The sequence below is a fragment of the Mus musculus genome, chromosome 14 (genome assembly GCF_000001635.26).
Source record: "Mus musculus strain C57BL/6J chromosome 14, GRCm38.p6 C57BL/6J".
In the NCBI taxonomy this organism is placed as follows: Eukaryota; Metazoa; Chordata; class Mammalia; order Rodentia; family Muridae; genus Mus; species Mus musculus.
The window spans coordinates 57,093,916-57,164,961 of NC_000080.6; the positions used below are offsets into that span (position 1 = coordinate 57,093,916).

At 46.8% G+C, this 71,046-nt stretch overlaps 2 protein-coding genes and 1 long non-coding RNA gene across 8 annotated transcripts; 1 reads left to right on the plus strand and 2 right to left on the minus strand.

The window, feature by feature from the left end:
• Nucleotides 1–4,686: 4,686 nt before the first annotated feature.
• Gjb2 (gap junction protein, beta 2) lies at nt 4,687–10,787 on the minus strand. Its single transcript, NM_008125.3, has 2 exons — nt 10,554–10,787; nt 4,687–6,856 (listed from the first exon to the last, which is right to left on the minus strand). Exon 2 carries the CDS (start codon nt 6,832–6,834, stop codon nt 6,154–6,156), a length of 681 nt encoding a protein of 226 aa, NP_032151.1. The 5' UTR covers nt 6,835–6,856; nt 10,554–10,787; the 3' UTR covers nt 4,687–6,153.
• Gm32912 lies at nt 10,750–20,279 on the plus strand. Of its 2 annotated transcripts, none has more exons than XR_383459.4 (5): nt 10,750–12,750; nt 13,043–13,183; nt 13,372–13,468; nt 17,416–18,092; nt 18,310–20,279. It is a non-coding gene; the product is annotated as a predicted gene, 32912 (long non-coding RNA). The 2 variants fall into 2 exon arrangements; XR_874652.3 differs by lacking the exon at nt 18,310–20,279 and having other exon boundaries at nt 10,750–12,060; nt 12,609–12,750; nt 17,416–17,503.
• Nucleotides 20,280–29,385: 9,106 nt separating this feature from the next.
• Nucleotides 29,386–39,696, minus strand: Gjb6 (gap junction protein, beta 6). 5 transcript variants are annotated; one of them, NM_001010937.2, is made up of 3 exons: nt 39,271–39,696; nt 36,885–37,049; nt 29,386–30,901 (listed from the first exon to the last, which is right to left on the minus strand). In NM_001010937.2, exon 3 carries the CDS (start codon nt 30,885–30,887, stop codon nt 30,102–30,104), a length of 786 nt encoding a protein of 261 aa, NP_001010937.1. In that variant the 5' UTR covers nt 30,888–30,901; nt 36,885–37,049; nt 39,271–39,696; the 3' UTR covers nt 29,386–30,101. The 5 variants fall into 5 exon arrangements, with proteins under 5 accessions (NP_001010937.1, NP_001258592.1, XP_006518624.1 ...); NM_001271663.1 differs by having other exon boundaries at nt 36,794–37,049; XM_006518561.4 differs by lacking the exon at nt 39,271–39,696 and adding an exon at nt 38,483–38,911 and having other exon boundaries at nt 29,387–30,901.
• Between the last annotated feature and the right edge of the window lie 31,350 nt (nt 39,697–71,046).

Sequence of the window (71,046 nt, forward strand, 5' to 3'; positions counted from 1 at the left end):
TCTAAAGGAATTGCTAATAAACAGAAGACAGGGTTCCAGGTCTGGAAGGACAGGGGGATGGACAGGCTAGAAGCTCTACACAGGGGAAATGTGTTTGTTAGGGAAGGGGAGGGTAGTTTTTGTGGAAACTGGGTAACAGTGTGACTGTCCCTTAGCAAGGAGATGGTTATTATGCAAGGAACAAATATTTAAATATACAGATCTAGGAGGAATTCCAAGACATGTCGCTAAGTAGGAACTGTCATAGAAAAACTGACATTAGAAATGGAAGCAAAGGGCAGGAATATGGCTCACTGGTAAAGGCACTTGCATCCAAGACGAAAGATCTGAGTTCAATCCCTGGTACTTACATGGTGGAGAACTGAGTTCTCCAAGTTGTCCTTTGACCTCTACATACATCATAATACTTAACCTACCCTCCTTATACACAGGCTAAATAAATGAATGTGAGAAAATGTGAATAAAAACCATTGTGAATCTTTGTTATATATGCTTGTGTATGCATACAGGTGGTCCTTGACTAATGCAGGCTTATATCCTAAAATCTCATTGCAAGTTGAAGATATTCTAAAGTAAAAATTCAATTGATCACCAGGCAGTGGTGGCGGAAGCCTTTGATCCCAGCACTTGGGAGGCAGAAGCAGGCAAATCTCTAAGTTCAAGGCCAGCCTAGTCTACAGAGTGAGTTCCAGGTCAGTCAGGGCTACAGAGAAACCCTGTATTGAAAAACCAAAACAGAACAAAACAAAAAGAAAATTCTATTAACCCACTCCTTTTACTGAGCATTTTAGCTCAGTTCCACAGCACACTGAAGAGTGCTGTGGTTTCCCCTCACGATCTTGAGGCCGATTAGGAGCTCCAGTTGCTACTATTACCCAGGAAAAAGAGGATCAGACAAGCAGTGCCCTAAGGTCCACACTTGAATTCAGAGTATGCACTCTGACACCATCGTGAAGTAAGGCATTACCCAAACTGAACCATTGTTGTTGGGGCTGTGTATACGACTGTATGGGAAGAGACTGGAAGGGTTCATGGAGAGAGATGGATAACTGAGATTTCTGGGCAAGAGATGAAATGGGCTGAATCCCACTCCTGACTGCACACACCTCTCAGTGATTTAATTAGAAATAAAAACAAGTCTCTACATTAACATTTACATAAGTAACATCAGCCGTCTTTTCCATTCAAAGTGACTGAAGGAGATGGTGTTGTTAAAAGATTGAAATTAGACAGCAGCAACACGTCTAGAAGAGCATCCCTGGGGCAGGGTTCTGCCTCAACACCACACAGCACTACACAGCACCACACTTAGCACAAGGCTCCTCGTGGCTCCTCATGTCCCTTCAGCAAGTCACCAGTGCACCAGGAGGCGTTGGGGAGGGAACTCCTGACCACAATCACAGCCTGAGGGTTGGAGTTGTGTTTCAGTCATCCTGGGGGGCAGGGGGAGCTTAAACTCGTTGGCATTTACTAGGGCAGTACACAGCAGCCGCTCCACGTTGAACGAGTGGATGATCAGCCTGAGAATCAAGGCTGGGCTGAGCTTGGCTCTATCCTCAATTATCTGCAGAGCGCCCTGGTAGAGAACAGATCTGCCTTTGAGTTTCCAAGTGAGAGCGGAGCAAGGCTGGGCACAGAGCAGGGTGGCAAGGTGGCTGCTGTGGGCACAGCACAGAAGATACTCAGGGGCATAGATCTTCCTGGTGGCTGCTTGGTCTCATGTTGGTCAGGTCACCTCCATTTTTGGCCTCATCATCTTCTGACATGCACCTGCTTCATGCGTCTGCTTCCTGGAACCCATTCCTGGCTTTTTGTCTTAATTCTCTGAGGCAGGTGGCTCCATTGCTTGTCTCCTTTAGGTTTCATCTAAGAGGGACCGTCACACACAGCCTGTGTGGGCATCATGCTGGTGCCTGACAGTCCTCTCTCTCTCTCTCTCTCTCTCTCTCTCTCTCTCTCTCTCCCCCCCCCCTCTGCTGTGGCTTTGGCCTCTGCAGAAACAATCTATGGGATTTGTTGATATGCTGCCTCCTTCAACACAAAGGCTTAAGTTGTATTTATCAGCTCCAGTCCCAGGGAATAATCATGTCTGGTGCTTAGCTGGTGCTCAGTAGATAGCAGCTGATGAAAAAAAATCAGGAGGGATACGTAGGAACTGACCACAAAATCTTGTGGGGGTGCAGTTACACCACGGACTCCAGCAGTGTTGCAACAGATGTAGGTTGTGGGCCTGTGGAGTTAGTCTTCATTGTGGGAGGGGCAACTCCACAAGGCCTATCAACATAACCTCCGAGGGGTTGGACTACTCTTGCTGGCCTTCGATCTTGACAATTACCAGTGCCTTCTTCACAACCCCTCCCCCACCCCTGCACAGGTGATGACTTGATGGTTCTTAAGTTGCAATAAGAATGACAGGAAGCAAGCAGGAAGCAAGAGATGTGATATACACATTAGGTCGTATGGAGACCCTGACAGAGCAAACCTGTAACATTCATTCTTACTGTATTAGCCCCTTTCTTAGTCACTTATTAATATTCATTTAGTCATTTAGTTTTTGCTGTTTGCTTGATGCAGAGTCTCATGAAGTTCAGGCTGGCTTTGAACTAAGTATGCAGCTGAGGATAGCCTTGAACTTCAAATTCTCCTACCTTCATTTCTGAGCCATTGGGAATGCAGGCATCCACCTTGGAGCGCCATTTCTATTTATTTACTTTCTCTAAGGCTGGGGATGGAGCCTATGGCTGTGTGTGGTAGGCACAGGCTGGGGATGGAGCCTATGGCTGTGTGTGGTAGGTAGCATTTTGGCATTGACTCACTTACTCTCCAGCCCTTGATTCTTTTGAGTTACAGAGTGATACCATTGCCTGTCACTCATCTTTACTGTGCTTTTGTGTATGCACCCAGCCCCCCTTCCTCTGTTGACCTGGCTGGTCTCTGAGGTCACTGTGTTATGTTTATTTCAGTGTCAACCTGCACACTCTCAAGCTTCCGGTTAATTGAGCTTTGCAGGAGACATTCCTACTTACTCTGTCATTCACCATGTCACTCAGGGTCTACTGAGTGGGAGAGAGATGACATATTAATGCTAATATCATTCTACTGCCCTAGGTGGAGGAGAGGGTCTGTGTGAATCACCCCATTGCTTTTCCTAGGGGTGGGGAGTATTTAGGAAGCCCACTGTAAGGTGGAGAGCCTAGGCCAGGGTAAGCACGGAGCTCCCTTCCACCCGTGGCCACCCATTCAGCATTTGCAAGCTGCTCCCTGGTGCATCACCTAGTTAGAACAGTGGCACCTGAGACAGCTTAGGCCTGGGGAAACCAATAGAACACTCTGTTGTTCCACTTGGACTAGCAGTGGCCTGTCTCTCCACAGGGAGCACCACCCATGTTGGGGAGCATCACCTGTAACCTCCAGAGTTCACTCACACCAAGGCTTCTTCTCTTCACAAACTGCCATCTGCTAGTATCAGGATGATCATATTCCAGAGGCCAAGCTTATGGCCAGCCCTCTCCGTCAGTCCTATGAAGTGGTTGTTGGCAGTTTGTAATTATTTTGGCCCTGTTCTTTAATACCTTAAGAGTAATAATCTTCATAATGTGTAGGAGTGGAACTAGCCATTTAAAAAGCTGTGCATTCTTTTAACAGGGTACGTCCAGGACACCCTGGCAGGTGGGAGAGACTATTCACTTTTTCTACTGTCCAAGTGGACGTGGGCTAAGTTGTATCCCTTTCGAGCTAGGTTGTATGGTCCTCCATAAAAACATAGTATCACTGATGTTTAAAATGCCTTGACAGCCTCAGTGTGAAGCTTATAATTTAAAGGATGATAGTGTAGGTACCACCCAGGAGAGAGACGTATAGCCTGTCCCTTACCTGGGACACGCTTGCCTGGCAAGGTCTGTCCCGTGGGAATAGACATGGAGGAAACAAAGAACATGGGCCACATGCTTCTACACACACACACACACACACACACACACACACAGAGAGAGAGAGAGAGAGAGAGAGAGAGAGAGAGAGAGAGAGAGAGAGAGAGAGAGAGTCTTGCAAAGTTCTGCAGAGGACGGTTCTCAAAGTGTAGTCTTCACAGTGGAAGATGTTTTAATTTTTAAATATAAAGAGGTTTGTTGTTGTTGTTTTCTGTGATACTGGTGTTCCAATATGGGGGCCCACACACGGAGACAGGTGTTTTAGCGCTGATTACACACTGAGCCTAAGGACCATGTAAACTGTGAGTTCCTCTGCTTCTTCTAGAAACGGAACGGAACTGATCCCGTCACCAGGACTTAGCATCCTCCTGCTGCACTCTGACTCTCAGACCTTGCAGCCCTTAGGTTGGGGCTCACGGAACCTCTTAGAGTGCGTGGATTTGGGCAGCAGTGGTCTGTCTGTTCCCTCTCTCTTTATCAAGTTTTCTAGCCACAGGGTATTTTTTGTAACTGGAGCAGAATCCCAGAACATGTTGTAACATGTGAGCATACTTCTGGGATGCTTTAAGATATAAACTATGAAATATATGTATATACAAATTAGTATAGCTGGGCATGGTGGTGTGCACGTTTAATCTCAGTCCTTGGGAGGCAGAGACAGGCAGATTTATGAGAGTTCTAGGCCAGTCTGGTGACAGAGTGAGGCCCTGTTTCAAAGACAAAAACAAATCAAAGCCAGAAAAACTTACCATTGGTCACGTTAGAGTTTGGTATTCTATTAAAAACCTTATTTAATTTTAAAGTATACAAAATAATCATATTTTAATAAAGGGCATTTAGGGGTTTACAAAATTATATCAGTGACAAGCATGAAACCACAACTCTTATTTATTGTTACAAAATGGCTTTCCAATGACATTCTTGGCAGGAAGAAGTGTCCCCTGTTGGATTTGTTGACTGTCATCTTGTAGGATACACATAAGGCATAGTGGTAATGGTTCAACTTGCCCTAGAAAGGTTACATACTGACCTAAACTAGTTTCTTCTATTTCTTCCAAATATCCACATTTCTGTTTCCAGTTAAGAAGGCAATGCTGAAGAGGGAGGCAAACACACTTTCAAAAGTAGAAAAACTTAGTTTTAATCAACAGGATTGGGAGTCTAGAAGTTTCATTGGTTCTCTGAAAACCACCCCATTTGGTTTCTGCACCATTGAATTGTCCCATGGCAGTGAAATTCCCAAGCAAACCCATGAAGTCCCTATCTTCTGATGCTGACTGCAACATCCCACAGCTACAGAGTAGACAAACTGGTGGGGGGTGGGGGTGGGGTGGGGCTGAGTTAGGCTCATGGCAGGTGGCAGTTGTCGGCATATCCTATCTGTCTCTTACACAAAATTACAGTTGACTATTTTAATTGAGGCCTCTTCTTGTCAGAAGCCAGCACGAGACGCTTCCAGTTTGTCTCACTTATGACAGGCAGTAGGGTTATAGCCCTGAGCCCAGCACGCCAGTGATGAATACAATAGGTGGGCCCTCAGCCACACTGCAGGTTTCCCATAACCCAAAGGCCAACATCTTAAAGACCCTGTGAGATCTGGTTACACACCATGCTCACTTCACACACTGAACCTCTGGACTAGGAGGAATGTATAATACTTTCCAGATCATTTTAGGAAAAAAAAGAGCCTATCTTATTTTAAGGTTTTCATTAAAAAAAAAAAGTACACAGCACTTGAAGTATTAATAGCTTTTTGTCCATTGTTGCACACGTAAACTATCAAAGCAAATAACAGTATGGCATTTCTTTACCTTTAGCTAGGGGTAACTTGGGGGGGGGGACTTTCTCAGTGGCACCTTCCTCAGGACCGGGTTCCTCTCTCCTGTCCTCAGAGGAAGAGAAACAATGTGAGATCCCTTTGTTTAAACTGTGAATGTATCCTCCAAGCTTGGTCGCTACCAGCACGGGGTCTCAGTGGAACTAACTTTAGAACCCATTAATACAGGCATAGAATTGGGCCTTTGTTTGGGAGCTTTGGGGGAAGGGAGGCCCACGGAGGCTTCTGGAGTTTCATAGGAGGCCTCCAGGGACTTCAAATGGTGGCATTTTAGATGGGAATGTTTGTCTTGGGAACTGCTGGTGGCTGAGCTCTGCCGACTAAGCGACTAAGCATGGGTTGCCTCATCCTCTCCCTCCATCTTTGCTCTAGCAGCCAGGCAATGCATTAGACTGGTCTTTTGGACTTTCCTGAGCAATACCTAACGAACAAATAGCACAGCTCTGTGATATTTAGCAGAATGCAAATTCCAGACACAGAAATCATAAACACGGTGAAGACAGTCTTTTCTGTGGGCCTGGAAATGAAGCAGTCCACTGTATTGGGGCAGGGCCAAGCGTTGCATTTCACCAGACGTTGCATGAAGAAGCCATTGTACATGATGTAAAAGACGTACATGAAGACGGCTTCAAAGATGACCCGGAAGAAGATGCTGGTGGTGTAGGTCCACCACAGGGACCCTTCGATACGGACCTTCTGGGTTTTGATCTCTTCGATGTCCTTAAACTCGTTCTTTATCTCTCCCTTCATGAACTTCCGTTTCTTTTCATGTCTCCGGTAGGCCACATGCATAGCTACCAGGAGGGCTGGCGTGGACACCATGATCAGCTGCAGAGCCCAGAGCCGGATGTGAGAGATGGGGAAGTGGTGGTCGTAGCATACATTCTTGCAGCCAGGCTGGAGCGTGTTGCAGACAAAATCGGCTTGCTCATCTCCCCACACCTCCTTTGCAGCCACCACGAGGATCATGATGCGGAAGATGAAGAGGACCGTGAGCCAGATCTTTCCAATGCTGGTGGAGTGTTTGTTGACACCCCCGAGGATGCTCTGGAGTGTGCCCCAATCCATCTTGTCCTCTGGATGGTTGGCACTGGAGAAGACAAACATAATATCATTGGTTTGGCCGGAAAGTAGGTCCTATCTCTGGTTCCGGGTACATATTCTTAACTGTCTTCCCGGGCAAACACCAAAGCACACACAGCCTCCTCTAGGCTGCTGATAGGTGACAACACAATTTGCTTTGCCATAGGGTTAAGTGTGTGGCTCTCAAACCATCACCAACACATTTCTGTGTACAGTTCTCAAAAAAAAAAAGTTTTTGTTTTTGTTTTAACCTGAGTTAATTCACCTAGTCTTTAGCACAAAATAAAGATGTGGTTACGGGGTGCACCAAAGCACAGTACTTGTTACTATAAAGGCAGAACCGAGTTCTGGCTAAGCCTGCTCCCATATGTTCGCATTTCTGTACAGGTCACTCAGTGGGTTGTGTCAGTAGTAGCAAGCTTTGCAGTGTATCACAGTAACAGAAAAAAGCTTGGGCCAACCTCACCGTAGAGGCAGGGCTGCCCAGCTCGTATGGCAGAATTTGTGAAATCCCACAGGACCCCGTGTCGCTTCCCGGTAGTTTCTTGGCTGAGGTCACTTCTTTAAACTATTTTAATATTTATGGGCTTGGGAGGCAAGAGTGCTATGTCATTACTAATGGTTGGTATTTACATTTGAGATTCCTCTGCTTAACCTTTCTCTGCAAGCCCTGCTGCTTCCACCTTCTGTGTGAGAGGAACAGGGCAAACAAACAGAAAGAAAGGAAGAAAGAAAGAAAGAAAGAAAGAAAGAAAGAAAGAAAGAAAGAAAGGAAGGAAGGAAGGAAGGAAGGAAGGAAGGAAGAAAGAAAGAAAGAAAGAAAGAAAGAAAGAAAGAAAGAAAGAAAGAAAGAAAGAAAGGAAGAAAGAAAGAACCAAAAAGGGACAAAAACAGACAAACAAACAACACCAACACAAACAACAACAGCACTAAAACGAGTCTCTGCACCTAGGTCTTCGCACGCAGGCTGGTAGTCCCACCCTCAGGTAGGGCCTGTTTGGTTAACGATCCGTGTCTGTTTTGATATGTGTTGCAAGTGAGTGTTGCACTGTGGACTATGGTTTTAACCTTGAAGTGATTCTAAAATAAATATATGATGAAAAATGACGGAAAATTAGCTCAGCGGTTCACCAGTTGCTGGTCCAAGGAGCCACCTGATGGGGGTTTTGCCTTGGGTGGCATCACAGTGTATCCTGTCTGAGTGACACAGTGTCTATATATGGCCTGTGCCCTAGATGAGCCTCCATAAGCCAATGACCTTCTATTTCATCCCAGGGCAGGAACCTTCCATGGCTACACCTGGTCTGTCACAATCAACCCCTCTTTTGATTAATCCCATCTTCCCGGCTGTCCTGACTCACTTGCTTCCACCCCTTCCTTCCAAGCTGTAAAGAATCCTCTGACTCTTTCTTAAAAGCACCCTACCCTCCTGCTTAGCAAGTTACATCCTGTTTCGCAGTGGACTCACAGCAGGCGCAGAGAGAAGTCCCTCCTTGTCCCTAGTGGCGGTGGCAGAGCACCAGGGAACCCACTTGCTGGAACCCACTCAGCTCTGCCTTGGACAGAGGAGATAGGGCCAGGGGCATGGGAATTAAGGAATACTGACATACACCGGTAAAACATCAAGTCCTATCCAACTTGGAAAGCAGAAACAGACAGGCTCGGCAGGTTCAGCCCTGACCCATTTATACCTAGACTGTCAGAGGCCCTTTGGGAAGCTGGTTGTCCTCTGAACAGTCTCTCAGCTCCATGTGGTCTGCCCCCAACAGCAGAAGGATTGAAAAGCAACAGTGTTCCAAGTTTAACAAAACAATCTGATTGGAATTAGACCTTCTGTTCTTCCTTCCCCTTCTCCCGAGTGGAGATCAGGACATTGAAATAAACATCTACACACCTGACCCAAAATACAGAGCTGGAGGATCCCTTTGCCTGCCTATAGCATCCACAGACTAGCCCAATTATTATCAACACAGAAAAAAAAAAAAACCCTCAATTTCTGCGTAAACTGTGCACTTGTTTATAAAAGTACTTAAGTGTTTGTTGAATTTGAGTTTACCGTGTTACCCAGGATGGCTTCTAAATCCATGCAGTTGGAGTTAGCACAACATGGGGGTGGGGGTAGGGGGTTAATACATCTATAATAGCAGAACTCTGGAGGCTGAGGTAGGAGGAGTGTGCTAACTTGAGGAAAACTTTTCTGCAGAGCAAGACCCTGGCTCAAGAAAACAAACACCAAAAGAGACAAGAAAAGAAAAGAACAGAACCAAAACAAAAACAAACAAACAAACAAACAAAAAACCAAAAAATGGGAAGGCCGGATTGAACAAACAAGGTCAAGAAGAGAGAGAGAGAGAGAGAGAGAGAGAGAGAGAGAGAGAGAGAGAGAAAACTCCAAAAGAAAACCAAATAGCTGGGACATAGCTGTGGGTCCCGGCATATCTGATTGCAGCTGCTTGTCTTAAATGGCCTTTCTAAGTGGAAGGAGAGGTTAAAATTTGACCTCACAAAGGGGTTAGGAGTACTAAGCCAGCAGGTGAAATCGTCAATATTCAACTGTGGTGTAGGAGGTGATTTCCAGGCTGGCCTTAGGACTAGGTCACACGCAGGTCCCTACCTGGCATGGGACACCTGGAGATTGCCTTGAACCGGTGAATCATTCGCTCCTGAGTAGAAGGGAGCTTCTCCATGTTTATAGTATATACTGCATATGACCCTTATTTGCCTTAAAGGATACTTCGGGGAGCTGGTGGACTGCCTCTAGATGCTGACCCCACCGCACCCTCCACCCTTCTCATAATTCACTGGCTTTGCCCATAGTTCCCAAAGGACTCCGGGGTAAGTGTAGCCATGACTGAGCCAGGCTTCTCAGGACAATCCCGTGGACCTGAGCAATGGGTCCCATTTAGGCCTACGCTCCCTTCCCTTCCATTGAGGCAGCACCAAGGGGCTGATGCAATTGTCCTAAGGGACAAGTTTCTCAGCAGCACGCCATCTGTGAACCTGTGCCTTCCCTTCCAGCTGTAACGTCCCGCCTGGACGCAAATCCTTAAAAAGCATTTAAGGAAAGAAAAAAAAAAAAAGCAATCAAAATCTCCACCCGAGTGCAGGTTGGGGTTCCCCAGCTCGCGGGAGCGGCTACGGCCGCGCGTTTTGGGCGGTCGCCCACGTCACCCCAGTGCTTTAGGTGGTAAAGGTCAGTGTCTTCCCACGGAGGCTTCCTGCTTAACAAATGAAACTGAGTTTTCCTGCTCAGCTTTCGGTTAGCTAAAAACTTTTCAATGGCGGCAGACAACGCAGCCAGGAGGCCTCGGGAAAATTCTAGCGAAGGAATACTGGCGACACGTCGCAGTCGTGCGCGGAACAGCCTGGCCCCCGCGTCCCTCCCCACCCCGCGCTGTGCGGGACCTCCCGGCTCAGGCTGTGCGCGGCGGTGAGAGCAGCCGGCTCCAACCCCGAGCCGGGCCAGACGCCTGCAGCCGAAGAAACGCGTTCACAGCTCGGGTCCCTATGCACGGGTGGCGGTGGCCCGTAGGGACCGCGCAGCGCGTTCCGGCCTCGGTTTCCCAGGACCGTGGCGGCCCGCACCCCTCCTCGCACCTCACGCGTCCCTACTGGCTGAGTCTCGCGCCCCAGCCACCGTGGGGCGTTGCGGTCGGGGGCGGGTTACACCAGTGTGACTCGGTGGCGCGGATTGGCGGTCGCACCTGTGTCCGGAGGAGCGTGCAGCGTTGGGTGGCGGGAAGCGGCGAGGCGCTGTCCCCGGTAAGGAGCAGGTCTGAAGCGGGTCCCGGGGCCGCTCCTGGGTTGGTCCGAAATGGGTCGCCGGCTGATCCTGTGCTGGTCGCCGCGGGTCCCGGTGGAGGCTGCGCTCAGTGGACTGGAGCGCCGCCGACTGGCTGCGAGTTGGGAGAGCGGAGCGCGCCGCGCGCTGCGATCCTGGACACCTGTTGGCCGCGGCGCCTTTTAACCAAAGCCCTCACCCCGCCTCTCTCACCCTGGAGCGATTGAGAAAGTTGCGGAGGAGGCGGCTCCCAGTAGCCCGCCACCCCCAGCGCCACGGGCGGGGCTCTCCGGGCACCCAGAGCCGTCAGGGCCCGCCGAGTCGCGAGCTCTCCTGGAGCCTAGGTCACTCCCCACCCCACTCCGCCCCACCCCACCCCCAGCTCTCTTTGAGCTCAAGGCTCTTCCAGTGTCCTGTCCCGAGCGCAGCCTGAACAGAGCTGGTAGACCTGTGTCTTCACCCAGGACGCAGGTCGCAAAGCTCCAAGTCCCAGCTACTCGCTTTTGGGGGATTGGGTGATGTTGAAAGAGAGTTGATGTTGCTCTTACTACTCTCACTAGTGGAAAGTGTGCTGTTATATTCGAAGCTTCGCTGTAGTAATATTATATATACTTGTGTGTGTGTGTGTGTGTGTGTGTGTGTGTGTGTGTGCGTGTTAGATAAACGGACGGTACAGTTTTGTGTTGGCCTGCAGCTTCCAGTAGCGCACAGGAGACTCCTCTCCCGTAGTGCAGTGAGCTGAGGCATCTAGAATTCGGGTTCAAGGCAGACTAACAGAGGGCGCCGCCAGGGCTGGCCAAATTCTGGCTTCTATTTCTTTGAATTCCCGATTTAATTCGATCACTTTGAACAGGGTGCCAGTGGCTAGGACAGAAGAAGATGTAGAGGTGCGTCTCCAGGGCTGGCCTGGAAGTGGACTTGTCACAGTCTCTGGAGGGTTCTCTGCCTGTGCCCCCGCTCTCTGTGTCCTCTTTTCCACAACTGAAAGCATTGCAAGGAAGGGGCACCCAGATTCTGCCGGTGCAGGGGATGCGGAAGGGGGGGGGGAGCAGAAGAGGTTAGGCAAGCCCATCCCTCTTGGAGTCCAGGATGCTGGGAAGACCTGGGCAGCCTGCATCTACCTCTCTCCGCCAAGCTGTTCGTGGGTTTTGAGGGCTCGGTGTTCCACATTGCTTGGCTGTCTGGATAGTTTTGAGAGGAGTTACGGTGGACATTCACAAGAGCTAGCTACGCTTTGGGATACCTAGGCCAGCTAGCTTCACCTTACTACTTGCAACCCGAGTCCTACAGCTGCCAGGTTTGGAATGAAAACGGCACATCCCCACAAAGTTCCTTCAGATTAGCTTTACACGCAGTGAAGAGACTGATTCATTCTGACAAGGCCCGTCTGGTCGAAGGATTGGCTTTCAATGAAAGGACCATGGCTGAAGGTACATGCTTTCCCTGTAAAGCTGGCACATTGCCGCGGGCAGACCTGACTGCTCTTGCTTGGGCAGAGGAAGGTTGCACGCTCGCTTGCTACTACCCCCACCTCCTTTCTAACTGTAAGTCTTAGTCTAAGAGGGAGTGTCTCTAAGGAAGAGAGCCTCGGATCTGTGTCCAGCCCTTCAGAGAGAGAGAGATGTGCTGAATCAGCTTGTGTGGAATAACTGGCCAAGCAAGATGGGGTGGTACAACTCCCTTGGCCTGAGCACATCTAAAGATGAATCAAAGAGGAGATGAGGTAGTGGCAGCAGGCAGGGGTGGAAGGATGTTGGCACCTTTAGCTTCTCATGGGTCGTACAGTTTCCAGTCAATTGGAGCCCCTGTTCAGTGAGGATGACAGAAGCTTCTAGAATCATTGTAGGAAGCTGGCCAGTAAAAGATAGGTTGGAGATCAGAACTGCTTCACTTTCTCCATTGAACAATTTCTCCTGAGGGTTAGTGCCCACGTTATGATTACAGCTTCAGCGTCTAGCTCCCTAACTTGCTTCTACAGATTCGCCTAATGGCTGTGTGTTGGCTGATGGTCACAGGTGCTGGGAATATTAGGATGTATCGCTAGCTCATCTCCTCCTCTGTTCCAGCCATCCCTCCTTGTTTCTTGTTTTCTCACCAACTAGACCAGAGGCTCCTCTAGGGTAAGAAATGCTAAATTTATTTGTGTATGTGTATTCTCCAGAGGGGGAGAGGGGAGAGGGAAGGAGAAGGGAGGGGAAGAGAGGCAAGGAGAAGGGAGAAGGGAGGAGAAGGGAGGACAGGGGGACAGAGGAAGCTAGAAAAGAGCTAGGAAGGGCTTGATGGAGATTCTCTTCAAATGAGGCTATACGTGCATCTGATTAGCAGATCTTAAGAAAGAGTTTATGTACCCCTTGTTGCACGTTGCCTTTGTAAGGTGAGCACTGGAGCTAAACCATACTCTTTTCATCCCAGCTCCCCCACGTTTTCCTGTTTCAACGCTTGGGCCCACGAGGAGCTCAGTACCAGTGGGAACACAGCGGGAAGGGAACAGGACTCATGGACCTGCAGTGGATCCGCTCACCTTTGTCTCAGTCATGTGTGGAAACTAACCAGGTAGAGAATAGTTTTTGACTTGGCTTTAAGCAGAATCCCACGGCATCTTCTAGGTTGGCCGTGAATGGAGGGAACAGCAAGGCCAGACCGTGGTGAGGGGTGAGCAGGGGCCTCTGAAGCAGCTATTGATGATTAACCAGTGAGGATCGCTGACCACTGCACCTTGTCACATTCACGTGTCTGGACAGGTGAGGGCTGCTTTGCCCTGGTCAATACTGAGAACATAAACCCTCGTTCGTTACTGCTCAGCTGGACTTTCCTGGTGATACTGAAAGCCCTTAGGAGGTAAAACGGCTAATGTTTAGGCTACTTAGTATCTTAATTCTATAGTTGTTTATTATATAGTTTGCTATATAGTTGTATATATATGTGTGTGTGTCTGTGTGTGTCTGTGTGTGTCTGTGTGTGTCTGTGTGTGTCTGTGTGTGCACACACGCACAACCACACCCATAAAATTATACAACTTGCCATTTTGATGGATGACTGCTTGCCTGCTCCCTTCTGGGGCCATCTCTTGAATCCTGGGAAGGTTGCTCTGAACGCAACCTTCACATTTCTGACTCATAAATCAAATGTAGGTGATGGCAGAGAATGTTTCAGAACAAGAAAAGGCTTGCGAGTGTCTGGAGCCCCTGTCCTTCCACTTGACAAGTTTCCAGGCAAGATGGGCCCATCGATCGCCTCTGGAAGAGACGTCAGCCCCTGTCATCAGCCCCTTGGGTTCTATATGCTTTTCCTGAGTTTGCTACTGAACCATTAATCCTATGGGCGTGATTAATAAATCCTATTCAGCTCTTCCCAAAATAGCCGTTGGAAACCGGAGGGCCTCTGGCTCCCTGGATAGTTAATAATGCCTCACATTTGATAGTGGAATGCCATGGCAGAAATGGCTTCTCTGGGCCCTGCCAGTCTGCGTGGGTGATTATTATATGGGATATGCTTTCACCACAACTTCAGTTGTTCTTTTGTTTGTTTTGAGTCAGCTTCTTCGGCCCAGGCTGGCCTTGACCTTCCTGTGTGGCTTAGGATGGTGTGAATTAATGCCCTGTGACTTCAGTGCCAGCATAGCAGGCTGTACCTCTGACCGGGTGTCTTTATTCACTCCCCAGCCTGCTGTAAGTGACAAGGTTTCCTCCATTTTGTACTTTTTATTTTTATTTTCGAGACAGAGTTTCTCTTTGTAGCCTTGGCTGTCCTGTAACTCACTTTGTAGACCAGGCTGGCCTCGAACTCAGAAATCCGCTTGCCTCTGCCTCCCGAGTGCTGGGATTAAAGGCATGTGCCACCACGCCCGGCCTACTTTATATTTTTAAAAGTTTTAACACATAAGGTGTTCTGGTGAAACCAAAGAGGCCATGTCTCAGCTGCATACACACGGTGGAAGAGGCCAGTCCCAGTGCCATGTCTGGATGAACAGGGGCTCTTGCGGGCACATTGCTGTGCCTCTTCGGTGGTTATTTAAGCAGACCATGGAAGAATTACAGAGATTCTTTTAAACATGTTTGTGTCAAATGCACACATAGATTACTCTGAAATGAAGCAACCATAGCTGCCTCTGCTGACCAGCAGTAAACATTCTTTCCTACTAAATATTAAATTCTGTGTATTATAGTGGCTAGTCATCATGGAAATTCTCCATTATCCACAGAGGAGCCAATGGGATTTCTGTATTCTAATTTTTGCGACAATGGTATTGTGCCCTATGTTATTTTTAATTGTTTTTGGAGCAAGCTGGGGGATGGAACTCCAAGAAAGAAAGAAAGAAAGAAAGAAAGAAAGAAAGAAAGAAGGGAGGGAGGGAGGGAGGGAGGGAAGGAAGGAAGGAAGGAAGGAAGGAAGGAAGGAAGGAAGGAAGAAAGGAAGGAAGGAAGGAAGGAAGGAAGAAAGAAGCCTCATGTGCTATTTTAGAATATAGTCAGGATTGACAATGGATTGTTGGTTCTTTGTTATATTATATTTGATAGACAATAGTAATTCAGTGTTAAACATTTGTCTACCGTGGTCTGAATTTAAGGTTTGTTTCCTGGGGACCACTGACTATGGTTAGGCTTTTGCTCCCAAGGCCCTGGTTACAGTGTGTTCTGCAAACCACAAATCCCTTTCGAGGACTCTAATATTTGGTCTTAAGATTCAGAATAGAACTTATGTGGTAGTCATTCTCTTAAAACTCTCCTTAAACTGCTTGAGAGGAATTTCTGCTTTAGGGGGAAAATGTCCTTAAAGGAAAGATGGGCAAATAAATCTCAGAGCCACAAAACCCCAAAAGCTTGCAATACCCAGTATGCACAGTAGATGGCACTGTTTAGACTCGCTCAGAGGCCCTGTATTGGGAGAAAAATCTTACATTTTATTTTTCTAGTTTAGTGTTGCCCTCTTGATCTCCGGAGTGAGGCTGGGAAATAAACTTATTTCTTCTTACCCTCTCCCCGTCCCTCTTTCCTATCCCCTCTCTTCTTCCTTAAGCAGGCATGAAACAAAAAGAAGAGAATATCAGAATGTATTGCTCTTAATAAGGGTAGGTAATGCTTTGTGAGATATTTGCACATATGGACTACCAGTTCCGGTGTAAAGTGCCCTTCTTCTTGCCTCACCTTCTACCTTGTTTGAGACAGGCTGGCTGCTCAGCGGGCTTCCAGGATGTCTCCTGTCCCTGCTCTCTACTTTGCGGTAGGAGCACTGGGATTTCATAGGTTCTGGGGATCCCAAGGTGAGCCTTGCTTGCATAGAAAGTAACTTACACACTGGACCGTCTTCTCAGCCTCTTCCTGGACACCTTCAGTGTGAAAGTTTGCATTGGATAATTGAACTCTGAGAAGAGACAGCAAATGATGAAGATTTGGGTCATCTCCTGGATTTGAAATGAATGTATTGGGGAGAAGTTTAGTGTACTAGGCTATTGCTGATCGCAATTTGGGGATCCTGTGTGGATGTAGCTTACAGGTGTGGAAATGGCACTGAGCAGTTTGCAGAGTCTTGGCATTGCCATTGGAAGGGACCATTCATCTTTCCCAACAATTCCGTGATGAGCTCGCAGCCTACTGGGTGCTCAGATTTGGATTTGGATTTTTTTTTTTTTGAAACAGAGTCTGTCTATGTAGCTGTGGATGTTCAGGAACTCTCTGTGTAGACCAGGCTGGCTTCAAACTCACAGAGATTCTCTTGCTTCTGCCTCCCAAGTGCTGGAATTAAAGGTATGTACCACCATAACTGGCCTCTTGCTAGGCTTTTGAAAGATGTTTTTTTTTTTTTAAAGATTTATTTATTTATTATGTGTAAGTACACTGTAGCTGTCTTCAGACCCTCCAGAAGAGGGAGGGAGTCAGATCTCATTACGGATGGTTGTGAGCCACCATGTGGTTGCTGGGATTTGAACTTCGGACCTTTGGAAGAGCAGTCGGGTGCTCTTACCCACTGAGCCATCTCACCAGCCCCTTGAAAGATGTTTTGTGTGTGTGTGTGTGTGTGTGTGTGTGTGTGTGTGTGTGTTTGCTTATGATTTATCAAAGGAAAAGATGTTGCAGATGTAACATGGCTAAGTTTAGATTGTGTGATAGAAACACACACACACACACACACACACACACACACACACACACACGAAGGAATCTCTGGGTGTAAAGCCATGCAGGTTAGTATGCTAATCATTTCTGCAGAATTGAGGGTTCCTACTCTCGAAGATGCTTCATGCTTATCTCATTGCAGGAGTCCATGAAGGAAGTTCCTTCCCTCTTGCATGCTTTCTTGCTTTTTTCCTAAGACAAGTCTTTATTTTGACATCCCTGACTACCTGGAACTCACCGTGTAGACCAGGCTGACCTAGAACTTATTATAGTGCTTCCCTCTACAGCTTCAGCCTCCCAAATCCTGGGTTTATAAATGTGTGTTAGCAATCTAGCCTTTCAACAGACATAGAAACAAAGTTAAGAATCAGAGAGCTGGGCAGAGTCTGGCCATCAAAGCCTGAGGACATGATTAGGATCCACAGCACCTGTGAAATACTGCTGTGGCATCGGACTTTTATAATCCAGAGCCAGTGAGGGGAGAAGGCGGATCCTTGGAGCTCAATTGGCTAGCCAGTCTCACTGGATTGATCATCTCACTCTCCCTTTCCCTCTTCCTCTCCCTCTCTCCCTCTTCCCTAACCCCTCTCCCCTTGCCTCCTCCCTCCCCCTCTCCCTTGCCTCCTCTCCCCCTTTTCCTCTCCCTTTCCATTCCCTCTCTCCCCGCCCCAGCTTCCTGGCACCCAAGAAGTGAGCGTGTCCAGTGACCACCACCATGATGCTCTCTGCTTGCTGCGCATCCTGTGAAACTTCTCCCCCCTTCACTAACTGAGGATCCACAGCAGTTAATGGTTGGTGAGGTAGGGAGCGGCATTTTCTTTAGTGGAGTAGCTACTGGTAAGTCTCCCATGTTCATGTGACCTTATAAACGTATAGCCACATTCCTGTAAGTAATGCTTATGTGATTCATTCATTCACACATGCAAACAATAACAATAACCCCTCTTCAAAGCAAAAACACCCCAAACCTGACTTGAAAGTAGAAGAGTAGCTAAGAAGAGGAAGAGGATCAGAAGTGACAGGAACAGAAAGAAGGCAAGGGGCGTGTAAATATTATCAAAATACACGATATGCAAGTATGAGAAATCCTATGTGATATCTATGCTGATAAAAACTTCAAATGCAAAGTCAGCAGCCGTGAAGCCCCCCCAAGCTTCTCCTCCCTTTCAACTTCCTCAGGTGTTTACCACAGAGACAGGAACCTGATGCAGGGATGACATCTGTGGTTTTATATCACGCCTTCTCCCAGTTGACTATAATAAAAGTGGCCATTGATATAAGGCTGGAAAACAGAACTAAACAGTTTCTCAGTGTTTGAATTCTGGAACCATGTTAGAGTTGACCACAAGGTATGTCTCAAGCAATACTTATTCTTCCTAGCTCAGACACTGAGGCCAGAGGCGAACCATGGAGAGGGAGGGCGGGGATAGTGAGCTTGGGGTAGGAGCCGAGGGTGTAGTTCCCGTCAGGCTTCGTCCCCTGCTCGCATCCTTAGTCTGACTCAGCCTCAGCTCTGCTTCCATCTGAAATTTGACTGCTGAGGGTCTCATTCTAAACATCTGGCAGAAAGAAAAGACCTTGTGCTCACTGCAACCAAACCGTAAAACACCCTGGAGGTGTTTTATATCCGATATCCACCATTTGGTAAAAGATTGTAAAGTACGTAAAGAAGCAGGAAAATGAAACCCGTAATCAAGAAGAAGAACGGTGAAGTAGAAGCAGATCCATGGAAATGAACAGGGTGGGAAACAAGTTTAATGTCAACCCAAGTCAAAGGGAAGCCAGAGTGCTGTATCACAAAACACACCTCAAAATAAGGCGAGAAGAATTGAAAAGGCACTGCAAATGGGCAAAGGGCCATTTATTTCATCAAGAAGACATCCATATTGACTGTGGAATCACTGCGTACCAGAGTTGTAAAACATAAGAATAAACATTGAAAATACTAAAGGGTAAAATGACAACTTTGTATTTATAGACTAACAGAATTCATAGAAAATGTTCACAAAATTATTAAGGACATAGAAGATCTAAACCTTATCATTAATATTTGTGGCACATCACGAGTCCCATCCCCATAACCTTATCTATGCATAACTGTCTCCCACAGACACTATCTGTCACCTTCAAAGATCTTTAATCATAAAACAAGTCTCAATAAATTATAAAGAAGGGAAACTATGGGTGTTTATAGAACCAAATTTGATAATTATGTATCTAGAAGTTACCAGATATTTGGGAATTAAACAACAACATATGAATAAAAATTAATTATAAGAGAAATTTAATATACTTTCTTTTTATCTTATTTTGTTTTGAGTCAAAATTCCACAGTGTTGCCCAGACTGGTCTTGGTCTTGGAATCCTTTGCCTGAGTCTACAGACTAGCTGAGATTCAATTTTCAAATGGAAATATGTTTTTATCAAGTAAAAACATAAAGATAAAAATCTTAGGATGTGCTCTAAGCAAAGCAGACAGAGAGAGAATTACATGTGTGTGTCTAAGACGGAAGACAGCTTAAAGTTGATCACCCACATTTCTACCGTAAGAAGCTTCGCACAAAGAACAAATGAAACTCAGTGTTGGTATAAACAGGTAGTAAAGATAAAAGTGTTTAAATTGGTGTCACAGGATCCAAAGGCAAGAAATACCAATGGAATTTTGATAACGGATCAGGAGACAGTCATAAGTACTCGGACTGGGAAAGAAATTGTCCCTGGGTAGGTTCTGAGTCACCTAGCAGGTTGCTTCTCCCCAGGCCAGTACACTGAGATGTAATATTTGAGAACAAAACGTAAACAACACCTTGGAATGTCTTTGAAGAGACAACAAAGGCAGGCTGTCTGCACCCTTCACCACATCTCTACCTCCTGACAGTCTCTGGTCCTTCCCCTTGTCAACTTGGTGGCCATAGGCAGAACAGCTTGGCTATATGTACCTGCTCCTCAGGAGTTGAGGTTGTACACATCTTCCATGTAGGGTGGATACTGCCTGGTACAGCATCATGGTGGCCTCTTGAGGAAAAAGATCCCTTGGTATAAGGGAGGGAATCCCGGTTAGAAGGAGGAACTACTAAGCCAGAGCTCTCTCCCTGCCCCCTTTCTGGGAGGAGAGACTGACTGGAAGGAGACCTTTCATTCAAATAACCACACCATGTTGAGGTCTGTACTAATTTCCGGTGAAGGCACAGAGCAAATGGGGACACTTGGTTCTCTCCTGGGGATGAGTTTGCCTCCTGACCTTTTGTGGTACCCGAGGAGATAAGCGAGAACATTCTGAAAGAAAGAGAAAGAAGAGAGCCCTAAAAACAAAGCAGACTGCTGTCATAGAAGCCACGAGGGCCAGGGCAGCAAAGGACACAGACTGGAGTAAAATAACTGGATAAAGGAGACCCAGGGGAACTCAGCAGAGGTTGGAGGTGTGGCCTTTCTCTGGAAGAGAGCAGGTGCAGGATGCTGGAAAGGATGTCTTATTGACCTCTGGAGGTTGATCACCAGCTTAAGGATGGAGACATTCTTGGTAGCCATGGGGTGGGGGCCTGGTGGGGGTGGGGGCCTGCTAGGGGATTGGAGGGCCACTCCCAGCCTCTCTCCTTGAAGGGGAGAAGTTGTGAAAGACCAAACTACTGCTTTGAGCCCACTAGGCTGTAAAGACCTGAGCCATTTTCGTGTTAAACAATTGTATTTATTACCTTGTGGCTGAACAAGACACATTTCCAGAGTGGATATTCAGAGAACTTACTGGACATTGCAGGTGTCTTGCTCTATCTAGAACAAGCACGAGGGTGGCCTAAGGAGCTTGAGAATTTCTGGGCTGTGAGATTAGACATTCTGATCATAGACCTGGGGACCTCCGGCCTGTGTCTATGTACATGTGACTCTTGTGATCTGGATTCACTCTTGAAATCCTGCTCAATGTGAAGTTTTAGGAGGCGATGGAGTGGAACGGAATCCTCTGAAGAGAGGGGAGAGAGCTCATCCCATCCCTCATGTCCCTGAGGACACAGGCAAAAACCACTGTCTGGAGGAAGAGAGGGCTCCTCACTGGACACCGGTGGATATCCGTGGGTGTCTTATCTTGGACCACTTAGCTTCAAGAACTAGAGCTCCACTGTTCCTGAGCCTTGGAGTCCACGGTATTCTATCAGAGCCACATGAGCTTAGCCAGGACAGTTTTGAAAGAGGTGCCTTGGAGGACCCTTAAGACCTCTACCTTTCCCCAGAGAAAGTCACAAATCCTGTGCATCTGGTCCATGGGTGAGAAGTTTGATACCTTTTTAGCCACAATAATCTCTGACTCAAACACTAATGCTTGGAGATACGATGTCACTCTCTAGGCTACTCTCTTGACTGCTAAGAAACTTCCCTCTCCTGAGGCTATTCAGAGGCTCCGAAAGCAACATACATTCCCCACTGGATTTCCCTTTTCTTGCCCAGGTTAGCCTGGAACTTACTCTCTAGCCCAATCCTGATACCCCTGCCTCAGCCTCCTCAGTGCTAAGATTACAGGTATGAGCCACAAGTTAAATTTACCCTCCCCCTTCCTGAGCGTGGGACATTGAATGGACTCTGATGACCAGTCTCTAGTTGTATTGATTTTTAAAAAGATTTTTTCTTTTATTGAAAATAGATTTTTTTTCCTCAAATAATATGTCCTGATAATGGTTTCCCCTCCCTCTACTCCTCCCAGTTCCTCCACATCTCCCTCCTAGCTGGATCCACCCCCAACAGGCTTCTAAGGGATAAAATAATAAGATAAAACAAAAACTAACACATCAGAAAAGGACAAAACAAAACAGACTCACACTCTGGAATCCCATAAAACCCCTAAACTGGGACTCTAATTAATATATATATATATATCCCATAGGGTTCAAAAAGAAGGAAAGGAATGACAGAAAAATAAATGAATATATAAATAAAAGAAGCTATAAAAGTATTTTTACAAATGAATTCAGTGGCACCTGAAAGTAACACTGTAAACAGTTAAATAGCTCCTGCTAACTGAGAGTCAAAATGCCACATAAATTCTGAGTGCATAAATACACAAAAATATTTGGAAAAGTGAGAAAGGTGATTTTATTGCCTGTCTAATAAATCATACGTAGAAATGATCTAGGCTAACGAGTACCTTCATGTTTCAGAAGATGATGAATGATGGAGTCTCTGCTCCTGGTTAGTATCTTTAAAGAGATTCTTGGCTGTCAAGCCCCAGCTCTCCCACTGAGCCCTGCCCGCTGAAGGGTTGCAAGACATTCTTTTAGGGCACCAACCCCCAACCCCCACAAGTCCTCCTGAAAAGGCCTTGGCCAGCCCCGGGTTTGTCAATCAGCATTCACCTAGTAGTCCTAGGGGGTGGGAGAAACCATGGCAACCGCAGTACTGGCAGGCAGGAAGCTGTTTACTGGTCTTGGAGTCCCTACGGTAAGGGTTAGGAAGCTAATGAGCCTTAGTCCCTACCCAACAGCCAGCCAAAAAGTTGGGAAGGAAAGCATTGGTATTCCGGGTGCTGATCAATCCAACACACGTTTATGGGTTCTCACTATGTGACGCATGTCGGGGGACAATGGAGCAGCTCCGCCACCACCCACCACCCACCCCCGAGCCCCAAGAGAAGTACCCCTGAAGTAGCAGGGAGAACTCCAGAAAGCTTACATAGCCCAGGAGCAGGCTGGAAGGGAGAGTGTGGAGGAGTGGGCTTGCATAGAGCAGAGAGAAAATCTGCCACCGTGCACACTTTGAACTGGTCCAGAGGACGGGCTGAGAAGACAGGCAGGACGGACAGTCCAGGGTTAGAGAGAGTTTCTGCAATGCCCAGAGGCTTGGGCAAGCAAGTGGCTTTTAAGAGCAGCAGACCCTGGAGGCTGGGGGACCTTGACAGTGCAGATGTGAATAAGAAGTCACCAGAGAGGATTGTGTTGAGGGCAGAGATGCAGGAAATCCAGTCATCCCAAAAACCCACGGGTGCAGACAAAGCCACTAAACCCCTCCCCCCCCAACCCCCTAATTAACTAATTAGAAATTCAGAAATAACCAGGAAAATTGACGCCTAGTGAGACAGTCTACAGAGTCTAGATACTGCTACTGAACTTAACCCATTACTCCAAAAAAGGGCCCAGCCGAGCCAGGGAGGCCAGACTATCTTGATTAGACTGTAGTGAGCTCTCTCTCCACCAAGGGTGTGTCAGGGAAGCACATGTAGGAACTTGACTTTCATCCCAACTGGAACCAGGTCTCTCTGCCCCTATGTCATGGTGTCTGTCTGGACTAAGGGATTGCCTTCCTAACCCTGTGTTGTATTGTAGGGGCCTTCCACCAGTGGTCTCCCCACCGGGCTGCTGGGTCACAGTAGGAGCTGGAACTCTAGTTCTGTCTCCACAGCAATAAGGAGTCTCCATATACCTTGGTTGTCAGTGGAGGCAAGTGATGTGTTTATAAAAAGATAAAGAGAGAGGGGATATGTTTTGGTGGATGTGTGATGAGGTATGGGGGAAGGGGGTGCCTCTGCAGGCCCACGCTGAGGCATCTCTTCCTCCTGAGGGACAATGGTATAGAGTTTATTCAGGGCATGGGGAGGGGAGTTGAGAGGGTAGGAGAGAGAGAGAGAGAAAGAGAGAGGGAGAGGAGAGGAGAGGAGAGGAGAAGAGAGGAGAAGAGAGGAGAAGAGAGGAGAAGAGAGGAGAAGAGAGGAGAAGAGAGGAGAAGAAGAGAGGAGAAGAGAGGAGAAGAGAGGAGAGGAGGCAGGCCATGAGCACATGGGGCAGGGGAGAGAATGGAGGGGAGAAGGGGCAAGAGGACAGAGTGGGGACCGGAAGGCAAGAGCAAGGGGATGAGAGTGGAGGGGGCAAGAAGCCCCTTTTTATAGTGAGTCAGGCATACCTGGCTGTTGTCAGGTAACTCTGGGGCAGAGCTTAGACAAAATGCTAACAGCAAGTGCAAACTTTCCTTCCAAATGACTGTGTCCAGGAGCCACCTCCCTTTGCCTTTAGGGGAGATCTTGGAGAACATTGACCCAAACAACAAATTTTCGTGAAACCCACATATGCTCTAAATACATTTGGTACTCATTCTCATGTCACACCAAGAGCAAGAAGATTTCAGTGTTAATAAGAGTCATCATCCATCATCCTCATCAATAAGGCTATATTTAATCCCTAGCACTCCTGTAAAAAGCCAGGCATGGTGACCTGTGCCTGTAATCCCGGGGCTGGGGAGGCTGGGACAGATCTCTGCCTCGATGAGTAGCCAGACTAGAAGCAACAGTGAGCTCCAGGTTCCACGAGAGAGTCTGCCTCCAAGTTAAGATGGAGAGGGATTGAAGATAAATGGGACCAACTACTGGCCACCATGCACATATGCATATGCCCCTGCACACATATGTGCAAACACACGTGAACGCGCACGCACACACACACACCAAAAGAGTTCAAGCACCTGTAATAAGAGTGCTTCAGTGAGCAATTGCAAATGTGTGTGAAACAAATGAGGGAAGAGAAACCCTCAGTGGAAAAATGGGCAAATCCAGGGCTGGTGAGGTGGCTCGGGGCTAGCGTATGGGCCCCATATGTATGAGACGTCCATTCGATCCACAGCACCGTAAACATGATGAAAAGGAGAACCAAGTGGAGATGTCAGAAACCACAGAAAACTAGCACAGATAGAAAGCCCAGTGGGCAGCCCAGAAGCAGTACGAGATCAGGGGACTGGGAGAGTAGAGAGCAGTCTGTTTGAAAAGGGGGAGAATTCAGACTGGGGGGGAAAGTTCCAGGAACCCTCATCTGAGAGGTGCCCCCAGTGTTTCTGTGTCAAAAGCAGGACTGAAAAAGTTCACGGAAACAATATTTGCTGAAAACTTTGATAATTTTGCAAGAGACCTAGCCTCAGAGCCAAGAAGTGAAGGCTGAGCAGAATAAACCCAAAGAAACGGAGCCAAGACATTACAATTAAGCTTACTAAGCTACTTAGGTCGGTTCTGCTTGAAGTAAAGACCAGAAAAAAAGAACCTTGAGCAAACCAGGAGGGACACACTTTACTCGATGAGGCAGGGGTGAGGGGAGCAGGCAAGCCGAGGGGTTCCTGGTGGAGGTGATGGGGCACAGAATCAACACAGAATTCCTTTTTTCAGCAAAAAAATGCCTCCAAGTGCCAGACACACTTGTAATTAGAAATTGGAGACAAAAAGATGGTGTTTGAGTATAGCCTGGGTACACACTGAAATCCTATCTAAAAGAACAAAACAAAACAAAATCCTTTATGAATGAAGGCAGCACACACACATCAGAGGGAGTTCGTTGTTAGGAAAGTGGTTATGAAGGGTAAAGCAGCGTGGGAGCACATGCCCGTGATCTGAGCACTTCAGAAACCAACGTGGGAGGACTCAGTTTAAGGCTGGCCTGGGCCGGATAGCCAGATCTGGTTCATCTTGGTCTGCATAGTGTAGTGGGGTCAAAAACAGCAGCAAGTAATGACTGAGTGAAGTTCTCACATAGAAAGGAAAGACAGAGGAAATCGTCACCTAGTAAGCAAAAACAGGAGGAAGAACTAATGGCTCTTCTTGTGTCTTCTCAATTATGTTGGATAACTCAGCCAAACAATAATACAGAAGAAATAATGAAAGGGTTCGTCAGTGGGGAGGCAGAGCGGGTAGACTGGCAAGTGGCATTTCTGTATGTCACTCAAACTGGCAAAATGGTGACACCGTTTATGCGTATGATAAAATATGTAGAAAGGTTTTTTTTTAAGTGATTTAAAGATAAATACAGAAGGACTAGGTAAGTCAAAGTGAGAGTCTAAAGAACATAAGCAGGTCACAGGAAGGCAGACATAAAAAATATAAAGAAAAAAGGAAAAAGGAAAGTCAGGCTTCAGCCATAAAGTATCAACAAGGTTATTGGGCATAACTGGTTTAAGTGTTAATTAAAAGATGGACTGACAGAATGAACTTTAAATTGACTCAGTTACACACCGTCTAATAAGAAAAATTCCAATTTAGTGACACAAGTGGGTTGGAAGTATAAGGACAGGAAGGTTAGATTGTGCAAACATCAATTTAAAAAGAAGCCCCAGCTGTGTTAACGACAAGCAAAGATTTCTGGAGGAAGAGAGAGGCGTCAGAACAGGGCAAATGCACCCACAAGGAAGACTCATAAATGTGCTCACCAAATAAAACTGGGATGTAAAAACTGCCCTGCAGGGCCGGGCATGGTGGCGCACGCCTTTAATCCCAGCACTTGGGAAGCAGAGGCAGGCGGATTTCTGAGTTTGAGGCCAGCCTGGTCTACAGAGTGAGTTCCAGGACAGCCAGGGCTACACAGAGAAACCCTGTCTCAAAAAAAAAAAAAAAAAAAAACCCACCAAAAAGCAAAAAACAAAACAAAAAAACTGCCCTGCAGTGACTTTTAGGAGAGAGGGACGTTGTCATTTTATGGCTTGATTTCCTATTTCTCAAAGATCCAGTCTAAGATACAAGTAAAATGTATCTGAGGTTTTTCTCAGGGTTCTACAGAATAAGGGAGAAGCAGGTGGGGTTGTTTAGAAAAGTGGTTAGCCAGCAGTAGGTCCCATGCCACATGGGGTAGACATGTGGGTTCTGGTTTTGTTCTCTTTGAGGCAAAGTCTCACGCAGCCTAGGCTGGCTTTGAACTCATGTAGCTGAGGATGACCTTGAACAGATAGATCCTCTGGCCTCTGTCTCTGAGACATTTGGGCTGCTCGGGCTGCCGTTAGGCTCCAGACTTTGCAGACACGCATGGTGTGAATCTTTGATGTTCATTATCTTAGTGACTTTGGACAAGTTATTGAACTTTTTACCCTGCAGGGTGAATACCAGATGCAGATAGATGATGCTACCATGGAAGAATGGAAGGGAGGAAAGGGGGTTCTTCATGGCCACTTCACCTCTAAGGAGACAGGAAGAAGAGTTAGCAGAAGAGAGAGGCACAGTGGCAGGTGGGTGGGCACACCAGATCCCAGGAAAAGATTTAAAAGTTGTAGCAGCTAAGAGCTGAGAAGAAGTCCTTAGAGTTGATGTTCAGGTCTTTGCTGATAATGTCTTTGGTTCCATGGAGAGCACGGGCTCAAATTCAGTGCCAAGAAACAGGGCACGGCTCTGAGAACAGTGAGGAGATACAGTGGCCTGAGGGAAGGGACTCTAGTGAGGTTGAGGAATTTGAGAGGAAGGTGCTGAAGACCAAGGGGGGGGGGGCACTGTTTCCATCCCTGGATTCTGGGGGGTGGTGCTGTGCACATGAGTGTGCAAATGTACCTTTGACATTCTGCCACCGTGCCAGGTGTGTACTCAGAATCGCACATTCTAATATGGCTGCTGGGCCAGACAGTGGATCTGTTTTCAGTATTTAGTGGAAGCCCAGAACTGTTTTCTGTGGCAGCTGCACTGTCTCTCACCCTTCAGCAATGCAGTGGTTCCAGGTTCTCCACGGACTCTCCAGCACCTGTGTGTTTTATCTGCTATGTTGAAATAGGTATCCTCTGAGATGTCAGGTGATGTCTGGTTGTAGTTTTGGCACATCAATGAAGAAAAGTATGGGGTGTGTGTATATATATATATATATATATATATATATATATATATATATATACATATATATGTATATGTATAAAAATATAGTGTACATATATGTTTATATATGTACATGCACACACATATATGTAATGGAATATTATTTAATCTTAAAAGGAAGATAACCCTATCTTAGGCTACAACATGGGCAAACCTGAGGAACGCTACACTCAGTGAAACAGAAGGACACATGCCAAGTAATTACACTTCTGTCCTTTTATGAGGTGGCTAAGATTGTCTCATAGAAGTGAAGAATACAGGGTGGTGTCCAGAGCTGGGGAGGGGCTTAAGGACACTATTGATAGTTTAATTGGTATGAAGTTCCAGTGATCATAGACTTTTAAGCTCCACCAGAGACTTGTGGCACACTGTGTCTACAGTTGTCAAGGTGATAAAGTGCCCTCCGGCATTTGTGCAGATGGTGGATAGCACATTTCATGTTTTTGTTTCTTTGTTTGTTGTTTTGTTTGCACAGAAATAAAGGGACACCAGGGAACTCTTGGGAGAGATAGATCACATGTTACCTTGAATTGGTGGTAGGATCCCAGGTATTCATAGAGTTCAAAACTCATCAAAATAGACATATTAGCTACATGCAGATCCACACGTATTAATCATACCTCAAAGGGGAGGAGAGGGGGAGAAGGGAGGGAGGAAGGGAGAAGGGCCTGTCTGTCCTTAGGAGAAAGGTGGTCTCAAGAGCAAGGAAGTCATTCCAAGCAGACTGGGATTGTACCCAAGGATGCAATGTCTGTCCCTGAAAGCCCCTCCTCCTTTTGGTTTTTATTTGATACACATTCAAAAGAAAGGGACAGCGGAGGAGAATCAGGGGTTATAAAGGCTGACGATCTTATTCAGCACAATGATGGGATCATGGGTGTTTTGAAAGGTTAGTTTCTGCTTTCTAAATCGCCACTAGCTTGTTTATAGATGGAATGTCTGGGATTTGCTTTACCCGATGGGGACTCCAAGGACTGCTTCTTTGTGCTTAGAGAGAAGCTCTGACGCAGGTCTCTTAGGAATCGGAGTGTCAGGCACTCCTATGCTTAGCTCATCGTTGACTGGGTGTCCTCCAGTAGTCGTCATTTGGGACGGTGAAGCATTGAGCAGCATGCTAACAGTCCCTCTGGCAGAGAGATTGTGTTCCTATTTCATTATTCTCAAGAGTGACCAGCCTGCACTGACTCGCTCACGCCTACTGGGAAGCCTGTGTGTCCAATCTGGAAATCCCTGGGGAGAATGACATTTCCCCATCCCTGGGTGTGGGGTACAGGTGCTTTGCTCAGTCACTGTGAACCCGAGGGCTCAGGTGACAGGTCCTGCAAGGTCAGTTTTGTCTGAGGCTGCTACCTGCTGGGTGTTGTATGAGGGTTGCACAACAGTACTCAGTGGGTGAAGTTGACGGCAGAACCTGAGAGACGAAGAGCCTACAGGAAGACATTTAGGTCATGGAGCATGCCCGAAGAAGGGGTGAATGCTGGTCTTGTGAGAACCCCTAGGTTGTGATAAGCAATGTGACACATCCCCTGACTCACTGTCTCTCTCTGACTTGCATATGATCCCTCCCTCTCACACCCACTCCCACCATGAAGCTGTCCTCCATGACCTGATGACTTAGAAGGCCCTCAGTGTTCAGCAATGCTAGAAACCTCCAAGTCACACACTCTCTGTGAGTGATATTACAATATCACGAAATGAACCAAGATATTTGTATAAGACTTCCTCCACCTTTTCTTTTAAAAAGTATATATTTTTTCCACACAGGGTCTTAATATGTAGTCCAGGCTAGCCTAAAACCCATTCACTATGTAGGCAATGCTGACCTCTTCTTGCCTCTGCTGTGTCCTAAGGAGCACCCACCATCAAGGTTGAACTGACAGAAGACATTTCCCAGAGTTCCAAGCTGAGGGCACTGACCTCAGCCTCTGTTGGTGCCTATACCTGTAGGCACCAGTACCTATAGTAACTGCTACCTCTCCAGAAAAAAACTTACTAACACATCACATTTCTAGTGCTGAAGGTGTGGGGCCTGGAGGGAACAGAAACGCACGGTGTACACTGGAGCTGAAGCAACAGGGTCAAGCTTTATTGGCGAGATCATATTCATGTCTGCACTGTTCACCATAGGTGGAAAGGCTCATTTTAAAAAGGGTCCCACTTCCTTCGATTCCATTCATATTCAGCAATCGGCAATGTATATTGTCCAATGAACACATCCCACCTTAAGAGCACACACTAGCTCATTAAACTGTCCTCAGACAGAGTGAAAACAATATTTGTAATCTGCTAGACCCTTTACAAGTTCAAACTTTAGATACTTGGGGTGCACTTGTAAAGCTAACTTTGTATATTTTTTTCCAGGTAAGGAAGGCCAGTCATTAAAAAAATACTTTATATAAATTCAAAGTCAGAACTAAAATATTCATTCCTATAAAAATATCTTACTGATAAAACTATTAATTTTTAGATAAATTGTTCTTTATAAACAAGTTATATAAGGTTTCAGGAAATACTAAGTCATATAGTTCACATAGGACTTGTCCAGGTGACTCCAAGGCCCAGTTGTCACGAGGGCTTGGTTTTCAGAGATAGACCACAATTTTGACTTATATTGTGTATGAACAGCTCAGGTGTTCTACAATAATCGAACTCAAGTATCCACTTTCTATGAGTCACTTATAGACAAACTCTTGACCTAGAGGAGGAGTTGTCAGATCAATGTTGTCTACAAAGAGGGTACATGCTCAGAAGGGCTCACCTACACTTGACCTTGAAGTGCTTAACTTGGGAAACTTGTGATTGCATTCTGGCCACTATCTGAGATCAGCTCATTCATTTCATTCTGCTTGCTCTCTTTCAGGGCATGGTTGGGGTGGTTTCTCTGCGCCTGTGTTCTTTTGGATCTCCTAAAGCACAATTTAAGCAGCAGGTAACACAACTCGGCCACATTGAGCAGCATGCAAATCACGGATGCGGAAATCATAAAAACAGTGAACACCGTTTTCTCAGTTGGCCTCGAAATGAAGCAGTCCACGAGATTGGGGCAGGGGTCAATGCCACATTTCAGTACCCAGGGTAGGTGGTACCCATTGTAGAGGAAGTAGAACACATACATGAAGGCGGCTTCGAAGATGATGCGGAAGAAAATGCTGCTGGTGTACGTCCACCACAGGGAGCCCTCAATGCGCACCTTCTGCCGTTTGATGTCCTCCAGGTCTTTAAACTCGTTTCTCTTCTCCCCACGTATAAACTTTCGGGCAGTTTCATGTCTGTAGTAGGCCACGTGCATGGCCACCAACAGGGCTGGGGTAGACACAAAGATCAGCTGCAGGGCCCAGAGCCGGATGTGAGACACCGGGAAGAAATGGTCATAGCAGACGTTCTTGCACCCTGGCTGCAGAGTGTTGCAGACAAAGTCCTCCTGCTCATCACCCCACACTTCCTGGGCAGCCACCACTAGGATCATGACTCGGAAAATAAAGATGACCGTGATCCACACCTTCCCTATGCTGGTAGAGTGCTTGTTCACGCCACCGATGACGGTGTGCAGGGTCCCCCAGTCCATCGTGCAGGCTTATTCTTAAACATACAAAAAGAACCAAGCTAATTAGTAGAAGGTACCTCAGAATTATCTGACCAATACCATAGTGAAATTATAAGGTCATGTGAATCTGTCTCAATTGCCTAGTCTGCTATTTACTGAGTTTCTGAGAAGGAATGCCCATGATAAAGGTGTCTCTCTTTCTGACTACAAATAAGAAATAGTAGACAAACTTCATTTATTCCCTCTATGAGACAACATCAACCAGACAACTCCCTTATTAGGTGAAGGGTTTCAATAAGTTACTGCAAATAGATACTTGATTTCACAGTTTGCATAATAACCGCGCCTTTCACGTGCAACGTAACTCATGGAAATTCAACTGAACACAGAGGTTGTACATTAGGTTGCTGTTTGGCTTTAACTCGCCAACACAGGTAAGCAAGCACACACACTGAAGTTCCTTTTCCTCACTCTGCAAACACATACCTTAGATCAGGGTGGTTTTATTCAAGCACCCAGGTTTTAGTCATTGGGCAGCTTATCCAAGCCACAAAACACAGCAAAAAAACCACTCATTAGAATCACATATTCTGGTTAACTCAGCAGACTACGGTGAAACAATGCCATTAATTGACCTTTTGGAGTGTATATTTATATTTTTAGCTTGAATGGCCCATCTGCTACCATCACGTGCTCTTTGGAAAGTTAATATCTTCAACTACCTCTTCCAAAAGAGAATCACAAGATTTGACACAAACTCTCTCCTTGTTCTCTGGTGGAAGCAGGCCATGTGTCGGCTGTTGCTCAGAAAAATACGGGTGCTGTTGCACTAGGGACCACAGCAGCCCAGGGCTGCCCTCCCTTCTGAGAGACCGGTTTGACAAAGAAAAGACCTTCTTCCATCTGAAGCATCTAAGGTCCTCAGCAGTCCTAATCCTGGGACCCTCTAAGATAGTTCCTCATGTTGTGGTGACACCCCCCAGCCATAAACTTTATTTTTGTTGCTACTTCATGACTGTAACTTTGATTCTGTTATGAATCATAATGTAAACATCTCTTTCTTCCAGTGATCTTATGAACCCTGTGAAAGGTTCCTTCGACCCCCAAAGAGCTGGAGAACTGCCTCCCTATGGTGGTAACTCTTGCTGTTATTGATTCTCAGGGACTTTCACATCCTGCATCCTGATCACACTCACTTCCCAATCCTTCCATGTTTGCTCCCCATTCTTGTGCCCTCCCCCTAAAAGTAAAAATGAAAAGAAAAGTTAAAAGAGAAGAAAAAGATAACCAATAGCTATATACTCACTAGAGCATGATCAAACTCTCAGTGGCCTGCCCCCTCAAAAAGAACTCAGTCCTTCCCTCACTGCACCCCACCCAGAAGCCATCAGTTGTAGAGAGCTAAGTTCAGCATCCTAATCACACTTTTAAAGAGTTCTCTTCAGTGGCTTTCTGTCTACAAACAGCCACTTCTTATCCCACATGACCAAGAAGAAAGAATTGGTTGGCAAGCTCTAAAAAAAAGAAAAAAGGTGTGTATGAATGTGGGGTAATGAATGACACAGACCAGACACTGGACATCCTTGGAAACAAGGACCCTCAGGCAACTTTTCATCCACTTGGAGGGGATAAGAGAGTCACCAAAGTCCTCTTGTTGCTGGTCTCAGGAGAATTTTCTAAGTGGGTGAGGAGCACTGGCCCCTCCCCCCAAGTTAACCATGGTCATTGTCTAACGGTACCAGGTCCTGACCACGTACTGTGAGTACAAGAGAGGTGTCACCAGAACAGGCGGATTCTCCGAGCCACGAGGAACATTAGCTAAAGCCTCAACCCCAGTACAGGTGTTAAGCTGATGCAATGATTTTAATTTAGCCTGGACTGGTTAAACCTTAATGTTTTTAATAAAAAGAAGAACTGAATTTCATCATCAAGGATTTGTACAAGTGGAGGGAGGAGGGTTTTATAAAATTGTGTCTCTTGTTAAGGGCAGGTGACGGTGAAGGACCTAAAGCCACAGAGAGATGGGGACAACTCAGATAGAAGGTTAATGGAGAGGCCTAAATCTGTAAAACAAAAAGGAAATGGGAAGACAAGAGTAAAACACTGTGAAAAGGAGAGAAACACCATGCTCAAAGTACCAAACAGTAGTGGGTACAGTCTTGGATTATATTGCTATGGTTAGCTTTGGGCGCTGTTTTTATTTCTGAGACAGTCTCATGTAGCTCAGACTGGCCTGGAACTCCCGATTCTTCTTCCTGTACCTCCTGAATGTTGGGTTTACAGGCATGCTTCACAGCAGACAGTACCATTTTAATTGTCAACCAATAAAATGTATCTATTTATTTATTCCTAATGCTGGGGATAGAACCCCAGAACTTTGTGCTAGGTGGACAATCTACCAACCGAACTCTATCCAGGAGCCTGGCCTAGGATACTTTCTGTTTAACCTCCAGCAGAGTTCTAAAATGACAGCCTGTAACTATTTTGTAATAATTGGTAACAATTATCAGGGCAATGGCATAGACAACATCTTAGGTATAACCAGTGTTGGGAGACATCTCATAACATCAATAACATAGTTGATCCTTACAGTTCATTTAATAGAGCACCACAACTCCGTAGCTGAAGGAGTACCCGAGCTCTGTAGGAGGAGCTCTGTTGTCAGCACGACCTTAATGGCTTTCCTCTTACTGTGGAAAAATGACTGAGGCTACATGAGAACCGAGTGTCCAGGCTCCCATTTCCTGGTATTCCTGGGCACCTGTGGGAGTGTAAGCAGGTGGTGCAATCTTGAATGAGAGTCTCTTATTTCACAAGGGGAGCAGCTAAGAGGCCCAAGGCAAACTAGTTTGAGGGTCTGGACTGTGGGCACCTGGCAGTAATGTTGGCAGCTGTAGCAGAAAGATTCAAACTCTGTGCTGATCTGGAGCTGAGAAGCTGAGCTGAGTGTTTAGTATTAACAGCAATCTGGGGGTTTGAAAACTTGGACTAGGCTCTCCATAAAGCTATGATGTTCAGCCCAGAAGCCTGTAGTTAGAGGCAGGCCAAGTCCCAACAGGCAGATCCCTGGGAAGCCGTAGCCCCAAGGCTCCACAACTTAAGAGTATTAAATATTCTCTTTTATTTAGTACATACTCCATGCCTCAAACAGTTTCACTGCCTACCATAAGTATCTGTGTGATTAAAAAATTTTTATCTTAAATAATATAAATTATGAAAATTAAGTTTTAGTCCTTGCCGAAAGCCACTGTATTAAATTTCCTTCAGTGTTGCTTCCATGCTCTGGAGGCGCGTCAGTAAGAGATCTTGGGGAACAGAAGTGTGTAAGTCTTGAAGTTCACACATACTTTGCCACAGCTGTTCCCCCATGAGGCCTTGCTTGTTTTAAAATGTCCTCTCCTTAACCAATTAGCACATAACTCTCACAGTTTGTTCAACAGCTTGCCCGATGGATGAGTTTTATCAAATAAAACCTTTCCCTTTCCTCAAGGGCTGCAACGTCCATGGAGTTTGAATGGCCCTGTTGTTAGGGGGCTGCTTCCTCTGTAAGCTTTCTATCATATCCCTTGTCCCTGATCACCTGACATCTAGGAAGCAAATGGATCAAGGTCTCAAAGGACCAGACAGGGCTTGAACGAATGTTGAGGAGCTGAGGTCAAGAGATCATGTTGTCTCCCTAAGAATATTGGTCCCACAATCCTAGAAGCAGGACAAGCAGAGACAAATGCTGGGATTAGCATTAATCGTTGTCCCCCATGACCCTGGGCCTCCAAGACTTTCTTTCTATCAGCCTATCATACCTAAATAAAATATAATTGATTTTTAATACACCTACTTAATTTATTATTAAGAGCCAAGAATTTAGCTGTGTGTGGTGCTGTGTACCCATAATCCCAGCACGTGGATAGCTGGGCAGAAGGATTAGAAGTTCCAGGCCCTCTTGGGCTACAGGTAAACCTATCTCAAACAAATACTTCAAACCGAACAAAAACCACAAAGGAAAGAAACCTCAATGATGATTCTAAACCTTCAGAGAAGTGGTTTTCAACTTTCCCGTGACCCTTTACACATGCATTCCTCACGTGATGACCCTAGCCATAAAGTTATTTCTGTTGCTACTTCATAACTGTAATTTTGTTACTGTTACAAGTCATAATGTAAATACCAGATATTTACAGGGGGCTTAGGCAATCCCTGTGGAAAAGTAGGCTGACCCCAAAGGGGTCATGACCCACAGATTGAGAACAGCTGCTTTAAAGGAAGACGTGGCCTTCTAAATCACGAAGGAAAACAAGGTTAAGCTTAAATATTGGCATGTTTAGCCTACTGGTCACCCAAGACAATCGGGTAAAAAGCAGGGCACCCAATACAAGGCACCTTCCTGAAAAGCAATAAAGGAGGAGGGAAAAAGAGGGCTGTTATTATTTTCTGTAGCTCACTTCGGCCCTAATTGGCTGCACCAAAGGCATGAGGTGACCTTGAGCTAGTCCTCTCCATCAGTGAAATGGCTCTAGCAGTTTCTTTCTCTAGACCGTGTCATTCCTGAGGGTGTCTTCCAAAAAGCCTTGGGTATCTGTCCTACACAGCAGTTTTGCAGGGGCCCAAAGCAAGACAGTGGAGATCACCTTACAAGTGTTAGGAGTTTAAAGTGAAGAATAGTTTGGGGGAGGGGGTAGTTCCTGAGCCATACACTGCCCTATACATGACTTCAGCTCCAGGGAAAGCCTGGTTGGTTTCAGGAGACTCCTCCCTGCCTAGAGAGCCCCATGAGGAGTGGATGTGGTGGACAACTGAAGATTAGAGGACTCATCCCTCCAGTCCTGCCTTCTCAGTGGGCAGAGGCACCCTGGCCAGTGGGAAACAGACTGAAGAAGGGGCCTAGAAAGCTCCTGCATCCTGTCACCCTGTTGTCCTTGCAGGTACACAGAACCTCGAGGCATCTTCGGTCAGAGAGGAGAGGAAGTAGCCGCCACTCTGAGGAAAGGTCACTAGAGCAGAAGTCATTTCCCAAATTCCTGCAGCCCCCAGAACCCTTTGCTGCCTTCCGTGAACAAACACCCACTTCGCTTCCATGGGGTCAGAGCTGGTGGGAGGAGCTGTTTCAGTGAAAATCAAACCATTAACTGTTTCTTTGTACACCAGAGAGGTCCGTTTAATCTGACAGCTTCCTGGCTTGCCTATAAGGAACAAATACATAGATATGCTTAGCCCCATAGATGTCACTTTACAAGAATGTGGTTCCATTTAGGTTTAGGAAGACAAATCGCATCTATTTCTGTGATGTATTGAATTACAGTGCATAACTCTATACTCAGTCTTGATATTATAATTCCAATGTTAAATATTTACCACTAAAGATAAAGTGAGAGCACTTTTGGGCCACACTATTATGAAGTGGTTCTGTTCTTCCTTTGACATTTCAAATAAGCTGGGTCTACTTTTGTTCCAGCAGTGATGTGATTCCTTGATCATTTTTACAATCCTGTTTTGAGAGAGGTCTTGCTATGTATTTCTAACTGACCTTGTACTCCTAGAGAGACCTCAAACTCATGGTCATTCTCCTGTCTCAGACCTCAAGAAGCTATATAACATAATAACCGGCTTTTGAAACTTTTGGTATTTGAAGGCTGAAGACAATTTTATTAGAGTTGAAGAAAAAACCTCGGGGCAGGTGAGTTGTCATTGTCAGCAGCTGCCAGGAGGAAGAGGGGCGGGCAAGAGGATCGAAAGCCTTGCCTTCGGTGTTACACCTGCCTGTTCGGCAAGGATGGTCTGAAACGCGTTACTTTGGAATTTAATTACAGCTGGCTAAATCATGTCATTTTAACTCCACGGAAGAGAGAACCCAAACGAAGGCCCCCAGCACACAGAAAGAGCTTTCTTTTTTTCTAGATCAATCTACAGTACACTTTGAAAAAAAAAATCACCTGGTGATGATTTAATAGACCCAAGAGGAAAGCACACTCTGATGTAGAGCTGAAGGGATAAGAAAACCAGACTCAAGCAAAACACCCAAACCTGAGTCTTGTTCTCCAGGGCTTCCAGGGCGCCCAGCTCAAGAGTCACTGCAAAATCCCTCTGCAAGGACTTCTGTCTTTCCCTCCTACTCCTCTGGACATCAGCAGCGGTAGTGGTGGTGGCACTGCACTGCTGCTCTGTTTAGGGTCACAGTGGGAATGTCACCTGTTGAATGAAAAGAAAATCATTGCTGCCAATGTTGTCAAGTTCTGCGCAAATTCATTGGACGACCTTTGTGTCACGAGACGCATGAAAGGGTAAATTTGGATGTTGTCAGTTTCACATGCTTTGTACTCCTCTGCCCCATGAAAGACTCTCTCCAGGGTAGCTTTCTTTCCCTGTTAATCACAACAGCAGTGGTGGTGATGATAATCCACTATCTCGAACCTCAAACTCAACTTCCAAGTATGAAAAAAGTGGTAGAATTTGAAAAGCTGGGTACAGCCACCTTCCCAATACCAGAGTTTAAAAAAAAAAAAAAAAAAATCTGAAAACTAAAAAGTCATCCTTTAATCAAGAAATCTCTAGAAATCTCAGGTGACCCAAGAGACAACCTGATAGTCCAGTTTGAAATTTAATGACGCAAACCATCAGGATCTATGATTTCAAAACAGTGAGTAGTGATGGCATCAGGTTTAGGATTCATATACCTTGTCAACATCCACTGGCGCCAACGAGACCTTTGCTGTGCCTTTACATAGAAGAATGGGCAAGCCACAAAACTGTGTTTCTTCTTCCACTGAGCTCCAAACGACAATTAATTTCAACATCCCTTCCCTAGGCCCTTCTTAGCAGCTGCCTGTTCCAAGCAAGGCTCTCTCCTCTCCAAACACTTCCTTTAGGTTCAATTACAATTAAATAACTCTGAAAGAGGCAGGGGAGGCTCCTGGGGCCCAGTTCCACCCTCCCAGATCAAGCAACAGCTCCTGAAAATCCTGCCTAGGACAGTGTAAGATTATGGCCCCCGGGACCAAGAAACTTCAGTTACAAACAATCTTCCCATGATTGTATCCCACCTAACCAATGCACACAAACCTAGACTCTGGAATTTTCAGACTGAGGATGTACAAGTCTGAGCTTTCTTTCTATTGATAAAATCGTTGAAAGACCCTACCCAACTCTTCTCCGTATCTCACACGCCAAGAGAGAAAACAGAAATAGAGAACAAAGTCACCATGGGAATTTACCTTTCAATAACAGCCACCAGTGTGACCTGGGTTGGTGGATCAGTCTTGTGGGTCTCAAGTCCCCCTGTGAGGTGAACAGGAACCCTTCGCACCCCCAGTTATGTGACAGCAGGCTTTTTCCATCACCTCCCCCCTTTCTTGGCAGAGTTCAGACAGCACCCCCCCCCCCCCCAAAAGACTCTGCTGAATCCAAAGAGCTGACAAAGCTCTCCACAGGGGCCGTTCTGAGCAGCATCCTGCAGTTCTAAGGAAACTGCATCAGGACAGGACGTTTTTCTTCTAGAACACTGCTTGGATTCTGTTAGAACTGGGGCAAAGAAAACATAGCATCTACTTGAAAGAAAACAAGACTGCAGCGTTAAACTTAATCAGGCTCGAACGGACTAAAGTCTCCTGGTTGGTGTCCCTTACCGCGGCTGCAGGTCCACGGACTTTCCAGTGTCCATAGCTGTATGAAGGCCACATTCTCTGAGACCGGAGGCCTGGTCCCCAGGAATAGAAGGGAGCCCAAGTTTGCAAAACCCAGGCTGCTAACACCTGGAACTAGGCTCATTCAGGAAGTATTATCCGCGTCTGAACTTTTTAATTCGACATGTCACCAATTACTTTTAATTACTATTGTGCACTATACTGTCATCTTCGTTTCATAAGTTCCAGAGTCTTAATCATGCAGCCTGAATGGGCATTTCTCTCCAAGTCGCAGGGTTTGACTGACCATAAACATCATTCCTTGCTGTGCTTTTCTGCCCGCTCCCCAAATCGATGACAGCCCCAAACCAGCAAAGGAAATGAGAAAAGGGACTTAATCCGGACTCTAGTCACTTTAAACAGCCTGGTGTGTTTATAAAACCTGTCGTGCAAGTCAGAGGGGCATGGTGCATGCAGAAGTCAAACTAGTCCATCCCAGTTCCTACTGCAGGGCACGAGGGAGGGGGCGGCGCGGGTGACAACCACCCTGCCGCGGTTCCAGTTCCCGGTGGGCTCGCAAAGGCGGGATGCCGATGGGAGGCAGATAAGGATGCTGGCAAACCCCCGCCTCCCCCCCCCCCACCCCCCGCATGGTCAAGACTGTCTGTAACCGCCGGGCCGCCTGGAGATACTTGCCACCCCCTCGTCCCACAAATCTGGCGAGAAAGGGAACAGACCACTTCCTTTACCTGCCCGGGTTTCTCGGAGGAAATGCTCCCACTCGCGCTTACCTGCTCGGTGGGAGCCGGCTCCAGGCTCGCAGCGGCACTCAGAGCTCCTACCCTGAGCGTAGGTTGGATCAGGCGCCGGCGGTTCACAGCGGGAATGGAATCGGGGACAGTGCGGGTGGAGCCCCGGTTTCCACCTGTGGCTTCTTTTAACCGCGCCCCCACCCCGCCTCTGCCTGACGCCGCACGGGAGGGCTGCGGGAGAGGAGCGCGGGCACTCGACGCGCCTTCTGTGGTGCGCACCGCCCTCTCTCCGGGACAGAGGAGCGGGGCGGGTCCCCTTCTGTGGAGCAAGGGGCAGGGGACCTTCCCTGTTAGGGCCAGGTCTTAGTGGTACTATATTAGGGCACTCGTTGGGATCCTTCTTCTGAAGCCAGGGACCACTGCGAGTGTCCCCTAGGAGAGACTCCAGGTGTAGGCTGGTCTTCCCTTGGGTTGGGGACAGAAGGCTTGTCCCTTCTTGTGGATGTGGGTGGAGCGTGGACCGCGATGGGCAAGCTCAGCCAGATCCCATCAAGGACAGGGAAAAGTTGCCCGCTGGGGCCTTGCTGGGGCTGGACACTGGAGGGCCCTTAATGAAGTGAGGGCTATCCAGAGTACGGGGAACAGGCTTGTGGACCCAGCTAGTAGTGAGTCTCTCCTGTTGGTCATCCTGGTAGGAAGACAACTGGTTTGTTTTCATCCTTTCTAGACCCTTTGGGCACCCTCTCCTCTAGAGCAGCCTGGAGGTTCTTTATTCCTTAATGACCACTTAGGAGTCTCAAAGGTTTGTTTTTATTAGTCATCTGAATCCCTTCCTGCATTGTCCAGGGAAGGGGAGTGGACTTCCATCTTGAGAGATCCCACTGTGTCTGCTGTCACATCAAGGGCAGGGTAAGGTCAAGGCAAGCATAGAGGGTGGTACAGGGGGTCCTGGGCTGGAAATGTTGGAAGCCATGTAAGGACCTAGTTTTACAGGGCCTGCCCTGTGCTACTTCAGACAAGACTTGTAACATGTGTAACTTGGTTATTTTACAAAATTGGCTGGCAGGTATGTTCTTACCTGTTGGGTCATATTCTCACTTTAGCTACATTCTACCTGTTGGTTCACGTTCTCTCACAAAACGAGAGTAATAGTGCTTCCTAAAATGTCTCTCCCAGGTCATGGAGGTTGAGTCAACGCTTTATAAAAACCCACCTTAATAAAATACTTGAACCAGAGTTCTCGGAATTGGACCCGAATCATGAAAATTTGGAGCATACAGATGGTCTCTAGAATGACCTTGAACCCAGGGATGGAGACAAAAACAAGGCCGCTGTAGGCTACCCTGGTGTCCCTCCCTGCCTCCCACAGTCTGACTACAACACGTTCTTAGTTCCTTCTCCACCTCACCTGAAAGCACACATGATCCAGTCAGGCTCACGTGTGGTCATTTTCCCCCTGAGCAGATTGTAAACTTCTTTGGGGATCATCAATATATTTTTAAGTTTTAAGTTCTTGCTTTCTTCATTCCTACAGTAATGGTCACTTTGCACATAGTAGGCATGGATCCACAAGGATCTGTGCATTGCTTAACAGAGCTGAACCAGCACAGCAGATAATCCCGAAGGACAACTCTTGCTTCTTCCTATAGAATAAATATTACCCCGGTTCTGGCTCCTTGTACAGCAGTACCAGGGCAAGCAGGTGGAAGATGCCCCAGGACCACACAGGACAGAAGTCAGAAGAAAGAGCCCGGAGGATTGCCTTATCACACAGGTGTCCAAAGAGGAGCACACTTGACACAGAAAATCACGTCCTTCTTGCTCACATCCTCTGTGCCAGTGCAGAGGCCTTTGATCTTTTCACATACTTCTAGGCACCTTTAGTGGTCAGTGTTCTTCTCTTCTTGTCAGGCAGGTTTATTGCAGCAATTAATGGAGACTTGGTGAGCTTACTGATCTGGAAACTGAAGTCAGTTAAACATCATGTGGGAAGGCTACAAAGATGCCCAGAGTAGGGGCGGACCCGGTGGCTTTGTGTGTCAGACATGAAAACATTCAGGGGACAAATCTACCGTCTCAAAGCATCAGACCACCCTGAGACAGACCCTTGTAGACTTGGTTGGCAACCAGAACTAACCTGAATAATGCCTTCCCTCTGCTTTGCCATTGTGAGTTCTAAGGCCCCAAATTTAACCGGCACGAGATGTGTGAAGTGTGGATTCCGAAATACGAGACAAGAGGAGGTGAGCACAAGAGGCTCGTGAGAACATTTCTGCCCTCTTGTTCCTTTGCAAAAGGAGGGGAGGAGACTCTTCACTACCCCTGCCTGGCAGCTGGTGCATAGAAGGGAGAGAGCCCTGCCCCAATGCTCACATTGTCACTGTCCAGTCTGGAAACGCAGAACCAGACTGCGTTTGTCACTGGCGTAGTTCTCCATGCCAGGAAGACAAGAAAATGTGTGTTCTTTGAAATAAAAGCAAACATTTATGTACTCTGCAACAGGCCCAGATTGTATTTAGCAGACCGTCCCTTGTTGGGGTTCATCTGGTTCTGTGCACCAGATTGACTGGGGGTTAAGTACTTTGAGAGAACGGCCATGGGAGGGAAGAGTTGTTTTCCACACATCAAAGACACATAACTAATGAACTGCACCCTCCCTCCCCCACTGCTGATGCCCACTGTGCCAAGTGGCTGAGTTAGTGCCTGTCAGGTGTTGCCACTACAAGATCGCTCTGTCCCCCTTCCATGGAGTACTTCTCTGAAGGAGATCACCTGCACAGCCCACACGATCTGTTAGTTTATGCAGATGAGATTTGCCCCCTTTCCCAGTCACTTCTTCACCATGTCCTCCTGGGGATCAGCTCTGCATCGTGAGGATGGGCTCTGCACTTTGAATGACAATCCACTGCTGCCTTCATTGTTTTGTTGTTTCCACTTTTTCATTCGCCTTGGGCTTCCTTTTGTTGCGCACCCACAGTGGTGCATATGTGTGTCTACTGCAGCCCTTTCTATCTGTCGCTGTAAGATGCTGCAGGCTCACTTCAGATACTCACGGCTCCAGCACTGGAATCAGGCATTTTTCTAAGGCGCTGTGCCCCTTGTCTGGAGTTCCACTGTAGGATGTGTGCTTATTTGCAGAGTTGTGGTTGGTCTTCCTGCTCTGCTGTGAGACTCTCACTGACGGCATCCTCTGGCTCTTCAGTTGCCTGGACTTTGGGATCCCAGCAGGTGTCTGGTCAGTGCATCTGAGAAGTGTTTGTGGGACTGGGGATGTAGCTCAGATTAGTACAGTTGCCTAGATGCATAAAGCCCTGGCTTTGATCCCCTGAATAGTCCAAACTAGGTGTGGTAGTAGATACCTGTAATCCCAGCATTCAGAAGGAAGGGGTAAGAGGATCAGAAAACAGTACCTTCCACCATTTAGTGAGTTTGAGGCCAGCTTGAGTTATTTGATGGTTAATTGTTATTTGAATGTTATTTGCAAACATTAGAAGAATCTGGTTTAAAACAACAAACAACAACAACCACAAGAGTGGCTCTAGCAATTTGACCATCAGTCAAGTGCCTTGTATATAATATGGTGGTGGCTGGAACATAATATTGTGCTTTCTGTAAAGAATGGTTCAATCAGACAGTGAAGTGTGACATATGCTGATATATGGTAGAAGGGTACCTGACCCAGCCAGCCAGACATTACGAGGCTTTCACAGAGAATGATAGGGGATAGCATTGTGGCTCTTTACTCTCCAGGTCCAGAAATAATGTTTTGAAGACACCGTGCTCAGAAAGGTCTCCATCCTAGGCCACAATGCCACTGTGTTTTCTGTTGGAGATGTACCTGCTAGGCAATGCCCAAACATGCTCTGCTGTTGAGCTTAGAGAAAGGGTCATAAAAGTTGGGTGATTTGAAGGGTTATTTCCACCATAAGAGCCTGATACACTGGCCTTCTGGGAAAATGATCTGAAGTATCTACAAGTAGGGCACCCTTCCCAAAGGGCTCTGATTCTGTCTTAAGTTTCTTGCTAACGTATCCAGACTATCCAGCCGTATCCAGCCCATAGCCTGCAATGGAGTGATATTCCCTTTGAAATGAACATGCAGGATTTAAGAATGTGTAAGGGCTATGAGGTGATTAGGCTTCCCCTCTGAAAGGATTAATGCCTTCACAAAAGGGTGAGCTTGGTCTCTGTCTTTGCCCTCTTCCCTTCTCCCACGTGAAGATGGAGTGTTTTTGAAAGCAGAACTGTTCAACTGGCCAGCATCTTGACATTGCCATTCCTAGCATTCAGGACTGGAGCCAGTAACTCTGTGTTCATTATCAACTGCTCAGTCTGAGGTGTTCTGTTAAGGCAGTGTTAAACCTGCTCAGGCAGTAGCCAGCAGCTATGGAAATTTGGATGACATTGTCTAAGCTAGTATGAGACAATCATCCCCTGCCACGTTCTGATACAGGACAGAGTCACAGCTGAGACCCACACAAGCAGCCTGGGCATGTCAGGCGATACCATACAATGGCTCACAGGCCGGGGCTGCGGGATGGGGCATGGGGTGATAGGTTTTCAAGTGACTCTGTAGAACAACTGAGCCCCTGGGTCTGGGAGTGAAGATTGCTGTGCCACAGTTGCCTCTCAGGAGGAAGACATTCCAGTGAGCCAAACAGTCACTTTCCTTTGCCACTGGCAGAAAATGCTGACAGAAAATGTGGTCTCAAGAGTACCTGATATTGGCGACCTTAGCCTTGGGCTGAGCTGAAAACCCACTGTGAGATGAGATGAAAATTAGCAGTGCTGCTTGGAGAAGAATCCAAGCTCTGCCTCTCTCCCCTTTACCCTTACCGGACCCCTGCTCCTGTCTGTGCACTTACCTTCCTGCCCCTCGCTTGCTGCAGATGCGTACCACACATCCATTCGCCCCTGGCTTCATTCCTATGGAATCTTCTAGACCCTGCCACGTTCTCACTGACCCGCCCGCACCCACCTACATGCTGGAACACTCTAACAGAGGTTGTGAAACAGTACAGTTCAAATGGAACTGAATCAGCATTACAGTTTGCTGATCGGCAAGAGCGAGCTCTCCATCCAACACAATTCAAGAAAGAGGAAGTCTTTGTACTCAAGTCTTTATGCAACAAAAACACATCTACTTTAGTACAGATAGTCAATTAGCTAATAAGTCAGTCAGTCTTGGCAACTGAGCTCCAATCATTGGACACATTGGATCGATGAATGCACATGATTGGAACACTGTGCCGGGACAGTTAGGCTGCCCTGTATGTATTCATTCTGGCTGTCTGCCATAGATACCTACCGTGTAGCAAGCCCCAGCTCTGCTGCTCTCAGCAGCTGCTTTAACACAGAGGCCTATTCGGCTCTAGAATTGTTAACAGAAGCCAGTTCAGATGTGTTTTCTGGGTTTGTCATAGCTTTATGTTTTGGTAGGAATAGTTGGAGACAACACTGAGGATAAAGAGCACACAGGCTCACCTGGGGTGGGGATGGGGTGAAGAAGGAATCAGGGAGGGTGAAGTTGAGCTAGGGAGGCAGCTGGGCCAGAAGAGGAGGAGCCAGTGTGGCAATGTGTGCCCAGGCAGGGATAGCTTCCTGAAGGATGATGTGGGAGTGAGTCAAGAGTTCTCCAAAGGCAGAGGACCCACAGGCAGTGTGTGTGTGTGTGTGTGTGTGTGTGTGTGTGTGTGTGTGTGTGTGTGTGTGTGTGTATTCAGAGAGATTTACTTTAAAGAACTGGCTTTTGGAATGTGGGGCCACCAAGTCAGAAACCCACAGGGCAGGCTGGAGAACCAGGTAGAGCAAGTGACTCAGCGCAGAGTCTCATGCCAGTCTGGAGCAGAGTTCTCTCTTCCTCAGCCTACCTCAGCCTTTTCTCTGGTGGCCCTCAGCTGATTGCATGAACATCACTCACATTACGGAAGGTCATCTGTGTTAGTCGATGACATAACTGTTATTCACACCTTAAAAAAAAAAACATACATCTGTCTTCATAGTGACATCTAGACTAATGCTTGTCAAGACACATCTGGGACCTTTGGACTAGGCAAGTCTGTATGTAACATTAACCAGCACATGTGGACTCATTCATTCCCCCCAGTAGATGCTAACCGATCCCTGTGTTAAGCTTTCAAACCCTGAAGCCCACAAGTTCCTTCTCCTTTGAGGGTCGTAGTTTGTAAGCAACCAAGGGTAGAACCGTCAGGTAAGTACTGTGCTGAGGTCAAGGGCTACATATTGTGTGGCCAAGAGAGTGAGAGTTGCAAAAGGTTTCTGATTGGAGCCGGTGCTTGTTTATAGCTTCATCCATGCTATACACTCCCTTAAAGGCTACTGTTTGTTGTGAGCCAGGGGTTGCTATACAACCCAGGTTGGCTTTGAACTTGAGATCCTCTAGCCTTTGCTTCCTGAACATTGGAAATACATCTCATCCAACAAGGGGTGTGTGTGTGTGTGTGTGTGTGTGTGTGTGAATAAGAGAAGCGATTGCCACCATTAGATGTCAAGTTCATTAACTACAAATACATAAACACATCTTTACAGAGCACTAACTTCTTGTGATGTCCTTTGCCTATTTACTACTGTCCCTTAACTATTCTCTAAATGAGAAGCCTGAGGATTTGACAGTTTTAGCAGGTGGGTAAATTGCCAACGAATGCTTTCAGGGCTTGGGCAGAAGATTGCAATGTTTTCAGTCCTGACGGAGAACTAAGGAACCCAGCAGAATTACCAGCCAGCACCAAACACAAGACTTGCAAAGCCAGGAAGTATAAAGCAAACCATGCTGACAAGTCTCACTGGAGTCTCCTTTAATGTTTCTCTGCAAACTTTCTCAGTAGTGTACATGATGGCTCACCTTCCATTGCCAACCTGCGTGGATTTGGATTCACCTAGGAGACACTGCTCTGGGTGGGATTGTGAGGGGGTTTCCAGACAGGACTGATGAAGGAAGGAAGACCCACCCCGAATGTGGACCGCTATCTTTTGGGCAGAGGTTTCAGGTTGGATTTAAAGGAGAAATGGAACTGAGTGGCATCAAGCAGCTGCAACTTGACTGCTTGCCGCTGCCCGACTGCTTGCCGCTACAGCCTATCTGCACCTGCGCTAACTTGGAGGTCTGCATCCTTCCTAAACAGTGAGCTCAAAAGAAACCTCAAGTTCCCTTTGTCAGATAATTTGTCACAGCAGTTCGAAAGTGATGGATATCCTCCCTTTCCACCCTCTCTCGGCTACAATGGCTCTCATCACTCTTCCTGGTGAAGGATGTTTTTCAGCTAGTGGCTGTATGTTTGGTGCATAGAGGTGGAGGGCACGTGGGAGTCTTGTTCCCTAGCTCTGGGGTCTCACTCAGTAGGCAGCAAGTTGTGACCTTAGTATTTAGTATTTTTAGATTATTCCGGGTATCATTTGAGAGAGCACAGGGTATCTGAGGCTGAACATGCAGGAGGATGGGAAGGAAGGCCCGGGTCTGAGAAAGGCAGTGAGCTGTGCTAAAGTCTGAATTGTCTGTCCCCTATGGTCCCTAGATGCAGTGTCATTTGGGGAAGTTCTGGAAACTTTGGGAGCTTGGGTTCTACTGGCTAAAAATAGGTCATTAAGGGTTGTATCTCATCCGCATTCCTGCCTTGCCCTCTCTGCTTTCCCCTCCCACCACTCTGGCCTCCATGGACCAAACTCTCTCATTGTACCTTCTCAGCCATGGGGAAACCCTTTGAATTTGTGGCTGACATAAACCCTGAAGTTGTCTACATCAGGCATTTCCTTACAGTATCAAGACAGTGACTAATACAAGCAGCTCCTACAAGATTCCAAACTCCCTGCCCTGCTGGGTCCCTCACGTAAGTGTTTTCTTCAGAGTTCTAGCCTCAGGAAGTCCTTCCCTTCCTGGATTTCCAAGCCCAGTATACTCATCCTCCAATGATGAGAACATACTACTAAGAATCGTGTCAAGTGTCACCTATTCACAGATACCACAGGTGAGGCAGGACCTCTACGGTGCACCAACTCACAAGATGTCCCCTTTCCAGGAAGGTCACTATGATTCTGGGATGCCCCAAACACTAGGTGCTCTCTACTGAAGCTGACCTCTGCAACCTTCCCTCGTTTATTCTCTTTCATTCTCACTCTTTAAACTTTCGATCCATCTACACATGGTGACTTCCTGGATGTGACTGTCACTGCAAGCAGCCTTCAGTGGCCGTGGCACACCCCTCAGCTAGCCAGGCATGGTTCTGAAAGCCTCCCTGAGCTGTGTAGGTTGTGGAACGTTTAACTATAGCCATGACCCAGGTTTCAGCAATGATAAATCTCAACCAAGCCAAGCTGCAACTGTAAAACCTTTGAAGGTGCAATGTGGGGATTTAGACAAGTTCCCACAAGTAGCTGACATCTGTGCAGGGTGTCCCTGAGAGAGTAGCTCTTCCTCTGCTTCTCTTTCTTCTTCTCTGTGTCATATTCTTACTCCTTTCTATTAGTGTTGTCCTTGGGACAGAGGAGCCGGCTAAGTGACAGAATTGTGATCTCAAAGGTGATCTTACCTCTGAAGGTCCAGGCAAAGTATCTGGAGTGTAACGAAGGCTCTGTATATGTTTCCTCTTTTCCTAGTGACGTTTCCCACACAATACACAAACATCTATTTAGACATTCCTTCTCATATCTCATTTTCTGTCTTTTGCTCATTTCTCTTGTCGTGCTGTGTTAATGGTGTTACCGTGTACTTGTGATGTGTGGGGGTGGGGTGGGGTGGGGGAGGCAGTGTCTAGTCTAAGTGTGGACAATGCTATGTTGTCATGGACGGTCCTTTGTTCCCGTGGTCTCTGGTGCCTCACTTAGCACCTGCACTCCACTGGTCACTTCAGTCTCTTGCTCTCAGATGAGCACAGGAAACACATGGCAAGGAAATGTGGCAATATCCCTAGGGTCACAGGGGCCATAGTCAGGGAGAAGCCGGGCTGTAGAAGAGGGATGCCTAGGAGCACTTTAAAGCACAGGCCTTGGGGTCAGAGCTGTCCAGTAGGTTTCCTATGCTTTATCTTGAAAGATACTTTCCCAGAACATCTAATTGTTCCTTTCTGTTGCTCAAGATGTATTAAGTGTGTGTCAGGTGTAGCTGCACACACCTATAATCCCAGGACTGGGCAGAATGGGATGTGAGACCGTGAACTTCTGACCAGCCTGGGCTACACAGTGAGGCCCTGTCTGGTAACAAAGGGAAATATCTGTTAGTTCAAACTTCAAAACTTTAGATTTTATGAACAAAAGCAATTCATTGGAGAAAAGATAATCCTTTTAAAAAAATTCTGACACTTCTCACAAAATGGAACTCTGAGTTAAAATGGATCATAGATCTAAATGAAGTGTGGAGAACTGTAAATCTTCTAGAAAACAAGTGGAAGAAAATTTAGGCGTCCGTGGTTGATGATAGCATATTGGGTACAATATTAAAAGCATCATCGCAGAAAGAAGAATTGGAAGCCGGACTCTATGCCCCACTTGAGATCCTGGGCAGGGGTTGGGGGGATATAGAAGCAAGCAAGACACACACACACACACACACACACACACACACACACACACACACACACTTATCAAAGACAGACAATGAATTCTTTAAACTGGGTCCCAAACTCCGCAAACCACTCAAAACTGGAAGAGGTTGCTCACATATGTAATCCCAGCACTTGGGAGACTAAGACGGGATTGCCACAAGTTTGAGCCTGGACTACGCAGAGTTCCAGGCCAGTCCCTGCTCCAGCTACTCAGTTTATAATACAAAAGAGCAAGAACCTCAAGAGTCATCTCCCCGAAGACACTGACACATTAACACGCGAGGATGTCCCATGGGACATCTCCTCAAGGAAATGAACGTTAAAACAGCAGCGAGGACGCCACCACGCAGAACTTTAGAACTGTGAAAGTTCAGAACACCAATAACACCAAGTGCTAGCGAGGCTATGGAGCAGCAGGGAGTCTCCCATAACTCCTGGCAGGGTGAAACCTTGGAAGACATCTTGGCACTTTCTCGAAAAGCTACTTTATAATCAAGCAATCCAATCCCTTGTTATTTAACCAAGAGAGTCAGAACTGACGTTCACATAGACACTTGTACAGGGTGTCTATAGAAGTTTTATTTGTGAGTGGCAAAACTTTGAATCAAACAAATAAGGCCTTCCTTCTACAGGTGAAACAAAGTATGGTACATCCATACAGTGAAATATTACTCACCAAGGAAAAAAATCCTCTGTGGAACTGAGAATATCTGGAGGAACCCTGTGTGTGCTCTGGTGATCAGAGCAAGGTGATCAGGAAAGCCTGTCTACTGCAGGATTCTGATGAGAGTGGGAATGTCAGTGAATATGATGCAAGAGCAGGCACAGGATTTCAGATAGTGAGAAACGGTCTATGATGCTCTAATGGGGAGCACATAGCTTTCTTTATACTTCAGAACTCACAGGCAGTTGTGTGCCAATTGTGGGCCCTGAACTAGACTTCAGTGTGAATAACAGTGTGTTGACATTGCTCTAACAAATACACCATCATGATGAGGAATGTAAACAGCAGAGGTGCTTGGGAGAAGGGGCCTGTGGGGACTCCTGATGCAAATCAAAACTGCTCTCAAAATGTCTCTTGCCAGATCTGACGGTGCCCATTGTGTAATTCTAGCACGTAGGAACTACAGAGACAGGAGGATAACATGTTTGAGGCCAACCTGGGTCCATAGTAGCTTCAAAGCTAGCTTGGCCACCATAAGAAGACTTTGTCTCAAAAAAAAAAAAAATCAAGGCTGGAGATCAGCTCAGCAGTAAAGAATTTGCACATATGATATTCTATACCATAAGAAGTAAAATACAGTAAACAACAGTGATATCTACTAATTAAAAACCCTTGGCTCGTCAATGTTAGGTATTGTATTAATTAGTGGAAGTATATTTAATAACAGCATTTACATAAGATGTTCAAGCACTTTCTTAATAAATGTGTTATCTTTGGCTTCTTGTATTGAGTTTATTATTAATTCACTTACAAGTAGACAAATACTCATTGTATCTTAGGCTTACTGTGTCCAACGCTTGTTGAATGAATAAATCCAGCTGGGAAATCTTAAGCTATGGCTCATTTGGATTTTAGACTGCATGAATATCATCTCACCCCTCACTCCAATCTTTATAGCTACAGCTGCCCCAAGCCACCATGAGCAGGTCACTTATTTACAACCTCTGTGATGTGGCCCACTAGGAAGTTGAGAGGGTATATATTCGTTCTTTATGTTTTTGCTGTTATGTTATTTTCCCAAAGAGAATCTTACTCTGTTGCCCAAGTTGGGCACCAACTCTCATTGATCCTCCTGCCTTGGCCTCTCAATTACTGGGATTAGGGGAGTGGCCCACCACACCCAGCTCTGATAATTCCTCATTTTCATAAGAAGTCAGCCAAGAACAGGACCCAAGACAAGTCATTTAGAAAGCTCTGTCACTTTCCTGGGACAGGGTTTTGCAAAGCACTTATAACCTGCCTAACCCAAGGCTCAGAATTGGGACGCTGAAAGAGTGTAAGGCTGGAAGATTTGAGGGGAGGGGTGCTGTGAAATGCTGTCTTCTGGGCATGCCGTACTCAGGAGCCCACAGCACCTGTGGTCCCCTCAAGAGACTCACACAAGATCAAGCTTGTAATCTCTTCTGAGACTATGCCGGGGCCTAGCAAACACAGAAGTGGATGCTCACAGTCAGCTAATGGATGGATCACAGGGCTCCCAATGGAGGAGCTAGAGAAAGAACCCAAGAAGCTAAAGGGATCTGCAACCCTATAGGTGGAACAACATTATGAACTAACCAGTACCCCGGAGCTGTTGACTCTAGCTGCATATGTATCAAAAGATGGCCTAACCGGCCATCACTGGAAAGAGAGGCCCATTGGACACGTAAACTTTGTATGCCCCAGTACAGGGGAACGCCAGGGCCAAAAAGGGGGAGTGGGTGTGTAGGGGAGTGGGGGTGGGTGGGTATGGGGGACTTTTGGTATAGCATTGGAAATGTAAATGAGCTAAATACCTAATATAAAATGGAAAAAAAAAAAAAAAGATCAAGCTTGTAAACATTCCAGCAAGGAGGGCGCTGGGCTTGTGGGGCTCCATCCTCCTGTAAGAAGCTCTAGGTGGCTGGTGACTGATGGGAAAGAGAGACTCATTTGTCTTTAGGAGGGTGACCCCTGCTCCTGTGGCCCTATACCTACATGGGAGCAAAAATGGGCAGTACTAGCTGGACTTAGTGGGTTAGAAAAATAAAATAAGAGGGCATGAAGTTGGTAGGAGGAAGTGGGAAGTGCTGGGTGGAGATTACGGGGAGCTGGAGCAGGGTGGTGGGTCTGAGCAAATCACATTGTTCATACACACACACACACACACACACACACAATTCTCAAAGAACAAATAAAAATGTTATAAACAAATAAAAAAGATGGAAAGAGATGGGCAATGAGCTAGTTCACAGCAGTATCCAGCCTGACCTATACCCACACTTTGCTAGACTTTGACGGAGAGTCTAAGCTGTTTATCTTCCAGGCTCTTGTATCAAAGCCCCATAGCGACAGCAATCCAAGCTGACAGGATCCTCTGTCTTAACCGATGAAAGCAGATTGTGTCTCACTGGTTCTGTTTTGAATCTTGAACTAAACACTTGGCTCGGCAGAGAGCTGGCTGTGTAATCACTAACTACAGCCCAGGGAAGGATCAACATCCATCTTAAGACTGGTGATAAAGGAGTCTGTCTTCACCAGAAGCTGTTCCAGCTGGTGTCAGAAGGCACCAGAGCAGAAAGCACGCCATGATACACTCTTGTGTCTGGGAGGCATCAGGCTGGAGGAGCCTCTCTGACAGGCTGGGTTATACGCCAAAGCCTACTTGCCTACTTGAACCAGGCAAGGAATATAGCCTGACAGATTAAGAGTGATGTGCTTGATGCTGTTCCTTGTGTGATAGTTTCCCAGGGAGCAAGGGAATGGGAGGACATGAAAGTAGAGACTCTGAACACCTATTGTTTATAAGGCTCAGCTTCAGCTCCTGGCAAGGGGGTGAGCAGCCTGGTGGTTAGTGAACAGGTAAGGACAATCTGAAGATTGAGGGAGTCCTCTCTCCATTCTGGGCCTTTCTCTGGCCAGGCTCTGGTAGCCTTCTAGACACCTAAGCATCCTCTGTGCCCCTGTAGCAGCAGGCAGCTACCACCTCCAACCTTTGCTCTGATTTCAAGTCTTGTCTCGTCTCGTCTCGTCTCGTCTCCTTTCCTGTCCTCTCCTCTCCTCTCTGCCTCTGTCCCTCTCCCCCTCCCCTCCCTCTCTCCCCTTGTCTCCCTCTTCTCCCTCTCTTCTTCCCCCCCTCTTCTTCCCTCCCTCTCTTCTTCCCTCCCTCTCCCTCCAGCCTCTCCCTTCCCCTTCCCCCTCTCCCCCTTTTTCTTCCCTCTTTCCCAGCAGTGCTGGGGTTTGAAGCCATGACCTTGCAATGCCAGGCAAACTTCCTACTACCGAGCTCTTTCCCCAGCTCTTGATTTTTAGAGACAGGACCTCTCCATGTAGTGCAAGATGGCCTTGAACTCAATCCTGCTGTCTCTGCCACCCAGCAATGCACCACCATGCCTGACTGGTTCTCTAGCTTCTTGATGGCTCACTTTAGGCCCTTGGATTCCTTTTCATCCACTCAACAATGTTCTGAGTATCTCCAAGTGTGTGAAGCCCAGGCCACTAATAGGCACACCAGCCCCAGTCACCGTGGTTCCCCTGCCAGAGGAACAATGAAGAAAGATCAGTAAGTACAGAGAGGATTTCAAACGGGAGGGGCCGGACGCTGGGAAGCTGGGTGGCACCACCTGTGGCTTTCAGAGAAAGCATTTCAGAGGCTGTGACATCTGACAACAAAAAGAAGGGGCTCCTGAAGTACCAGGAGTCTGAGTCAGGTGCCCCATCTCTCCCCTCACTGATAGTCAGTCTCCAGCATTGTGGGTTTCCAGAGCACACTGCTGTTCCCTTACCATTGCAGCCCAGCAGCCCAAATCCTCCTGCAGCTCCACCTGTTTTAATTTGACTTTTTTTCATCTTCAAAAGTCATTTTTACTCTTCAAGACTCAAAGATTATTTGATCTGCACAAAGAATGGTGATTCTCCCTGTGTCCTGAAACATCTCTTTCTCCCATGTTATTTTGGAAGTTGCTTTGCATGCCTTTAGAGTTCAAAACACTTGAAACCTCATTTCCTTGCCCAGCACCTAGTAGGACCTCATACCACCAGCAGCTCTTAGTACCTAGTACTTCCACAAGCACACAGCACCTAGTATCCAGCACCAGGTCCAGCATGAGTACCAGCTTTTAGTGTAACGCTTCTAGCGTGGGAAGAGCAGGGTTTCTATGAATTGTGCTGAGCTGAATGAACATGACTTCCTCATCCAGTCAGCAATCCAACGAAGATGCCTCTCTCACTAAGAAATCACCACCCTAGGCTTACAGCTCTCTGGGCATGAGGCACTTGTCAGTGTTTCCCCATATGATTAAAATCCGCTGTCCTGTCATCGCTAACACACAAACCCACGGGATTTACTATGGTATAAGGAGGTATACTGACAGTGTCTGAGCTTGCGCTGCCTAGGAAGGTTAAGGGAAGTCACTCAGATTCCATCATGTTGGCACGACTAACAGGAAGACAAAGGATGTGATTTACTGAGGCTGGCTTTCCACGTGGCTAGCAGCCTGGGTGGCTTTCCTGTGTGAAGTGGCTGAGCATGAGAGGACATCTCAGGCTTTTGTCTCACAAGGTGCACACCCTATTTCCCTAAGACTGTGTGATATATGAAGGACTTTCACACGTGTCTCAGCTGAGGACCCACAGAACAAGATGAAGTAGACAGTTTTATGCCTCAGAAGCAGCTCTGGGGTTGGGATGGTTTGCTTGTTTCTGCAGCCATTTATTGGCTGTGCCTGTGGCACACATGCACACATACACACTTGCATACATACACGCATACTCACATATCCATGCAGACACATGAATGCACACACACACACACACACACACACACATACACATTTGCCCAGGCAGGTGATAGAATGGGCCACATCTCCCAAGCCTCCCTTAGTGCTTGCTCACCCCTCATGTAGGGAATGGACAAGGGTGACATGATGGACCTGGGCTGTGATTCACACTGAGTTTGGGTCACAGCTCAGTTCCCTAGCTTCCTATCTGGAGGCAGCTCCATTTGTTCCGCCGACCTTAAAGCTTCCACTCTAGACCAGATGCTCTGCACGGCCCTGAGGAATGCTTTCGAGCTGAGTGTTTCTACTCTCTGTCTTCGTAGCCCAGCCACCTACCAGGTCACTTGGAAGCTTCATTGGTTTTGGCCTGTGTTTCCTGGGCTTTCTTTTGCACGAGTAAGCTCTATTTAGAGACCAGCACTGTATCCACGGCAAGAGCTGCTCCTCGTGAGCCCGTGAGTATGACCGATAATTCTCACCTTTGTAGGTGACGTTTCCCCATACAGCACCCACTAGGTGGTCTTTTTAGAACAGATAAATGCTCAATGGCAAAGCCTTTTGCAGGTGCCTTTGTCTGGGGCAACAGCACAGCATGTGGCCTGGTGTAAAGGGGACTCCCTGAGTGTCTGTGGTTTGTGGATAACTTGGGTGCAATGAGACAGGCTCATTGTAGCTGTAGAACTCATTCTGTAGACCACACTGGCCTCGAACTCACAGGCACCTACCTTCTTTTGCTGCAAAGAGGCTGGGACCTTGGAGTTCCCAGTCTCTTGGACATCCAGCCACCGCTGGAAGTCATGGAAGAACTGAGAATGGAGTCTGGGCCTAAGGGCTAGGATTAAAGGCATGCACCACCAGGCCCAATTTGAGGTCCCGTATCTTGCAGAAGCCATTGTGACATCTACCAGGGTCCCCACGAAGGACTTGCCCCATTAGACCCTTGAACTACATGAATCCCTAGGATGTGGCAGGCTGTGAGGGCTGAATCTCCACCTTGTTAGTTGTGTTGTTCCTAGCAGCACGTACCAGAATGGTGACACGGGTTAAACACCCTGGGGTTGGGGAGGGAGGAGACAGGAGAATAGCTGGAAGCTGGCTGGGAAGAGGATGGGGGTTTGAAGGGGGAGGGGGATGAGAGAAGGTGGGGAGGAGCAAAGGTGATCAAAACGTATCAGCACATGTATGAAAATATCATAGTGTTGGGGTGCATTGTGTAGAGATTGTCTTTGTAGGGGCTCAGTGGTTAAGAGACCTTTCAAGGGGAACTGGTCCAGTATCCAGTACTGGCTTGGGTCACTGTTGGGGAAATTTTCTCTCATTCTGAGGGTCAGGTGAACCTGTGTTCTTCAGAATGATACAGGATCGAAGACAAACAGGGAACCATGACACGAGGGTAACCAGCTGTGACTTCACCAACTGAACTTTCCTGTGAGACCTGCAAGCCCTGATGTACATGAAGATAATTCAAGGAAGGGCTGAGGCCACCCCCTGCACATTTCAAGCCACAGACGCGCACGGTGCTGAGCCTAGCATTTCCTGCACATCTTGGGATGGATGTGGACAGTTCCATGGGGTCTGCTGGCTACACTTGTGTAGGGTTGTGGGTCCCCTGTCCCTTCTGCCACAGGGCGTAGTCGCTTGGGGAGACAGGAAGTGGAACATTTGACTGCCCTTGTCCCACACCACACTGGGTGTAGGGGAGAGCCAGGGTGGGAAATCACAGTCTGAGGTGCAGGACAGCTGGAGCTGGCTCAGGGGTCCCCGGGACTGCAAAGAGGCTGAGACTGTGGAGTTCCCAGGCTCTTGGACATCCAGGCGCCACTGGAAGTCACAGAAGAACTAAGAATGGAGTCTGGGCCTAAGGGCTGGGTCTAGCCTGGGCAGGGAGGAAAAGAGGGGAGCTCCTGCTGGTCCCACAGGGAGAGTCCCTGGCTTGAAGTGGGGGGGTGGGGAGAGAGAGGTGGTGGTCATGGCTGGGAGTGCAGAGAGGTCTTCTACAGGAGATTAGACAGCGGCTCTGTAGTCAAAGGCCTTCTCCATGGCTCTCCATGTTGGATCCCAATGAAAAGAGACTGTCTGTGGTTCCAAACCATTTATTGCCATGATGGGAAGTGGATGTGTAAAATCATACCTCACTTCTCAGGGTGGGCCCGAGATTAAATACCTTTTGGCAGGGAGGAATGTCTGGGAAGGGAAGCTTATTGGCTAAGTCCTCCAGGCTTCTAGGTATCTCATTAGCATGGAGATCTCTGTTTTGAGCTTATGTGACCACAGGTCATGTCTCTTTTCCTATTGTCTTGGTCTGAGATGTTAGGGATGCCTCATTTATGTGTGTGTGTGTGGGGGGGGGGGGTTGTCTTGGAGCATTGCCCTGATGTGACTGATGCCTACAAATGGGGGTGTTGGTGCTGCAGACAGGGGCCTGGTACCTGGGAGCAGGCTAAGCTCCTACCGTCCTTTCAGGGTCTCCAGGGCTTCAAAACCTTTAGCTCAACCAAGGGCCAGGCTACCTCTCTTGACCTACTGCCCCACACACATGCACTCATGAGCATCCCTAGGAGCAAGATTACCTCACCATTGACTGTGGACTTTGTGACCAACACCGCTAGCTGCCCTTAATGAACTTAGAACTCACAGGCCATGTTTTCAGCCATCAGATTTTGATTTGGATATATGGAAATAAGTAATATTTTCTTCATTTGATTTTTAAATATATAATTTTATCTTAAATTACCTTTAAATATGTATGTCTGTGTTGGAATGTGCACATGAATACAGGTACCCGAGGAGGCCAGAAGAGGGCATCAGATACCCTGGAACTGGAGTTGAAAGTAGTTCCGAGTGCTGAGAACGGAACTCTGAGCACATGCTTGCCCCTAGATAGAAGTTACCCTTGGTGCCAGTCATCAGACCAGTTCTGTCTGGATAAGTGGAGTTTAAATAAAATCTCAGCATGCCATAGTTCCATATAATTTCCCTAGCACCCCATCAGTAGAATTATGCAGGAGCCTGAGATACACGGAAGACAGAGGGGGTGGGCAGCTAATTGGGGAAGGGGAAGTCAAAGAGGACGGGGTAGAACTGAGGAGTATGCGGTAACAGCTTTCCATTACTGTAACAAACTGCTGAGCTAGTCAGCTTACCAAGACAAGAAGTCTGTTTCACTGACTGGGATTTGTTGTTTGTTTGTTTGTTTGTTTTGGGGGTTCAGGGTCTCAGTATGTAGCCCTATCTTGCCTGGAACTCACAGTGAACCACCTGCCTCTGCCTCTCAAGTTCTAGGAGTACATGCGTGTTCCACCACACCCAGCTCTTTTGAAAGGTTTTGGTCTATGCCTGCTTTGTCTCATTGTTTTTGTAGCTTTGACAAGGCATGGACATAGCTTGTGACAAATTCATTTCTTTTTTTTTCTTTTTGTTTTAAAGATTTATTTATATTACATAATTATTTATTATAATTATTTATTTATTATACATAAGTTCACTGTAGCTAACTTCAGACGCACCAGAGGAGGGTGTCAGATCTCATTATGGGTGGTTGTGAGCCACCATGTAGTTGCTGGGATTTGAACTCAGGACCCTCGGAAGAGCAGTCCTCTTACCCGCTGAGCCATCTCACCAGCCCCTGACAAATTAGTTTCTTTATGGTCACAGAGTAAAAGAAAAAAAAGAGGAGGTGGGGAATAGGAGGAGGAGAAAGAGGGGAGGAGAGGGAGGAGAGAGAGGAAGAGGGAAAGAGGGGAGGAGGGGGAAGAGAGAGAGGAGGAGGGGGAAAGGGGAGGAGGGGGAAGAGGAGGAAGAGGGGAAGGAGGGAGAGGAGATGGAGGAGGAAGAAGAATAGGAGGAGGATGAGGAAGAGAGGGAGGAATGAGAAGAGGAGGAGGAGGAGGGGAGAAGAAAAGCGAGGGGGGAGGAGTTAGGATCTCAGTATCTTTTCAAGAGCATGCTCAGATGACTAGAAGCTCTCTTAAAGGTCCCATCATCTCTCATCAGCATCACAGGCAGGGGAACCAAGTGTTTAAGACAGGGTCCTTTGGGGGACAGTTATCCAAACAGTAGCAGAGCTGACCCTTTCTCAGGCAGGTAGATATACAGGCAGATGTAACACTGCCCTGGCAGAATAGGGAGAAATGGCACCTGATGGTCACAGTCAGTCACAGATCCTTAGTGTGGACACAGGCTCATGTCATGTGTCCTTCCTTGGTGTGGTTCTCACTTAGCACTGGGAGTGAATATCCAAAGCATGCCGATACGAGTGAAGCACAACAGGAGAAAAGAGCAAACGTCTGAGCTTGTATTACTTACTCATGCATTTGTTTTAAAGATTTCTCTCTGTAGAACAGGCTGGCCCAGCCTTCTGAGTGTCCAGGAATACAGATGTGCTCCATTGTGCCTTGCTTTGAGTTTGCACGTACAGAGTCAGATGATCAGGTCATCGAGGTACTCGGAAGAGGATTAGGATAAGTGAGTTAAGCTCACGGATTCGAACAGTCCTGGTACCCAGAGGCTTGCTGCTTGTCCTTCATCTTCCTGTCTTCTGTTTCACCCAGAAGACAAGATTTGGGAATTCCTATGTTTATTTCCTCTAAAGGGAACCACACCCTCCCAGAGAGAGGAGAAAAGCTGGTAAGACTCAGGAAATGAAGGAAACTAGAAAGGCTTGAAAGTTCAGAGGTTCATAAGGTCTATGCCCACAGTTATAAACAGCAAACAACTGAGAGGAGTTGGTCTTCAGTGGCGCAGCCTGCCAGTGGGTGAGGAACTCCATGGGTGCATCTTTTCTGAGATTTTCACCTGTGATGCTCAGGCTTTTTGGTGATGTAACTGTCTTTGCGTCACTCTTGCTTCTGTAGGTCACCCCGTGAACTCACAGGTTCACAAGTTATGCTCCGTTGGGATTATTTCTTTAGTCTGTTATCACTGCTTTATCTGGGGTGAACTCTTCCCCAGGCATGGGGGTGGGGGGTTGCCCACAGCATCACACAAACCTAAAGGAGTGCTCATATGATTGAGTAATAACTGGCCTCTCCAGGGCATCCCTTGTAGCAGGTGCTGTCTTAAGTATAAGAGAAGTAGTCAGGCAGAGGTGGCGCATGCCTTTAATCCCAGCACTTGGGAGGCAAAGGCAGGTGGATTTCTGAGTTCAAGGCCAGCCTGGTCTACAAAGTGAGTTCCAGGACAGCCAGGATTATACTGAGAAACCCTGTCTCGGAAAAAAACAAAAAACCAAAACCAAAAAAGTATAAGAAAAATGTTCTAAAACTTTCCTCCAGTCACTGTCTGGTGAGTCCACGTGCTGTGTGACCATTTGTGATCTGCTGTGGTATAACAAATCATTCCAGTCATTGATGACCTGAAGAACCAGAAGGCTTACTGTTTCTCTCCACTGTAGGTCGGCTGCACACGCCCACCCCAGGTTGTTCTGTTGCTCTTCCACTGGGTCTTCTGTGCAGATGTGTGCAGATGTGTTCAGTTAGACTCTGGGCTTGACAGTAGGTTTGGGATGGGTCTCTCTTCTTGTAGGGTCCTTCACTCACAGGGTCTCACCTCTTAGTTTAGACTGAGTTTCTCACATGGTGGCTAGATACCGTGGAGAGGGCCTGGGGCTGTATGAAGCACCCAGGCAGGCCACGAGGAAGGCCGAGACGTAGCTCTTCCTTTCCTTACCTTTGTAGATCTATCGGTTATCTATTTTTAAGAGCATCTGATAAGACCGTTTGTTTACAGTGTCTAAAGCATGTGTGACAATTGCCCAATATGATCTGCAGAGCAATTGATTATACCTCCTCCACTGCACAAAACCATACCCCAGAGGACAATGTTTGCCTCATCTTATTGAAGCAGTCAGTGGAGATCATCTCTGGCACCCACCTGGCTGTGTGTTCCAACCTCCTCCAAGCATGGAGTGGGAACAAAGCAGAAAGTAAATGGGAGGTGATTGTTGGCACGGATTAACAACCTTAAGTAGGATACAATAACATTAGGCAGTCTGCTGTGCCAAATTTAAATAGAATGAGTCTGAAGTGTCGGTAGCAGCAGGATGCTGCCTGAGAGCCACAACAGCTCTGAGAAGTTACAACGCAAAGGCTCTTAGAGGGTTTGGGGGAGCAAAGCAAAAAGCAGTCCCCTGCAGCACATGCCTGTAGGTCAGTGGTAGCTACAGCAGGAGTGGCGGGTCTTGAGGGCTGGAGTTCTGGGTCCCTGGAGCAGCAGATGTCTGAAGCTAAAGGAAAGTGAAGGGATGAATTCTCACCTGTAGTCAAGGTGCCGGCAGGGTCTTAGAGAGTGTGGCAAGAATGAGTCCTGTCTACAGCTGCTGGGCCAGTCTAGGACACTGCCTTGAGCGAGCTCCTTGCCCAGGGCAGAAGCCTTAAGGCCAGGAAGCTTCTGAGAACTCTATCCCCAGAGAATCTTAAAGTTGCATCTTCCTTCTTTGGTGAGGAAACAGGCTGGCACCGGATCCTGAGGCTTTCACAGTTCTAGTTATCTTCTGGGAGCAGGGCTCTGAAGTCTTCCCTCTCTTGCTTCCTTCAAAAGGCTCCAGGTGCAGTTCTGTCTGTAAAGCTGTAGGCTATTGGCATTTACAGGGATGCCCGTGCCAGCGGGCTCTGGCTGAATATGAGGAGGAAAATATGGTGAGGGGGTGGGGGGAGGTCCAATCAAGGAAGAGCTGTGAAACCTGGTAGAGAACGAGAAGGCTAAGCCCACCAAAAGTTCACAGCTGAGTCTCCGGTCTATTCCCTGTAGAAGAAGGCATTTTGTGAGAAAGTTTCTGTTTATTCCCAGCTGCCGTTGTGGCCTTTTGAAGGCTCCGGGTTGCTGCCCTGCTTCCTTCTGCAGGGCATTTCTCTCAGCCAGGCTTTTTGTTTCTCTTTGGGGTTGCTACTTCTGAATTAATAGCTATCAGCCATCCCTTCTCTGGCCCCTCTGCCTTTGAGCCTGTGGCTCTGTGGAATGAGGTGTTGGAGCACGTGTAAATTCTACATGTAGCCCTTACGCTCGGAGATTTGCTGGGACAGTTTTGTGCTGTTGGGGAGTCTGGTGACCTGGGGCTGAAGGCCTGGCTTAAGGAACTCACAAGTCATTTCTAGCTTCACACTAGGGAGCTGTGCCCTTGTGGTATCTATCCCGTAATTATTTTGCTTTCTTTTCAAACTCTTCTCCAGAACAATGCTGGGAGAGGTGAGAGCTTTGACATGGAGAACCGTTTGTCTTTGAAGCCCTTTCTTCCTAAACAGGCCACAGAGCTTTCTTTCATTTCCGGCTTGGTCCCAGGTGCCTGGTCTCTTAAGTAGCCTCCTGCAGTCTGGATGGTTTCTTCCACATGATCCTTTTATAACATCCATTTCTAATGCGTCCACAGCATGACAGTGTGTGTGGAACTCATCAATTTCTTCCTCTTTTTTTAAAGGTTGAATTACTATTATTGCTTGGTTTTAGACCGGGGACAAGGGACTGAGGTGCATAGTTTACATATCAAAGCAGACCAGCCTTCAGGTTCTCCCCAGCATCCCTTAGTTCCTACCTGGCATACTCTGCCCTCCCTCCCCCTCCCCCAACCTTGAACCTTCCAGGGCAGGGCTGCCCTTCCCCCAGAGCCTCTTCACTATATAATCTAGACATTTTGCCCGCTCTCTCCTCCCCCCCCTCTCTTCCTCCTACTTCTTCTCATTCTCTTTTTTTCTAGGCATGCCCTTTTTCACCCCTCCCGTCCCCCCCACCCTCCCATGTACCCACTGCGAATCTCTGACCTCAATCCTTGAGGCCAGTGAACTCATCCAAGTGCATCTTTCAAAAAATCTGCTTTTAATATAATCTCATTTGGCTTGAATTGGCTCATTTCACTAGTGTGGAAAAATAACCTATCTATTATTATTATTATTATTATTATTAGTTTACGTGTAGGTATGTGTAGTTGCAAGTGGATCTGTGCACATGAGTGCAGTTGAGCTCAGAGGCATAGGGGTCAGATCTCCTAAAGCAGGACTTACAGATGGTTTTGAGCAGCTTGACATAGGTGTTAGGAACTGAACCTAGTTCCTGTTGAACAGCAGCAAGAGAACTGTGAAGCCATCTCTCCAGTTCCAACCCCCCCTTTTTTTTTAACAGTCATTCATTCTTTCTTGTTTTTGTTTGTTTATTTTTCCTTGAGACAGCTTCTCATGTCAGCCAGGGTGGCCTGAAACCCTCTCCAGGGAGAGGAAAACCTTGAACTCCTGGCCCTTCTTCTTCCGTGCCTGGATTGATAATTCTCTCTTATATGGCTGATTGTAACTCTCACTTTCACAAGGTTTGTTATTGGAAAACATGTTCTTTGAACCCCAACATGTTCTGTGTACTTCCAAAGCACAGAAATTATTGAGTAGCCACCTGTCTCACTGTGTTTGTTACTCACTGTGAAGAACATTTTAACACATTCATCTCCTCAGCCTATGGTGATATATCTGTGTGGTGGTTTGAGTATGCTTGGCCCAGGGAGTGGCACAATTAGCATGTGAGGTCTTGTTGGAATAGGTGTGGCCTTGTTGGAAGATGTGTGTCACTGTGGGGATGGGCTTTGAGACCGACCTCCTAGCTGCCTGGAAGACAGTCTTCTCTTGACTGCTTTCAGATCAAGATGTAGAACTCTTCCCAGCACTCGGGAGGCAGAGGCAGGCAGATTTCTGAGTTTGAGGCCAGCCTGGTCTACAAAGTGAGTTCCAGGACAGCCAGGGCTATAAAGAGAAACCCTGTCTCGAAAAACAAACAAACAAAAAACAAAAAAGATGTAGAACTCTTAGTTCCTCAAGCACCATGCCTGCCTGGACACTGCCATGCTCCCACCATGATGACTATGAATTGAGCCTCAGATCTAGTAAGCCAGTACCAATTAAATGTTGTCTTTTATAAGAGTTGCCTTGGTCATGGTGTCTATTCACAGCAATGAAACCTTAACTAAGATAATCTGGTTTCTTTTATGTGTATTCTCTGTCTAAAACTTGGGAATATGACTAACAATGAAAGAAGTGTCAGTTCAGGGAGTCTTTATTCAAACACAAACCTTGTAGTTTTACAGTTTTCTGACAAGAGTGATAAATTGACAGGTGTCAGGAGCCACAGAAGGAACAACAGAATTGTAGACAATTCCATACAATGACCATGCTGCCATGTGTGTGTGTGTGTGTGTGTGTGTGTGTGTGTATGAGTGTGTGTGTATGAGTGTGTGTTTATGTATGAGTGTGTATATAGTGTGTGTGTGCATGTGTGTAATGAAAGCTGTTGTTTTCCCACAGGAGTGTGTCTTCTCCTTTGCCTTCTCTTACAGACAAGAATGTGTCTTTCTGTAGTTCTCTTCCTCAGTCCTATAACCACCCCCAACTGGAATCTGGGTTCCATTTAAGCTGGAATCTCGTCCATGCTTGGGAAATGTATTATAGAATCCTCACAAAGTGACCTGCCCAATAACAACATGCTTTGAGGTATTGGACCATTCTGAAGCCTTGTTCAGTTCTATGTGAGTATGGAAAGCGATCCTCCAATGTTAATAAGAAAATGAATCGCAGCTATCTTTCAGCAGCTGCATGAAATTAGCTCATCTTAATTTTATAGTGGTGAGAACTCAACATGGGGAATTTTCCACCTTTTGCAGAACCATGTTCTGTGGTGTTCCCGCGGTCTAGGTTCCTGAATGAGAATGTCCTCCATAGGCTCAGATGTTTGAAAACTTGGTCCCCAGTGTGTGGTGCCAATTGGGAAGTTTAGGAGGTGTGTCTTCCTGGAGGAAATATGTCACAAGGGTGGGCTTTGAGCATTTAAAAATTTACCCCCTTTCCAGGTTTTTCTCTCTGCTTCCTGCTTATGGTTCAAGATACAAACTCTCAGCTTCCAGCTTCAGCCCCTCTGCTCTCAGAGATGCTCATCTCTCTGGAACCATGGGTCCAAATAAACTCTTTGTTCTATAAGTTACCATGGTCACGGTGCTTTACCACAGCAACAGCAAAGTAGCTAATATAATCTTTTCAAGGCCACGAAAAAGAGAAAGGCAAACCAAGAGTTTGGCTGACCAAATCAGCTGAGAACACAAACCTTCCCATCCTAAATTCCCCAATGTTCTTTTATTTTTCATCATGCAAATAGCCACTGATATTTAAATTATATTAATGTGCTCATTATGGCAGTTTCATATATTTATATATTGTACTTTGAACATATTCACACACCTCCAAATACCCTCTTCTGTCCCCCACATTTTAAGACTGGAAGTCTCGTTTTTTCAAATCCATTATTAGGTCCTTAGGGTCAATGGGGTCATATGATGGTGTCTGTGGTTCTAATTAGTGGCCAGCTGGATACCTGCAGAATCAATGACTAGTGGGTAAAAAGTGAGCAGTCAGGGTCAGCAGCTCACAAAGCGTCAGTGAGAGGCGGACAAAGAGAGCTTTCAGCAACCCCTAACTGGGTGGGCAGCATGTGAGCCAAGTGTGAGTCCCTCCTTTTTGGACCTGGGAGACCAGCAGAGTGTGCAGGCCCTCCGTTGGCTTGGCCCAGGTGATAAGCTGACCTCAGCAGGAATTACCTCAGTCTTAGTCCAGCTCCTGATGTAAGTCTCACTCAAAACAAAACAAACAAGCCTAGACAAAACCAGCTTGTTGTCTTTTTTCTGTTGTGGGAACTGCTCCCACTCAGGAATTTCTCAGTGGCCCCCTCAAGGAAGTTTGCTTCTTCTCTGCTTCCTTCCACACATCTGTGTCTTTCTGGTTGGAGACCATGGACTTGAGAGTTCAAGTTGAGCTTCCACTACCCTAAGTGCCTGGGTCAAGCACACCTGCGCTGAGAAGGGTCCTGCCAGTCTCAAAACTGCATCACTAGATCAGCAGTATACTCTCTCACTTAAGCATGGAGTGGGGAGGTGCCTTTGTATGTCTTAGCAATAGTCATCTACGTGATTTTGAGGTCATTTTACTTTTAAAGTATATAATCTTCAAACCAAATTCAAAGACTAGGCAAAATTTTTAAATTAGCTTTTAAAAAATGAGCTGGTTTGCTTACTTCCCTGATCTTAATTCCTATAGGCAGTATTGTGAGGTAACTTATTTAGGTTTAGGGATGATAGAGAAATAATGTCTTAGGGTTTTACTCCTGTGAACAGACACTATGACCAAGGCAACACTTATAAAGACAATGTTTAATTGGGGCTGGCTTACAGGTTCAGTTGTTCAGTCCATTATCAAGGCAGGAACATGGCAGTGTCTAGGCAGGTATGGTGCAGGAGGAGCTGAGAGTTCTACAGCTTCATCTGAAGGAAGCTACGAGAATCCTGGCTTCTAGGAAGCTAGGATGAGGATCTTAAAGCCCACGCTCACAGTGACACACTTCTTCCAACAAGGCCACACCTCCAAATAGTGCCACTCCTTGGGCCAAGCATATTCAAATCACTATGGGTACTCTTAAAAGAATGCATGTTTTAGCTTTAAACATTGTTCATTTATCCGTGTAACAGACTGGTTTGAGATCTCTCAGCAAAGGGAGTTATCCTTATACAGGGACTCTTTTCATTCTTTTTCTTAGTGCATATTCATTGTAGATAGTGCTGAGTTGTATAAAGGCTTTATCTATCTATCTATCTATCTATCTATCTACATCCCAAATGTTGCCCCCCTCCCCGTACCCCCTCAAAGAGTTCTTTCTCCCACCCCCATTCTCTTTGCCTTTAAGAGGCAACCTCCTCTTATATCTCCCCAACCTGATGCATCAAATCTCTGCAGGATTAGGCCTCAGGCCAGCCCATGTATGCTCTTTGGTTGGTGACTCAGTCTCTGGAAGCTCCCAGGGGTCCAGGTTAGTTGACACTGTTGGTTTTCTTGTGGGGTTGCCATCTGCTTGAGGGCCTTCAATCCTTCCCCTAACTCTCCCACAGGGGTTCCCAACCTCCAGTCAGTCCAGTGTTTATCTATGGGTATCTGGATATCCCCCTCTGTCTCATCAGCTGCTGGGTACAGCCTCTCAGAGGCCTGCTATGCTAGGCTCCTGTCTGCAAGCACAACATAGTATCATCAATGGTGTGAGTGATGGGTGCCTGCCCATGGGATGGGTCTCAAAACGATCTGATCACTGGTCAGCCATTCCTTCAGTCTTTGCTCCATCTTTGTCCCTGCCTTTCTTTTAGACAAGATCAATTTGGGGTCAAATTATAAAGGCATTTTCATGTTAAGTGTATAATGTATTTTGACCATGTTTCCCCATATCCTCCTACCCTCCCATTTGCCCTCCCCCTTTCTCATTAGTATTCTTTGTTCTAGACAAATTTACTCTACTTTTATGGCATATGACACATACATGATTTAATGAAACATAAAATGGAGAATCTACAGACAAAAGAAAGCATGAAATATTTGGCTGAAGCTGACTCAACTCATTTAATATGACAACCTCCATTTCCCTACAAATAAGAGAATCTCATTCTTTATTGCAGACTAAAATTCCACAGGTGTATATACCACATTTCTTTCCCTATCCCTCTGTCTTTGGACACCTAGGCAGGTTCCACCGTGTAGCTATTGTGAGTAATGCTGTAGTCAACATTGACATGCAAGTGTCTCTGTGACATGTTGACACAGAGTTCTCTGGATAAACACATAGGAGTGTCGTAGCTGAATGGCAGTCGATTGAGAAAACAAATAATAAAAGGGTTGGTGAGCAGGTGGGAAAAGGAAACTTTGAACGCATTGCTGGTGAGAAGGAAAGTCAGTCTAGCTGCTATGGAAATCAGGGCGAGGGTTCCTCAGGCCCTAAAACCAGAACTGCCTTATGACCCAGGCAGTCTTGACAGCTGTTGTTGTCTGTGCTTAAGTTCTTGACTCTGTCAGACATAGAGAAACCAGATCTCAGGCTAGAAGTTCCTTCTTTCTCCATGTTCCCTTAACCACCCTCTTCTCTCCTGCCTCAGCCTTGTAGAAGTGTGCCTTCCATTAGGCACCTAAGAAGAGGAACTTGACAGTCAGCTGCCACCTTCTAGTGACTGGAAGAACCAAATATTCTGGATCTGAATAAAAGATTTTACATTCTGCTTTGTGGCTCACAGGAGACTCAGTGACAGGCCCACCTAAGCACACACAGAACAGTAGAGCGACAGGTTGAAACAGCTTCCAGGAGGAGTGGGGGGAGGACGGGCTGAGGAAGTGGGATGTGTAATTCCAGTAGAGAAAGTCATTGGAGGTACGGAAGGTGCTGGCAACCCTGAGAAACAGCAGCTGATCCACCAGCTGCAGGGCCAGGCCTCTGGATGCAACAGCCAAGTCAGAGCCCAGCTGGGCCTGGCTGTGTTCCACCTGCTCCCTGGGTGGCCCCAGGCAAGTGACTCCCCTGAGAACTGGCTTCAGTAGTGAGAAGAGGGGTGGGGTGACAATAGCCTCTTTACAGGGTTACCTAGAGGACTAAATAATGCACATACGCATACACACACACAGACATGCACACATAGACGCACACATAGACACATAGACACAGACACACACACAGAAACAGACACTGACACACACATACACATACACAAAGACACACAGAAACAGACACATACATATATGTATACACACAGAGATATACAAATATACATACACACATGGACACAAACACACACATACAGAAACAGACACACAGACACACACACCAACATATAATACACACCCATATAACACACACATATAACACACACACACAGGCAAACACATGGGTTTATGGGCTCTGCAGTACAATAAGGCTTTATTTTCATCAGCTTAGTCAGCAGTAGCCTACAAATATTAGTGTTCAAAAGTATTTTCTAGGCAAGGGAGAGACAGAAAGTGGTTGTGGTGGGGAGTGAGGCTGGTGACTGTGAGTGGGCAGTGTCTAGTGTCTGGGGACAGCTGAGATTGGCAGCCCACTGGCCACTGACTAGAGTTGCTTCCCACAAGTGAGTCCAGTGGAAATTTTTAGTTTGCTCTTAGAAACTGTGCCTTCAGCCTTGGAAACTGAAGATGTTTCTTTAAAAGAAAAATCGTGCTTTTTGAAACTCAAATGAGAGCATTGCCTGCGGTCTGCTTTTCTCTCTCTCTCTCTCACCAGTTTTCCTGGGATGTTATCAGGGCCAATCATCAGAACAATGCTCACTTCTATCTTGTGTCTAACCTGGATGACAAATGGCCAGTCAGCCGATGTAGGTCACGCAAGGAAGTCTGTCTTTCGGGTTGGACTGAGGTAGCCGCAGTGCGATGGCTGCTTTGTTGTTTCTTTCCCTTTTCTTGTCCCAACTAAAAGCGCTTCTGGTCTGGGAGTAGGGGCGACTGAAGGCTGTTTGAGAACTTGACTGCTGGGCCCCTCTAACATTTTCTGTTGCCAACAGCTTACTCCTTTTGCTAAAAAAAAAAAAAAAAAAAAAAAAAGCAAACAAGCCCAAACTACTTCTTCAAACAATTCTAAGACACCACACAAACAGAACAGACTGAAGCCCCAGTAACCCAGCTTTCCCAGGGATGTTTGTGAGAACCAGGGTAGTTTTTGATCACTACTAAATTCTACTTAAACATTTTTAAAGGATTTCTTTTTCTTCTCGTTTTTAAATTTGTTCTTCGAATACAATGTATTTTTGATCATATGTGCACCCCTCCCCCAACCCCTCCTTCTATCAAGCCAACCTGGTGTTCCCTCCCCTCCCCTCTCCCTCCTCCTCTCCCTCCCCTCCCTCTCTCCTTCCCTTTCCCTCATCTCCCCCTCCCCTTCCCCTCATTTCCCCCTCCCCTTCCCCTCCCTCCTCCTTCCCCTCCCTTTCTCTCCCCTCCTTTACCTCCCCTCTCTTCCCCTTCCCCCTCCCTCCCTCCCTTCCTCCTTCTTCTGGAGGTTATGGTAGCACTAGGAGTCAAATCCAGAGCCTGACACTCAACTGCTGATTGAACCCCTGACCCTTCTTATTTTTTCTGTCCATGTTTATTTTCTTGAAGGAGGAATTACATAAAAAATGAGCCTTTCGGAGGTCTTCCTTCCTTGAGTCTGCTGTTAGGGATGAGTCCCGTTTGAATTTCTGTCCATGGCAGGGTCTAGCGCCGATTTCTCTCTGATCCCCAGAACCTCACCCTGATGAGGTTTGTGCGATGGGTGACACTAAACAGTGTTTTCTACTAAACAGTGGGCTTTGTGGGGACAGGGTGACACTGTCTTCCACTTGCTCTGAGTTCCCCGCAGGCATCACCCCCTTCCTCCCCACTGGTGCCCCACTCTCTCTATCTGGGTAGGTTGCAGGCCCCCTCACAGTTCTACCTGGAACGTGCTGTGGTCAGCGCAGGCAGGAGCTGGCTGGCCTTTGTAAGACTGGCCAACTAGAGCGATGCAAAGCCGGCCTGGCACCAACCCGGGCTGCTCTGCAGAAAGCTAGCTGATTTCCAGCCTGAGCAGGTGCCTGTGACTCCAGGGGCAGGGTCTCTGTCAGACGCACCTCTATCCATCCTTCATCTTATCCCTATGTTCTGACTGTTAAATGGCAACTGAGTGAGGAGGGGAAGGAAGGCAGAGGAGGGGTCTGAGAGGGATTTGAGTGTTCCCAGGCCCTTGCAGAGGCTGTCCCGGGTCTGGAGGGCTTCAGCCAGGGTGTCCTATGTAACACAGGATCCTCAGATAGCAGGTACTGTTAAAGAGGAGGCCATCACACCTGTGCATTTGAGACCATGCCAAAGCAAAAGGTGTCAACACCCGCATTTTACTGCATGGAAATGTAGTTCGTTCCTTTTCAACCTTTTGTATCGTGGGGCTGAAGAGATGATGTGAAAGGACTTTAAAAACTCCACTAGGCTTCTCTGCTTTGTTCACTGTAGAAGGTCACAGGGAGTTCAAGAAAACAGGCTAGGGATAGGAGGATGCTCATGTGCTTCTCTTGTGAGCGGTGGCAGGGCCAGCTCCGTCTCAAAGCAGGCTTTATCTAGAAACTGGTGAGGTGGCAGGAGCTTAGGAGGAGGGAGAAATTGATTTAAATATTTTCATTAAACACTCCCTCACTGATGGTAATTTCACTTGCTCTCTCCCTCTTAGCCCCCCACACTTCAGAACAGGAGAGAGAGGATACTCGCATACACACACATTTAAGTGCAGGCACACACATAGATATGTATTTCTAAACCATTTTTCCTGTGAATACAATGATGTGCTCCGATATATACTTAAGCCAGTCTTACTATTAAACCATCTCTTCTAAAAAATATGATCAAAACACAGTTGTTCTAAAAGCAAACTCTAAAAGACTGACCTAGTCTCTGACAATGAGTTTGAAAAAGTGCAGCTCTTGGTGTTGTCTGCAAACCCAACACTATTTGTTGACTTGACAGGCAAGACAGACAAACCCTCAAAGTTAATGGTTTCTCTATTCGTTTACTCTGTAAGTGCTCTCTGCATTCAAGCGAGATACTGCATTGGCTGACACATTAAATATGCTGAGACTCTTCCAGAACGCAGCAGGCAGACAACCCACGGTCAACAGTGGGGGAATGGTATTTGTCTGGCTTAGTTATCTCCAAATGTCTAGAGAGAGAATAATAGTATATAATGGTGCATGGAAAACACCCATGAGCCTTGGTGTGTTATTAGTAGTAGTTACTTTATAGTGGGTAATGACAAAATAAAGGTAGCTTCCAGTTTCTGAAGGTTTACTATGTGTGGATGTAACCCTTGCTAATCACCACCTTAGTTAATCCAAACAACAGTCCCATGAAGTATGACTATTATTATCCCCATTTTACAGACAAACAAAATGAGGACTACAGAGGTTAATAACTTGCCCCAAGTCATGGTACCAAAGGGTTTG

Bases quoted from the DNA above. Each gene is read 5' to 3' on its own strand.
- Gjb6 (NM_001010937.2), bottom strand. From the start codon at position 30,887: ATGGACTGGGGGACCCTGCACACCGTCATCGGTGGCGTGAACAAGCAC.
- Gjb2 (NM_008125.3), bottom strand. From the start codon at position 6,834: ATGGATTGGGGCACACTCCAGAGCATCCTCGGGGGTGTCAACAAACAC.